Source organism: Bos taurus, chromosome 1, assembly GCF_002263795.3.
Source record: "Bos taurus isolate L1 Dominette 01449 registration number 42190680 breed Hereford chromosome 1, ARS-UCD2.0, whole genome shotgun sequence".
Classification (NCBI taxonomy): domain Eukaryota; kingdom Metazoa; phylum Chordata; class Mammalia; order Artiodactyla; family Bovidae; genus Bos; species Bos taurus.
The window spans coordinates 118,726,636-118,780,337 of NC_037328.1; the positions used below are offsets into that span (position 1 = coordinate 118,726,636).

At 39.0% G+C, this 53,702-nt stretch overlaps 1 long non-coding RNA gene across 1 annotated transcript; it reads left to right on the forward strand.

Moving 5' to 3' along the window:
• Nucleotides 1-15,701: 15,701 nt before the first annotated feature.
• On the forward strand, nucleotides 15,702-28,805 carry LOC132346270 (uncharacterized). The gene is made up of 3 exons (XR_009496060.1): nucleotides 15,702-16,254; nucleotides 21,050-21,205; nucleotides 27,131-28,805. It is a non-coding gene; the product is annotated as an uncharacterized lncRNA (long non-coding RNA).
• Nucleotides 28,806-53,702: the final 24,897 nt, after the last annotated feature.

Sequence of the window (53,702 nt, forward strand, 5' to 3'; positions counted from 1 at the left end):
CCTCCCCATACCCTCCCTCTGGGTCGTCCCAGTGCACTAGCCCCAAGCATCCAGTATCATGCATTGAACCTGGACCGGCAACTCGTTTCATACATGATATTTTACATGTTTCAATGCCATTCTCCCAAATCTTCCGACCCTCTCCCTCTCCCACAGAGTCCATAAGACTGTTCTATACATCAGTGTCTCTTTTGCTGTCTTGTACACCGGGTTATTGTTACCATCTTTCTAAATTCCATATATATGCGTTAGTATACTGTATTGGTGTTTTTCTTTCTGGCTTACTTCACTCTGTATAATAGGCTCCAGTTTCATCCACCTCATTAGAACTGATTCAAATGTATTCTTTTTAATGGCTGAGTACTCCATTGTGTATATGTACCACAGCTTTCTTATCCATTCATCTGCTGATGGACATCTAGGTTGCTTCCATGTCCTGGCTATTATAAAAAGTGCTTCGATGAACATTGGGGTACATGTATCTCTTTCCCTTCTGGTTTCCTCAGTGTGTATGCCCAGCAGTGGGATTGCTGGATCATAAGGCAGTTCTATTTCCAGTTTTTTAAGGAATCTCCACACTGTTCTCCATAGTGGCTGTACTAGTTTGCATTCCCACCAACAGTGTAAGAGGGTTCCCTTGACTCCACACCCTCTCCAGCATTTATTACTTGTAGACTTTTGGATTGCAGCCATTCTGACTGGTGTTAAATGGTACCTCATAGTGGTTTTGATTTGCATTTCTCTGATAATGAGTGATGTTGAGCATCTTTTCATGTGTTCGTTAGCCATCTGTATGTCTTCTTTGGAGAAATGTCTATTTAGTTCTTTGGCCCATTTTTCGATTGGGTCATTTATTTTTCTGGAGTTGAGCTGTAGGAGTTGCTTATATATTTTTGAGATTAGTTGTTTGTCAGTTGCTTCATTTGCTATTATTTTCTTCCATTCTGAAGGCTGTCTTTTCACCTTGCTAATAGTTTCCTTTGATGTGCAGAAGCTTTTAAGGTTAATTAGGTCCCATTTGTTTATTTTTGCTTTTATTTCCAATATTCTGGGGGGTGGGTCATAGAGGATCCTGCTGTGATGTATGTCAGAGAGTGTTTTGCCTATGTTCTCCTCTAGGAGTTTTATAGTTTCTGGTCTTACGTTTAGATCTTTAATCCATTTTGAGTTTATTTTTGTGTATGGTGTTAGAAAGTGTTCTAGTTTCATTCTTTTACAAGTGGTTGACCAGATTTCCCAGCACCACTTGTTAAAGAGATTGTCTTTAATCCATTGTATATTCTTGCCTCCTTTGTCAAAGATAAGGTGTCCATATGTGCGTGGATTTATCTCTGGGCTTTCTATTTTGTTCCATTGATCTATATTTCTGTCTTTGTGCCAGTACCATACTGTCTTGATAACTGTGGCTTTGTAGTAGAGCCTGAAGTCAGGTAGGTTGATTCCTCCAGTTCCATTCTTCTTTCTCAGGATCGCTTTGGCTATTCGAGGTTTTTTGTTTTTCCATACAAATTGTGAAATTATTTGTTCTAGCTCTGTGAAGAATACTGTTGGTAGCTTGATAGGGATTGCATTGAATCTATAGATTGCTTTGGGTAGTATACTCATTTTCACTATATTGATTCTTCCAATCCATGAACATGGTATATTTCTCCATCTATTAGTGTCCTCTTTGATTTCTTTCACCAGTGTTTTATAGTTTTCTATATATAGGTCTTTAGTTTCTTTAGGTAGATATATTCCTAAGTATTTTATTCTTTCCATTGCAATGGTGAATGGAGTTGTTTCCTTAATTTCTCTTTCTGTTTTCTCATTATTAGTGTATAGGAATGCAAGGGATTTCTGTGTGTTGATTTTATATCCTGCAACTTTACTATAGTCATTGATTAATTCTAGTAATTTTCTGGTGGAGTCTTTAGGGTTTCTATGTAGAGGATCATGTCATCTGTAAATAGTGAGAGTTTTACTTCTTCTTTTCCAATTTGGATTCCTTTTATTTCTTTTTCTGCTCTGATTGCTGTGGCCAAAACTTCCAAAACTATGTTGACTAGTAATGGTGAAAGTGGGCACCCTTGTCTTGTTCCTGACTTTAGAGGACATGCTTTCAGTTTTTCACCATTGAGGATAATGTTTGCTGTGGGTTTGTCATATATAGCTTTTATTATGTTGAGGTATGTTCCTTCTATTCCTGCTTTCTGGAGAGTTTTTATCATAAATGGATGTTGAATTTTGTCAAAGGCTTTCTCTGTATAAAATCAAATCAATAAAATTAGAAATGAAAATGGAGAGATCACAACAGACAACACAGAAATACAAAGGATCATAAGAGACTACTATCAACAATTATTTGCCAATAAAATGGACAACATGGAAGAAATGGACAAATTCTTAGAAAAGTACAACTTTCCAAAACTGGACCAGGAAGAAATAGAAAATCTTAACAGATCCATCACAAGCATGGAAATTGAAACTGTAATCAAAAATCTTCCAGCAAACAAGAGCCCAGGTTCAGATGGCTTCACAGCTGAATTCTACCAAAAATTTAGAGAAGAGCTAACACCTATCCTGCTCAAACTCTTCCAGAAAATTGCAGAGGAAGGTAAACTTCCAAACTCATTCTATGAGGCCACCATCACCCTAATACCAAAACCTGACAAAGATCCCACAAAAAAAGAAAACTGCATTGCAGTTTAAAGTGGACATGCGGGACTAGCAAAGACCAAAAGGAAAAATTAAATCAGCAGACAACACCTATACGAGAAGATGAAAGGAGGGGGGATGGTTAGGTTCAGAGCTGAGAATGCTAAATCGGCAGTTCAATTTTATGATGGTTCTGCCATTTTGTTGTTGTCTATACTGGTTCGTGGAGAAGGCAATGGCACCCCACTCCAGTACTCTTGCCTGGAAAATCCCATGGATGGAGGAGCCTGGAAGGCTGCAGTCCATGGGGTCACTGAGGGTCTTCACTTTTACTTTTCACTTTTCACTTTGATGCATTGGAGAAGGAAATGGCAACCCGCTCCAGTGTTCTTGCCTGGAGAATCCCAGGGACAGGGGAGCCTGGTGGGCTGCCGTCTATGGGGTCGCCCAGAGTCGGACACGACTGAAGTGACTTAGCAGCAGTAGCATACTGGTTCGTGGGGTGGGGGTGGGGGGGGTGTAAATCGGCACTTTATCTTTGAAGAGCTGGATGCCTCCTGAAAGCCACAGCCCAGGGAAACGTCTGCCTTGCTCTGTAGCATTACAGAAGCAGACGTGACAGCCCTGCTGTATTGTGACATCAAGTATCAAGAAGGATGGGGCCTTAATGTGCAAGAGTAGATATAAAGCAATCTACTGGGTTGAGTCTGATTTTGTAGTAACTTAATGGATTTCATGTCTAAGTTTGGGCTGTTACATGTTCATTATCATCAGTATTACTGGGTGCCTACTGAGTGCATGGTATCCGTGTAAATGAATGCATTGAAGGAGTATAAAAGGTTCCAATGTCTATTGAACGTTTTTGTTTTGCACTTTATTTATATTAACTTATAACTTTATAAGTTATTTATATTAAATTATTAAATTATATTTATAATACAGATAATTATATTATTTATATTAACTCATTTAATCTGTGTAATTGCCTTGTGAAGTCAGGTACTATTCTTATTCCCATTTTAGAGGTGAGAACTGTAAAGGCTAAATAGCTGAAGTGATAAAATTATTTTAAAAAGCTAAATATTTCCCTATGCTAAGTCACTTCAGTCGTGTCCGACTCTGCAACCCCATAGACGGCAGCCCAACAGGCTCCCCTGTCCCTGGGATTCTCCAGGCAAGAACACTGGAGTGGGTTGCCATTTCCTTCTCCAATGCGTGAAAGTGAAAAGTGAAAGTGAAGTTGCTCAATCGTGTCAGACCCTCAGCGACCCCGTGGACTGCAGCCCTCCAGGCTCCTCCATGCATGGGATTTTCCAGGCAAGAGTACTGGAGTAGGGTGCCATTCTGGAATAATCTGGATTCAAACCCAGGCATTCTGAATCTAACACTTGTGCTTCTTAACTACTCAGTTAATATAAATTTATTGAAATATACTTATATATTTTTATCTATATGGTTTATATACAAGTATATATATATAAATAAATATATAAAACTATATAGTTCAGTTTATATGTATGAACTATATAGTTCAATTAGGTATCAGTTCAGTTCAGTCTCAGTTGTGTCAGACTCTTTGCGACCCCATGGACTGCAGCACACCAGGCCTTCCTGTCCATCACCAACTCCCAGAACTTGCTGTAACCCATGTCCATTGAGTCAGTTAGATATAGTTATATGTATGGCAACCCATTCCAGTACTCTTGCCTGGAAAATCCCATGGACGGAGGAGCCTGGTAGGCTGCAGTCCATGGTTTCGCTAAGAGTCGGACACGACTGAGCGACTTCCCTTTCACTTTTCACTTTCATGCATTGGAGAAGGAAATGGCAACCCACTCCAGTGTTCTTGCCTGGAGAATCCCAGGGACCGGGGAGCCTGGTGGGCTTCCGTCTGTAGGGTCGCACAGAGTCGGACATGACTGAAGCGACTTAGCAGCAGCAGCAGCATATATATATGTGACTATATAGCTATATATATTTATGATAACTGTAGTTTTATATATATATTTTTTAATGAAATAAAAATATATTAATATATTTTAATGAAGAATTTTATATATAATATAAATTAAATTCTTATATATAATATAAACATTTCTTCATTAATATATTTTAATTAAGAAATTTATATATAATATAAATTTAAATTTTTATATTATATATAATATATATTATATAGAGAGAGTAGTTAAACATTTTTTTACAGAATTGGATAAAATGTAGATGAACTGCAGATGACTGTTATGAAAGCCAATATTAATAATTGGTATGAGAATAGAGTCTGTGAATTGCCTCCTTGCCTATGTGCTCAGTAGATTCAGTTGTGTCTGACTCTTTGCGACCCCACAGACTGTAGTCCCCCAGACCCCTCTGTCTATGGGATTCTCCAGGCAAGAACACTGGAGTGGGCTGCCATTTCCTTGTCAAGAATTACCTCCTTAATAGCCAACAATTAGCTGTTTTTTTCCCTAGAACCTTTATGATTCTTGTTTTATTTGTGAGACATCATCTTGGTGTTTTACAACGAAACCCCTCACCCCCTTCTCTAGTTATTTTAAAGAGTTGTAATGACTACCATGGTCAGTGTCATTGAACTTTGAAGGGTCAGTGAGTTGGTGGAGAAAGCTCTGGTTCTAATGCAAAACCACAGAAAGTGCTTGACTTCTGGGCATGATACAATCTAGAGATAAAGCCCCAGAAGAACATCCTTATAAGATAGGAATTCAAAATAGTTTCAATGAACTCTGAGATAAGTCAGTGCCATCTGTTATTAGAGATCCTTTTCACTTTTCTACTATCACAGTCTGTGGACTTTACCCATCCTGTCTTCCTTGGGCTGTTAAAGTAGGACTGAGGGAAAAAAAAATTTAAGTCATATAAAATATAAGCAAATATATAGAAGTTCACTTTGTATGATATATGTCTAAGTTAATTGTTTGTTTTGGAGATGAATGAAATTTTATGAATAAAATTGCGATCTCCTTGTATTTCCCCAGTCCTCATTCCCTCTTCCCTGTAAATGCTATCACAGATCTGGTATGTATTTTTTTAAGTTTATATTTTCATTTATTTTTCTGGTTTTATATATAATGAAACAATATATATAATATTTTTCTTGTGATTTTTAACACTGTTCCATAAATATTATATTATATATATCCTTTTGTTCCTTTCTCATTCAACATTTACTTTTTCAGATCTAATCACGATGATGCAGATACAGTTCATTCATTCTATCTGCTGTATGAGATTATTATTATTCATGCATTTTCCTAACCATGGATCTATAGAATGTTTCCAAGTTCTCTTTTAAAATGTGTTTATGAACATCTTTGCCCTGATTTTTTATCCTTAAGCACATGTAAGAGAATTTTTCTAGATTATATACCTAGAAATGGATACACTAGAGAATGATATGTGCATTTTCAATTTTACTAGAAGTTTGCAAATTGTTTTCCAAAGCAGTTGATCATGTATTTTCACTTTAAGTATTTAAAAAATGTTGCTTCTCTAACAAAATTCAGATTTTAAAGATTTTGTTAATGATGGCATCTCAAAACCCAACTTTATTTTAAAGAGAATATAAAACTGCCCCATAACCAGCTTGATTATAGCTATAAAGTATTATGAGGTAAGAAATTAGAATTTCAGTTCCTTCTTGCTTAGATTTTCCTGTTTTACATTCTGATGACTTTTGGCAAACTATAAGGAAACATATTAATTTTCTGCTAAGAGTATCTATAAATGTTCAGCTAGAAGTAGTGCAAGTAAACAATTTAGTATAAAACAATTTTTTTTGGATGAAATAAAGTAAAACATATTTATTATAAAACATTAGAAAATGCAAAATGCAATAAAAAGGAAAATAGAAATCACTCAAAATTCCTACATCCAAGACTAGCACTGAGAGCTTTGGCAGGTGTCTTTTTCTATGCATATAAATACATGGAGATTTTTTTTCTCTCCTACAAAAATATAGATTTAAAAAGAACATGAGCATGTTCTTGAACAATGTATTGTGAGCATTTCCAAAATCATGCAATACTCTTATAAAACATGATTTTTAATGACTGTATATTTTTCCATCAGATGAAGGTAACATTTTATGTCATGAATCCTCTAGTGATTTTTCTTTCAGGTGTATCTCTAGAATTGGCATTTCTGGGTTAAAAAGCAAGACTGGTTTAAAGGAAGTGTCAGCAAACTTTTTCTGTGAAGGGCCAATAAATATTTTAGGCTTTGGGGGACATACGGTCTCTATCATAGCTACTTTAACATGAAAGCAGATATAGAAAATATGTAAATGAGTGAGCATGGCTTTTTCCAATAAAACTTTATTATGGATGCTGAAATTTGAAATTTGTGTAATTTTCATGTCACAAAAAGTTGTATCCTTTTGATTTTTTTCTCAACCACCAAAATGTAAAAATCATTCTCATGGGCTGTACAGAAACGTGGCCATGGTTTGTCAGAGGTCTTAATCTCAGATTCTGATAGGGTATCAGACTGGTTGAACTCTTACAAATCAGTTAGTACAACTTGTTCTTTTATATTTGGCTTCCCAGGTGGCTCAGTGGTAAAGAATCTGCCTGCCAATGCAGGAAGGAGACATGGATTCAATCCCTGGGTCAGAAAGGTACACTGGAGAAGGAATGGCAACCTGCTCTAGTATTCTTGCCTGGAAAATCCCACGGACAGAGAAGCCTGGTGGGGTCACAAAGAGTTGGATGAGACTGAGCACGTTCTTTTAAATATTAGAAAATGAGGACTAAGTATTAATAATTGACCAACTTGTTTGCACTGTTCATGTACACAAAGAGCATCAATAGCACTGACTCAGAAGTCAGAAGTATTGACTTCTGAAGTCAATTAAAAAGGTATGTTCGGACTGGGTAAAGGGTATGCAGGATTTCTTCTGTTTCTTACAATTGCATATGGATCTATAATTACCTCAAGAAAAATTTCAATTAAAGCAAGATACATTTAAGCTAAAGAAAATCCAATTTTTTAGACACCACATCCTGCTGTAGAAAGAAATCAGGAAACTCTTTTCCTTCTAAATAACATTTGAAAATATTTCATTAGCAATCAATTAATTTCTTAATATAGAAACAAATGCCTGTAAGAATTAACCATATAGATGCCAAAATACCAAAGAACTCCAGACAAATTCACATCCACTTAGAAATGTGCTCCATTGAACATGCAATGACGCAAGTCATCATCCTTTATAAAGTGTGTTACAGGGAAATTTTACAGTTAATCTTGTCATTAAGGATAAACCTGGTTAAGGAGTGCCACTCCCAATGCTCTTGGCCAACAGGGAAGTCTCTGGGCTGTTTCAGTGTTAGCAGTCAGGACAGTACTTTGCACTGCAGTAAAATACTCTGTGACCATCTGTATTTTCTATGGCAAAGGTAAAGATGGAGAAGAAGTAAAGATGGAGAAGGAGTAAAGATGGAGAAGACTCCTTTGTCCCTGTTGAAATGCAGCCATGTCTATAGTGAGACCTACTTAAATTCCAAGCCATCTGTAATAGAAATAAAATACTAGATGCCTGATTATTATTGCTGAATCTCTTGTAGAAGACCTAAGCCTCTATTGGAGCTCCTAATGGCCCTGTATAGTTTGGAGTTTCAAAATAATACACCAAGGTAGCATGTACAAAAGGAGGATTTTATACATTGGTTAGAGAGTCTCACAGTTTGCTAGAATCTAAAAATTGATTTAAGCAATGATTGATTGATTCATCAATTGAATGACTGATTTATTCATCATTCAAGATTCATAGAACTTTATCCATGAACCTTGCCCTCGGTTAAGTACTAGATCAGATTAGAAAACTTTATTTTAAGAAGACATGAAGTAGTAGTTGAAACTCTGGCTCTGAATGTGGCTAAAATGTGTTCAAAAGTGCTAAGATGGTATAAAGCAACCCAAATATCTCTTGAAGTTCTGCTAAGCCTTCTAAAACTGCATGTGTAGTCTTCTTTGTGAGGATTTCCTATATGGACAGAAGGATGGATTGTACAGAGATGTTTTGTCTTGTGCTCAAGCCATTGTGTCTGACTCTTTATGACCCTTTGGACTATAGCCCATCAGGCTCCTCTGTCCATAGAATTGTCCGGACAAGAACACTGAAGTGGATTGCCATTTCCTACTCCAGGGGATCTTCTGACCCAGGGATCAAAACTGCACCTCCTGTGTCTCCTGGATTGCAGGCAGGTTCTTTACCCACTGAGGTGTTGGGGAAGCCCCTGTACAGAGAGACAGACATTTTAATAAACTTTTATAAGTTACCTCATTTAAAACCTTTCAGCTCTCTCTTAGATGATCTTATAGAGTAGATGTTCTTTAATATATTTGACACTGGAGAGAAAATTAGACCTAGAGAGGATTAGAGACTTGCTGATACCAAGTTAGGGAAGCAACCAGTCATTCATGCAGGCAGTATAGTATAGTAGAAGCAAAAGGTGGGCTTTCGGTTCAAACTGTCCTAAGTTTACACTTAAAACAAGGCAACTTGGGCAAATGTCTCAGCCTTCTTGAGACTCAGTTTTCTTATCTTTAAATGAGAGTAATACCCATCACTTTGAGCTGTTATGAGAATTAAATGAGAAAATGTGTGTCAAATGTAGTAGTGAATCATGAAAAAGTGAGCTTATGTGTCCTCACTTTTCCTCTTGCCTCCTAGAAGGAGGACACTGAAGATACACGCTTTTTGGTTTTGAGTCGGAGGTATGAATTTATGCTTTGCATTGTGCCTGGGGGCATGATTTGGTGGGTCGTGTGGAGGAAGAGGGCTGTGGGGTCAGGTGTTTCTTAGTATCCAGTAGCACAGTCTTCAGTCTCTCCCCATCTCTCTAGTATGTGCTTCTATATTCAACTGCAGCTGTCCTGCCCCCAAGTCCAGACACCTGTTTCTCCAGAGCAGTGCTGTCCAGTCGAACTTTCTATTATACAGTAATGGAAATGTGCTATATCTATGCTTTTCAGTACGATAATCACTTACCACACGAGGCTTAGGCACTTGAAACACAGCTAGTGTGACTAAGGAGCTGAATGCTTAATTTTATTTAATTTTAATTAGTTAGCATTTAAATTTAATTAGCCACATTTGGCAAGTGGCTACCCTATTGGACAGCTCAGCTCCAGAGAATTAGCCTCTAGCAAGGGTGGGGTAAATTCAATTTCCTAGCTGCTTACACAGCTTTGATCCCATCCTGCTAATTGCAGGCTGGTTCCTTCACCTCCACTTCCAGAGACAGCCAGTGACACATTTGTGGAACTCTGGGAGATTTTGTGTTGTGAATTGCTTTGGGTCTCAGCTTTCCCATGGTAGGCTCAGTGTTGTGTTGATTTGTGATTCCCCCTCAAGTTTCATACATTGGAGCCCTATCTCCAGTGTCTCAGAGTGTGACCTTATTCGGAAACAAGGTCTTTGTTAAGATGAGGTCATGAGAGTGGGCCCTAATCCAAGATGACTGGTGTCCTTATTAAAAGGAGAAATTTGTATACAGAGCCATGTACACGGGGAGAACATGATGTGAAGATGAAGGCAGAGATTGGGTCATGCTTCCACAAGCCTAGAAACTCCAAAGATTGCCTGAAAACCACCGGAAGCTAGCACAGGAGCAGGGACGAGATTATCTTCCATAGCTCTCAGAAAGAAGCAACCTTGTCCACACCCTGGTCTTGGACTTCTGGCCTCCAGAACTTCATGGAGATAAATTTCTGTTGTTTAAGCCACCCAGTTTATGGTGCTTTGTTACAGCAGTCTTAGGAAACGAACTCATTCAGGATTCAGTTCTTTCCTGCCTGCATCCTTGGTTGCCACTTGTTATAGCATTTTCACACTTTTGTTGTCTCCTATCTTATTGTCCACATCTTTGTGATCAGGTGGCGCTAGTGGTAAAGAACCTGCCTGCCAATTTACGAGACATAAGAGACTTGGGTTTGATCCCTGGGTAGAGAAGATACCCTGGAGGAGGAAATGGTTACTCACTCCAGTATTCTGGCCTGGAGAATTCCATGGACAGAGGAACTTGGTGGGCTATAGTCCATGGGATCACAAAGAGTTGGACATGACTGAAGCGACTGAGCACACGTGCAAACCTTAAAGAATGACAATGAAAAACATTCTTCACTGTCACATAAGTATGGATTAGAAAGAGGCGACACTGGCTGGGTTCCATATGTCATCTTTTCTGGTAGGGGCTTCCCTGGTGGCTCAGACAGTAAAGTGTCTGCCTGCAATGCGGGAGACCGGGTTTGATCCGTGGAGTTGGGAAGATCCCCTGGAGAAGGAAATGGAAACCCACTCCAGGACTCTTGCCTGGGAAACTCCATGGATGGAGGAGCCTGGTAGGCTACAGTCCATGGGGTCACAAAAAGTTGGACACGACTAAGCAACTTCACTTCTTTCTTTTCTCAAGTTTTGGGTTTTAAAAGTTTTATTTGCAAATATGAGGCCTTCCTATGTTCCCTTAGCATTTCAGAGAAATGATGATGCCTTTAGAGAAACAAGATTCCCTTATTGAGAAAATGAATTAAAAAATTTCCCAGGGGGCTACTGCTGCATGGAAGAAGGAAAGAAAATCATTTTTAGGGAAGAGATGTCTCCACGAACATCTCTCTTCTGTTTAAAATAAATGAGGAAAGTTAAAATTCCAGATGTATGGGGGTGGCAGGGAAGTGAAAGAGGGTTGGAACATACACATTTTTGCTTAGAGAAGGTGCTCTATCTAGAAATCTGGTAAGTGATTACTGCAATGTCTACTTAGATAGCAATTACACAAAGTTGCAAGTCAGGAAGAAAAGCAAGAATATGACAAGTCATGTATTTAAAAGCCATTTGATGGAAGCAAGGTTCTAGGTTGAATAAGAAATAAACAATTGAGTGAATCAGATTTCACCTGGGAGATTTCAACCATTCATAGCAGCAATGATTTTCCAGGTTGGAACTGAAGAACTGAAGTTTTTATTTTACCTAATAAAGATAGAAATCTATAAAGAATTAAAGAGAATTTCTTCATCATCCCATCCTTATTCCCATTTTCCATGTAACCAAAAGTTTCCTGCTGACAATTTTGTCTAAATAAATGTCATTATCCTTTATACAAGACTTCTGAATAGTAGTAATAATATACTAAATATTATATTTATGAGCATTAATATGTTTCAACATTTCAATAGTTTACTGCTGAGTAGCAGAACACACCAAAATGTAATTTAAACACAACCTAACTTACTATTTATCATGATAATTAAGGTTGAATGGGCAGTTGGTTCTGCCTGGAATTGCCCATGTGGCTGCATTAAACTGGCAGCCTGCCTGGGGACCAGGCTCAGTTCAGGTGTCTCTTCAGGGCACCTTAGTTCTTTGTGTGGTTGACTTGGGCTGCCTCATAGCATGGTGGTCTCAAGCATTCCAAGAGGGATCATTTTAACAGCAAAGAAGTAAAAAATTGTTAGTCTTCCTAAGACTGGGCTTAGAAGTCCCAGAATATCTATTTCACTGTATTGTGTCCTTCATAAATATTGCACGCTTCAAATTTCCTCATCTAATCTCAATACTTCTTGAAGTACTCTTTATAATTAGATTTCAGTAGATTTACCACATACAAATTTATGTGTCAATATTCCTATTTGTTTAAGATAATTTTTTTTCATGTGAACCATTGTTAAAGTCTTTATTGGATTTGTTACAATATTGCCTCTGTTTTTTGTTTTGGTTTTTTGGCTGAGGCATGTGGTATCTTAGCTCCCCTACCAGGGATTGAACCCTACTCCCTGCCTTAGAAGGGAGAGTCTTAACCACTGAGCACCAGGGAAGTCCCTGTATTTTATTCTTAATAGGGAAAAAGCCTTTTGAATTCAGTGATTATGGAGATTATTTAGAAGTATACCTAAAAAGTGTATCAGTCAAATTAATAATTTCCACAACAATAACCAAATGTGCAGCTGGCATCCCACCAGAGTTTTTTTTAAAAAATGTCTTCATATAAATTTTAGAAATGAGTAAAAGCCCACCCAGCTTCAAGGAGAGTAGAAATGGACTGCATGGCTTGTGTGAGGAGCAGCTCTGTGTACAGGGACGGGAGGAATCATTTGGAGGTCATATTTAGAGATGATCCCAGACAGGTACTGTGCATACTGCTTCATACGTATTATCTCATTTAATCTTCACAACAACCTGCCCAGATAATTACTCATTTTGCCGCCTTGTGGTGGCTGAGTCCTGTGGCTTGTGGGATCTTAGTTCCCTGATTAGGGATAGAATTCATGTCCTGCACGCTGGATCACCAGGGAATTCCCTGCCTCTAATTCTTAATGCTCAGCCAGAGCCAGGGCTTTCTCCAGACCCAATAATATCTTGCCCTTTTTACCAATTCTGAAAGCAGAAAGGATTCCAGATTTAGCTAGAGAGGTGAGGGTCTGAATCTAGCTCTATTACTTTTTGAGGGTATTTCATATCTTTCTGTTTCAAGCACTTCATCTGTGACATGAGAATTGTAGCGTCTTGTCCAAAGGGTTCTGGCAAGGAGTAAATTTAACAAGATAAAATAAAGTATATAGAGTTGGGCAAGAGGGCCAGTGGTTTTAAAAACTGGGATTAAGAATGCTTTTATATGACTTCCACTAGTGTTTCTTTTAGTAAATCATACCTACTGGAAAACAGTATATAAAAAAGACAAATAAAAGCTGTGGATAGATTAGAAAGGCTGCTGCATAATAAACCACTCTAAATTTTCATCTATTAAAACAATAGGTTATTATTCCTCACAGATGTGTGGATTTACTGGATCAAGAAATCCTTCAGGATTTATTGCTGTAGTTATCTTCAGAAAACACAATCTGCCATCTTAGTTGTTTTGGTGTTTAGACTGGTATTTACAGAAATCTAATTGCTGTATCTTTGATTAGGAAAACCTTCTGAGAATCAAAGGGGTCTGGCGTCTTGACATCACAGTGATCGATTTCTTTTAGATGCCTACAAACCTTGATAGAAAATATTGGCTGATTGACCAACTTCCTCAAAAATCTGCCACCAACACCCTCTGTGTCCTTGGGAAAATCTCTTTACCTCCCTGAACTTCAGTTTGTTTCTTTGGAAAACTAGGGAGAGATGGTTGAACTACATGGTCTCTAAACTCCTTTCCATTGCCAACATTCTATCATTAAAAAAAAAAAAAATCATAGGCACTATGTATGTGTGTGTGTTAGTCACTTGTCGTGTCCAGCTCTTTGAGACCCCATGGACTGTAACCTGCCAGGCTCCTCCGTCCTTGAGAATACTGGAGTAGGTTGCCATTCCCTTCTCCAAGGGATCGTCCTGGTCCAGGGATCAAACCTGGGTCTCTCACATTGCAGATTCTTTACCATCTGAGCCACCAAGGAAGCCCATTAGACACTATATGAAGTGAAAATAGTTCGTAATCTAATTTTTGCAGAATCCTCAAAGATCAGGAGAATATACACTGACAATCATGCTCTAACACAAAAGTATGCACATGGTATAAATCAATGTCTTGGGTGTGTAGAGCATCTGAACAACTTTGAAATTTCTGGTCTTTAAATTTGATAAAAAATGTCACAATATTATGTATCAGGAAGTAAGATGATTTATAATGATCTCATTCTAATTTTATTATAGAAGCTTGATTCCATGTTAAAGTTTGGCTTACATCTAGAGACTATTTTAAAGAATTTTTAAAAATGCTAAATTATAATCAATTTAGCAGAGCAGGAGGACAAGAACCATTTTGTAGATGGAGAAATAAAGAGACAGAGAGACATTTTATTAGGAGCATTGAGTTTGGGTATGTCTAGAAGAGAAAGGTCAAAATAACGAGGAGCTTAGAAATGACTGTAAATGAGTGGTTGAAGGAACTGGAATGTTGGCTTGAATGTAGGAAACTACTGTTGTCAAAAATTTAAAGGGATGCCATCTGCTGAGAATGATATTTTGGGTAGCTTCCTCTGAGAGAACTAGGTAGAAGTTACTACTAATAAGTTCAATATAAAGACTTCCATTCAATGTAAGACATTTTCCAATTATTGTAGCCCATATTCAGACCTGATGCCCTTAAAATGGTGAGGTTTCTATTATTAGAAATGTTTAAACAGAAGCCAGATACACCTTGGCAGAGACGTGGCAGGATCGATTCATGCAAAGTACTAAAGTACAGGGTGGACATAGGACTGGGTGGCTTTGGGAGGAGTTTTAATTTCAGGTTTTATTTTTTCTTTCAGTGACAATCACTGACAATGGTAAGAGTCTAAGTAAGCAATCAGTGGTAAAAATAGTAGCTATATATCTAACAAACTTTCACGTAGATCTCATAAAAGAAACACTAAGATTGCAACTGTGAATGTTCAAAGGTCAGGAATAGATGGAGCACTAATAAGGAAATATAAATAATTCATAAGCTTATGAAAAAATATGCAACCCCACTGATAAAAGAAATGCAAATTCAAATATCAATAAGATAGCATGGGTCATTTATTAAATTGGTGAAGGAAAGAAAACTAATACATAATTTTGATGAAAATGCAGTCAACAGTCTCAAACGTGGTTGATGAAAATATAAATTTGTTTAGAGACTTCAAAAAGCAGTGTAACATATTTAAACCACTCTATTATGGACATTTAACCATATTAAAGAATTATTATCATTAGATGAAATTACTTGCATTGAAGTTAAGGTAAGAAACAGAAAGTATTTTTATATTCCAGAAATACAGATTGAAATATTAACAGATGAAATCATGGTGTTTAGAATTTGCTTGAAAATTATCCATTGAAGATTAGAAGTGCCTACATGGGACTATGGATGAAAAGTGATTGATTACACATTGATCTTTGTTGAAGCTGGGAAATGGCTACACAGGGATCCATTTTGCTATTCATTTTTTTATGCATATAAAATTTCCTATAATAAAAAGTAGAAACAGTGATCAAAAAAAACCCCACTTTACATTCTCTGACTTAAATAAATTTCCACCTAGGAATGTCCTGATGAAGTGTGCTGATTGGCATACAAAGCTTCACACACAAAGATAATTTCTCACTGTTTCCTGGCTCACTATTCTGCAGTGTCACTCACCTGTGTAAACCATTCAGCGGCACCCCATTGCTGTCAGTATTAAAATAAAAAACTTGAACCCATCTGCAAGGTCTTAGATCCATCTGACCTCTGCATAGTCAACTTGGCAGGTGTCCAGAGCACACTGTGCCCCACAGCTGTGGCCTTTTCTTAGGGAATACCCTCTTCTGACCTCCTCCTTCAGGTCAACTTCCACTCCTACTCCAAACTCCAGGTCAATACTGTTCTTCAGGGAGGCATTTCTGCATTTCCCCAGATGGCGTTAAGCCTTCATCATATGCTCTCACAGGACTGGGTACTTCACTCTTGCAGCTCTCTTCTCAAATCTAAGGCATGTGTGCTCAGTCGTGTCCAACTCTTTGTGATGCCACAGCTGTAGCCCACCAGGTTCCTCTGTCCGTGGAATTTTCCAGGCAAGAAAACTGGAGTGGGTTGCCATTTCCTTCTTCAGAGGATCTTCCTGACCCAAGGATCAAACCCACATCTCTTGTGTCTCCTGCATTGGCAGGTGAGTTCTTTACTAACTGAGCCACCAGACAAGTAGCTAATTAGGTAATTGTATACTAGTTGCATAATGACTACCCTTGTCAGTGACCTCCGTTCTCTTACTTACACCTGTATCAGCCAGAATTTCCAAATATAGTAGGAATTCAGTAAATGCAGGTTGAACTAATTAACTAGTAAAAATGATCTAAACCCAATTTAGCCTCTTAATTCTCCGATGAACTTACGTGGTTATATTTTAGCACATTAAAATGGAATGGCAGATTTTCAACCTTTCAAAGACAATGGTAGGATGAGGGGCTTAAAAGAGAGGGTGCCTCCTTTGCCTTATGAGAAAACCATATCTCAGAACTTCCCCAAAGGAAAACTGCCTTCACACTGTAGCTAGGACCACTTTGCACAGTAGAGCTCACAAAGAGGAAAGAAATTCCAAAATGTCTAATCTTGTCAGGTAATTAGTGGATGAAGAGATGAGATGATTAGGGGTAAAAAAGAGTGAACTTTAAACTGCACGGTAAAACCCTGGCTTTTAGTTCATTATCTCAGGAATACATGTTCTAGGGACAGCTGCATTCTCTTGGCTTCTGGTCTAAGCTAATGAGGTCAACAAATTTTCATCAAGGAGAGAGATGTTCCTGTTAATTAGGTAATGAATGGGACTTTGCCATTCTCTATATTAAATTACTTTAATTTTCAGAGCAAAAGAGTCCACTTCCTGGCTAGCTCACTTTCATAATCTAGACAGAGAAAATAGGAGGCAATAGGAAAAAAAAGCAGTAAATTCTACTGCATTTCCTGGGGGTTCACATACACATGCTGGTTCATTTTTCAGGAATCTGAGCCAGAATGCCCCTCTGTTGGGATTTGTCTGTTTCTCACAATTAAGGCGTAAGTTTTTTTTGTGTGTGTGTGAAATTTCTACATAGATGATGGTGGGAGACACTTGATATCATTTGTTCTCCACCCTCATTCCCTAGCCCCCACCCCACTACACACACTCACTTTAAAAAGACAACACTCAAGCAAGTTGTAAGGCTAAGCTTTTGAGAATTCAAATGGGCAGCTTTTTATTTCTTTATATCCAGCTACTTAACAGTTTTGTTTCTGAAGAAACAAGAATAAACAAGATTCAGACTTAGCTTTTCAATTAAACCCCATAAACTTCAGCTAAAGACCCTGGACATCACCATAAAGACTCCAAGGCACTTTTTAAAGATTTCCCTGAATGTGGAGGCTATAATTTGTTTAGAAGAAGTGCCCAAGGGTTGCACGTAGGGAAACAGGAAAGAAAGAAACATGAACAAGTAGAAACTCTCAGTTTAGAGTTGCTTTCTTGTTTAACAGAGAGATGTTATTTGCTTTCATTCATTCAAACCGTTAATTATTTAGCTAAGTGCTGTTCTAACTGTGGGATTATAGCCATGAACTAAACCGACAACTGTCCTCCTTCTGCTCAAACAAAAAATTTGCCCCTTCTTTTAAAACTAAATGCTGTGGTAGTCTAAAAGATATTTCCTTTTGAAAATGCATCATTGCTCTTTCTATACTTATAGAGATAAATAAGTACAGAGAAAAAACACAAAAAACTCCTGGAGGGCTGTGCCAGAATGTGGATGCTAATTTTTTTTCCCCAGGGCAAGGCAGCAGTTTCAGTGCTCATACTTGCCTGATTGGCGTTTTTTCTGTGTTTTCCATGAATTACTGTGTTTCTGTATAACCACGAACAAAACTAATGTCTTGTTACCTGAGAAATGAAAATCTGCTCTTGAGAACTTCACTCCAGGTAAGGTCTCCAAAGCCCAGGTGTGCTGGTCTGAGGCTGAGTGGTGTGGAATAAAGGAACCCCTCAACCCCCAGCCCCCATTTATAGGTTGAGGAGAACAAGAGCTGGCTTTGAAGCAAAAACTTTCTCTGGAGTCCTGAAAGAGAGGAGAGATGAGGAAGGGCACAGAGAAATCTCCTCAGGTTCTAATCCAGGTGAAGACCACAAAGGTGCCACTTAAAGTTTTCTTTTAATTTGTCAATGAGCTGTTCCTTTTAGTCTTATCTTTGTTGAACCACCAAAGGCGTGGAGGCACCTTAGTTTATCTCTGCATTGACTCTGAGCAAATACTAGTGTGGAGCAAGGAGCGAGCATGAGACCACATTACTCCATGGGAATCCGTTTATCCTGCTTCTCCCCAGGGAACCCCGTGAGAGAGAGTCATAGACTTTAGGAGGGCTGATAAGAGCCTGAGCTGAGCATATCTGGAGAACTTTCGAATGTGTATTCCCATCAAATAAAAAGGGAGCCATCACGAAAAGAGGAGAGTCAGCACAGAGGTGCAGAGATCGCTGATTTGAACTGTTAGCTCACCTCTGAAGTTGTCTCAGTCAACAGGTGTACCTGGAGGAGATGCATGGAGTTTCTGCCTCATGTGTGGCCCTGAGCTGGATGCTGAGACCTCAGTCTTGTCCTCATGGAAAGTCCATCCCAGGAGATGACAGAGAGTAAGAATAGCCAGCATTTGTAAGAGAACCACCAGGAACTGCGATATAGTTTAGAGATGACTTTTGTTTCTTCACCAAGGTCCAGACTTCCCCTCCTGTTTTTGCTTTCTGGATATGAGCTGGCCAGAAAGTAGTCTCTTTTATTCTAGAAATTTGACATGTTGAGAAAGAGGAGCATAAATACTGCTTTAAAGTCTATCTAGTGCCATTTTAATTCACTGAAAGAATTCAAGTCAAGTCACTAATCAGAATCTGGTTACAAATATCTGTATTTGAAGCACCCACAGTGTGCCATGAGACATGCAATGTTGGGTTTTTACACAGGAACATGTGCTTCTCCACCCAGCAGCAATTGCTACGGGAATCCCAGATTAATTTTTCTTATAATATTTTATCACAGTTCCATAAAAGGATAAAAGTCTGCACAGAACAGAACTTAAGAGGGTTCATGGTTGGAAGGATTTTCTAAAGATGCTTGAAAAACCGAATCACAATGAAGCAGCATATCACAGCCAGAGATCATCTCTGCAATGGTATTGCATCCACTGAACCCAAGAGTGGCACCATTTATGGGGCATGTACCATGTGTGAGGCCTGGAACCAAAACACTTTGCATGCATCTCTCATTTACCCTCACAAAACCTCCCCCAGACTGCTTGCCCATTTAACAGAGGAAGAAACCACAACCCAGAGAGGAAGTGTGGGCCACAGATACATTGCTGGCTAGTAATCAGGGCTTTCTAACTCCAAACCTGCAACCACATTTAATCACTATGAAATGCTCTCATCTTAGTTCATTGAAAAAAAATGGACATTTCGCAGAAAAGCAACGCAGCTCATCTGCCATTCACTCTTTAACCCTTCACATCCTGTGAAGAAATCCACAGGCAATGAAATGCCATCCAGCAATCACAGTTGGAAATCTTTAACTGAAGTGAAAAATAAGAAAAAGAATACCTGGAGTCAATATTGAAGCATGAAGCAATAATGATGGTGATGATGACGATAATGTCTCCTGGCACTTAAAACATACAGTCAGCAAAGAACAAATATAAATATTTGCAAATAGTTATCACTTTTTAATATCTGCAACATGCTGTTTAGAGGTTTGGCTACTCTCCCTCTAAATTTTTAAAAAATTAAAAGCCAAGATGGCAGGTAAATATGAAAACTGTTTCACTAGCCTTGATGTTACATTTTCAAGGCTAGTGAAACAGTTTTCAGTCCTGCTTCACCACACTCTCACAAGCTGTGAGGTTATCATTTTTTTCCATCATTGTCAATTTGATAGGGAAAATAGGGTATAGATTTGTGGACTTTAATTTGCATTTCTTTTATTATCTTCAAGGTTGGTTATTTTGGTGGCATTATAATTCACATATATTTCCACTCTGAAATATTCATGTCCTTAGTTATTTTGTTTAATATGATAATCATGCTTTTATTAATTTGAAATTATTTTTTAAATATCAAATACATTCATATTTACCTGCCATCTTGGCTTTTAATTTTTTAAAAATTTAGAGGGAGAGTAGCCAACAATCAACAGCCACCATTCTTAGACTTTCAAATTACCAAAAGTATATATCAATTTTAGTGTAGAAAAATAAATCAATTTTATAAAATTAACCTTTTGGATTGAAAAGTACCCTCTTTATCTTTTAAGATACCAAATGTACCTTTTTCATTTCCGTAGTTGATCTGCTCCTGCATGAAGGTAAGACCACAGTTTACCTTTTTACTGTGTCCATCCCAGGTTAAGGGAGGCAAACGTGCTCCCCCCAACTTTCTCCTTCTCCAGCACCACCCTCTCAATGCAAACAATGCTTGCTAAAGTGCATTCTTACTAAAGTGCAGTCTGAGAGGAAAAAAGGAATCGGGAAATGAAAGAGACTTGGAATCCAGCTACTCAAGATGAGCATAGTGAACATCTCAGTGGATATTTTTCCTGTTTATTTTGTCAAGGCTGAGCCTGCCAGAAAAGGCGCCTTCACTCACCGCCTCCATTTCCTCCCCTCTTTTCTCCTTTATCTGAGGAAACTGGCTTTCCCCTCCCCCACCCCACCTTCCTGGGCAAGGTAAAAAATTACCTCCTTTGCAAAATTCAATGGGTAATTTATTTTAATGGAGCTCTCTACTGCTCTTAAATTTACTCCTTCTGGTAATTCAACTTGCTTAGTTTATAAAATGTTTGTCTCTCCCGATGCTCCTTGAATCTCTATGGTGTCCAAGGCCTTTTTATCCACTGCCAACATTTCAAAACAGGAACACAGCTCCATCTCTGACCAAATATTCTTCTCTTTCTGCAGGCTTTCTCCTCGGGCAGTCTAAAGCAAATTTTCATTTCAAATCCTTATTTCCAGCCTTGACCTGTTCAGCTCACTTCGGGTGCTACTGCCTGTGGCTACATATCCGCTCAGCAGACAATAGAACATTGTTGGAAGGAACAAGGGCTTTGGGGTAAGGTACGTCTGGGTTTAAACATCCAGATCTGCTCTCTCTTTTAAATCTGTTCATTTATTTAATTGGAGGATAATTGCTTTACAACATTGTGATGGTTTTTGCCATATATCAACACGAATCAGCCATGGGTATACATGTGTTCCCCCCATCCTGAACCCCCCGCCCACCTCCCTCCCTACCTCATCCCTCCCGGTTGTCATAGACACCGGCCCTGGGTGCCCTGCTTCATGAATCGAACTTGCACTGGTAATCTGTTTTACATATGGTAATGTACATATTTCAGTGCTATTCTCTCAAGTCATCCTACTCTCTCCTTCTTCCACTGAGTCCAGAAGTCTGCTCTTTACATCTGTGTCTCCTTTGCTGTCCTGTACATAGAATCATCAGTGGCATCCTTCTAGATTCTATTTATATGCATTAATATACAGTATTTTTCTTTCTCTTTCTGACTTACTTCATTCTGTATAATAGGTTCTAGGTTCATCCATCTCATTAGAACTGACTCAAATACACTCCTTTTTATAGCTGAGTAGTATCTTGCCTGGAAAATCCCATGGACGGAGGAGCCTGGTAAGCTGCAGTCCATGAAATTGCAAAGAGTCGGACATGACTGAACGACTTCACTTTCACTTTTCACTTTCATGCACTGGAGAAGGAAATGGCAACTCACTCCAGTGTTCTTGCCTGGAGAATCCCAGGGACGGGGGAGCCTGGTGGGCTTCCGTCTGTAGGGTCGCACAGAGTCGGACACGACAAGCGACTTAGCAGCAGCAGCAGTATCCCATTATGTATACGTACCATAACTTCCTTATCCATTCATCTCCCTATGGACATCTAGGTTGCTTCCATGTCCTAGCTGTTGTAAATAGTGCTGCAATAAACACTGGAGTACATCTGTCTCTTTCAATCCTCCTTTCCTCGGTGCATATTCTGAGCAGTGGAATTCCTGGCAGTTCTTTTCCCAGTGTTTAAGGAATCTCCACACTGTTCTCCATTTGCTGTATTAGTTTGCACTCCCACCAACAATGTAAGAGGGTTCCCTTTTCTCCACACCCTCTCCAGCATTTACTGTTTGTATACTTTGTTGATGGCTATTCTTACTGGCATGAGATGGTACCTCATTGGGGTTTTGATTTGCATTTTTCTTATAATAAGTGATGTTGAGCATCTTTTCATGTGTTTATTAGCCATCTGTGTGTCTTCTTTGAAGAAATATAGATCTTTTGCCCACTTTTGACTGGGTTGTTCATTTTTCTGGTGTTGAGCTGCATGTGCTGCTTGTATATTTTGGAGATTAATTCTTTGTCAGTTGTTTCATTTGCTATTATTTTCTCCCATTCTAAGGGCTGTCTTTTCACCTTGTTTATAGTTTCCTTTGTTGTGCAAAAGCTTTTAAATTTAATTAGGTCCCATTCGCTTATTTTTGTTTTTATTTCCATTCCTCTGGGAGGTGGGTCATAGAGAATCTTGCTATGATTTATGTCAGAGAGTGTTCTACCTATGTTTTCCTCTAAGAGTTTTATAGTTTCTGGTTTTTTATTTAGGTCTTTAATCCATTTCGAGTTTATTATTGTGTATGGTGTTGGAAATGTTCTAGTTTCATTCTATTTCACATAGATGAGCCGTTTTCCCAGCACCACTTGTTGAAGAGACTGTCTTTTCTCCATTGTATATTTTTGACTCCTTTGTCAAAGATAAGGTGTCCACAGATGCATGGATTAATCTCCGGACTTTCTATTTTGTTCTATTGATCTATCTTTACTAGTTGTGTAGTTAATGGAAAATAATTTACTGTCCTTATCACTCAGTTTACTCATTTTCAAAATGAGTATAGCAGTAGTAATTCCCTTATATGGTTGTCTTATGGATTAAATTAAATAGTGCATGTGAAGCACCAGTATAAAGTAAATGCTCAATAGATTTAGTCACTATTTTAAAAAAAATATTTATTTTAATGTAATTTATTTACTTGGTTATGCTGGGTATTAGTTGTGGTGGGATCTAGTTCCCTGACCAAGGATTGAACCCCGGCCCCCCGTATTGGGAGCTCGGAGTCTTAGCCACTGGATTACCAGGGAAGTCCTATCACCATTGTTGTTATGTTCCAAATTCAACATACCTAAAGCTGAAGTCAGTGAATTCCATCACCCTTATCCAATACCCCAAGCCAGAGACATAAACTGAATCATTTTGCTCTATACCTGAAAATAACACAATATTGTAAATCAACTATACTTAAATAAAAAAATAAAAAATACTAAACATACACACACAAAAAAGAATGACATGTAGATTGTTGGATCTCACCCTAGACTTATTAAGTTGGAATCTTCAGTAAAGAGGCTGGGAAGTCTCTGTTTATTAGAGTTTTCAGGTGATTTTTAGCAGAGCGGATTGGGAAACTTTATGCTCTTCCCTTCCTTCCCCACCAGTCACTGTCTCATGCCAATTATGTAGCCTGCCAGGCTCCTCCATCCATGGGATTCTCCAGGCAGGAATACTGGAGTGGGTTGCCATTTTCTCCTCCAGGGGATCTTTCCAACCCAGGGATCGAACCCAGGTCTCCCGCATTGCAGGTGGATTCTTTACAGTCTGAGCCACCAGGGAAACCATACCAATTATTACTCAAGATTAATTCTTGAATTGACCCCCTCCTCTCCATCACCAATGCTACTAATCTAATTCAGCATCCTCAGCCTAGAGCTAGTCTGGGGTCAACCTTATCCCTGGCAGATGAGCCACTGAGTTGATTAAATGTGGTTATCAAGGGTTCTCTCCCTTTCTCACTCTGAATCTCAGCACAGCCACTCCTTCCAGGAACTAGCACCACTTTGACTCTGAGGCCCAGGTTGGAACTTTTCTCCCCTTCTGAGCCAGGTCCCTGTCCCCATACCATGCACCCCACCAACTGAGGTCCTATAAAACAAGGATGGACTTGTTAGTATCAGGCCAACTGGCCCACTGAGCTTCAGCTAGGTAACTGCTCCCAGAGTCTACACAGTTCGCTCAGGGCTGTCTGCCTGTTTGGACCATCTCAGATCCAACCCTCATCCCAGGCTGCCTTCAAGATCAGTCGTTGCAGTCTTTTTTTTCTGTGCCAGGCATCTTCCCCATCAACTAGTGGACTAGCCAACTGTCTCATCCTCATTGAACTAATCCTTTAGATATACTGTTAGTGAGAATAATGTAGATAAGAATTTAAATATAATAGAATTTCTGTTGAGAAGAGAAACATACTGTATTTATACATATAAAAATAGTAAACAAAATTCCATTGCTCTCAGAGAAACATCAGTATGTAAAGTGGTTACCAATGGGTGATGGGATTTCACACCTTTCATATATTGGGTATTTATTTATTTTGTAGTTAAAACTAATGCATGAATAAGGAAATCAGGTGGTGGATTGAAATCCTGTCTACATGCTTGCCCTCTTGGTTTTTCTTGTCTCCCATTCCCCACCCCCATTTCCAGCTGAGAACTCAGTTCAGTTCAGTTGCTCAGTCATGTCCTACTCTTGGCAACCCCATGAACTGCAGCATGCCAAGCTTCCCTGTCCATCACCAACTCCTGGAGCTTGCTTAAGGTCATGTCCATTGAGTCGGTGATGACATCCAACCATCTCATCCTGTGTCGCCCCCTTCTCTTACAGCCTTTAACCTTTCCTAGCATCAGAGTCTTTTCCAATGAGTCAGTTCTTCACATCAGGTGGTCGAAGTACTAAGTTTCAGCTTCAGCATCAGTCCTTCCACTGAATATTCAGGACTGATTTCCTTTAGGATTGACTGGTTTGATCTCCTTGCAGTCCAAGGGACTCTCAAGAGTCTTCTCCAACATCACAATTCAAAAACATCAATTCTTCAGCATTCAACTTTCTTTATCGCTGGAACAGCCTCACCGGCTCCCGGCACTTTATAGTCCAACTCTCACATCCATACATGACTACTGGAAAAACCATGGCTTTGACTAGACAAGAGTTTTGTCAGCAAAGTAATAGCTCTGCTTTTTAATATGCTGTCTAGGTTTGTCATAGCTTTTCTTCCAAGGAGCAAGTGTCTTTTAATTTCATGGCTGCAGTCACCATCTGCAGTGATTTTGGAGCCCAGGAAAATGAAGTCTGTCACTGTTTCCATTGTTTCCCCATTTATTTGCCATGAAGTGATGGGATTGTATGCCATGGTCTTCATTTTTTGAATGTTGACTTTTAAGCCAGCTTTTTCACTCTCTTTCACTTTCATCAAGAGGCTCTATAATTCCTCTTTGCTTTCTGCCATAAGGGTGGTGTCATCTTCATGTCTGAGGTTATTGATATTTCTCCTGGCAATCTTGATTCCAGCTTGTGCTTCATCCAGCCTGGCATTTCACATGATGTAGTCAAGGCTATGGTTTTTCCAGTGGTCATGTATAGATGTGAGAGTTGGACTATAAAAAAAACTGAGCTCTGAAGAATTGATGCTTTTGAACTGTTGTGTTGGAGAAGACTCTTGAGAATCCCTTGGACTGCAAGGAGATCCAACCAGTCCATCCTAAAGGAGATCAGTCCTGGGTGTTCATTGGTGGGACTGATGTTGAAACTGAAATTCCAATACTTTGACCACCTGATGTGAAGAGCTGACTCATTTGAGAAGACCCTGATGCTGGGAAAGATTGAGGGCAGGAGGAGAAGGGGACAACAGAGGATGAGATGGTTGTCGCCATCGTAGAACAGCCGTTACCAGGTCATGCAGGAGGGGACTGTTTGTGTCTGGTTCACAGGTGTATCTCAAGCCCCCATTTCATGTTTTGGGAATGAGTGAATGAATGAATGAACTCTGAGGCAATAAGGTGAAAACAAACCAACTGTGTGTTCTAGAGTCAAGAAGATCCTTACCTACATTCTCTTCACTGATCTTCACCATAACTCTGTGAGACAGGAATTATTATTCCCATTTTACAAACTCAGGAAGTTAAATGATGTTGGAACCCAATATTGGCAGAACCTTAAAACTCTTTTCTCAATATCAATCTATCCTTCCATAATATCACTCTTTCCTAAGGCTGCTGCTGCTGCTGTTAAATCGCTTCAGTTGTGTCCGACTCTCTACGACCCCATAGATGGCAGCCCACCAGGCTTCCCCATCCCTGGGATTCTCCAGGCAAGAACACTGGAGTGGGTTGCCATTTCCCTCTCCAATGCACAAAAGTGAAAAGCGAAAGTGAAGTCGCTCAGTCGCGTCCGACTCTAGCAACCCCATGGACTGCAGCCCACCAGGCTCCTCCGTCCACGGGACTTTCCAGGCAAAAGTACTGGAGTGGGGTGCCACTGCCTTCTCCGTTTCCTAAGGCAGTGGCAATCATTGACTGATGATTATGTACTGTAACCAGAAACAGCTGTGTATATTACCTTATTCAGTCTCCACAAACCACACTAAGAAGTAGGGGAGGTCACTCATTTGCAGGTAAGGAAATGAGGATGATCAGAGGAGAACTGACTTGTTAAAAAGTGCTGTAGTTTTGTAAAAATGAATAATTACTGTGAGCTGAGTAGATTGAGAAGACTTTATGGTGAAAGAAAGATCAGAGTTGATACTTGAAGGAATGGTGGTTTTTAGATAGAATTAAAGCCATCAGAAATAGGGATTTCCAGTTGGAGAAAAGAGATAGGGCATGAGTGTTTGATGGTGAGGAGACCAGAGGATGAGAATGAAAGTTCATGATTAAGAATTAGAAAAACATAAAGACTGAGATGTTGGTTGAGCCAATATCATGGAGAGACTACAAAAAGAGTGTTTCAGAAGTTGCATCCCAAAGGAAATTGGAATAATTTTGTAGAAGCAACATGACAAAGGGTGTATTTGATTTTTTTCCTTTCCTTTTAAAATAGAATTTATTTTAAAAAATTCTAACTTTCTTGCGTATTCCTTAAACTATTTTTTTTTTCCTTGACAGGAATCATCTAGCCTAGAGTTCCCACTTTCTGAGAGACAGAAACCATGAGAAATGGAAAGCGCTGAGAACTTGAACTCTGCTATTTCAGGGTGGAGCAGGACATACCATTCCACTCTGTGAAGAAGACTTGCAGACTTTTTGTAGTTGAGAAAACAATGGAGTCCTGTGTGATTGGTGGAGTAAATCTTACGGCTTATGAGAGAAATTCTGTTTCCTTTACTTTTCTTAATCGCTTTCAAACTCAGCTCAGAAACTCTCAGCAAGGATCAGCAACGAGATCCCACGGTTGTTTTGTTTTCCCCTTTTATTTGGCCTTTCTTTCAAAACACTTGCTTTTTTTCTTTCAAACTTTAAACTTTTTATTTTGTACTGGGATATCTATCCCCCATGGCTCAGCTGGTAAAGAACCTGACTGCCAATGCAGGAAATGAGGGAGATCTCCTGAGACATGGGTTTGATTCCTGAATTGGGAAGATTCCCTGGAGAAGGAAATAGCAACCCGCTCCAGTATTCTTGCCTGGAAAAATTCCATGGACAGAGGAGCCTGGCAGGTTACAGCCCTTGGGGTCACACATGCACACACACAGTGGATTAACAGTGTTGTGGTGGTTTCAGGTGAACAGCCATACATGTACATGTATCCATTCTCCCCCAAACCCCTCTCCCATCCAGGCTGGCAAGTCACACTGAATAGAGTTCCATGTGCTATACAATAGGTCCTTGTTTGTTATCCATTTTGAATATAGCAGTGTGTATATGACCTTCCCAAACTCCCTGCCAATGTTTTCAAAATAGGGTTTCCGTGGGATTCTTACCTGATTTTTTTTTTCCTTTCTTCATTCCTTCCTTTCTTAATTTTTTTATTTTTATTTTTGCTGTGCCGCAGGGCACACAGTATCTTAGTTCCCCAATGAGAGATCGAACCTGCATCCCTTAAGTAGAAACTCGGAGTCTTAACCACTGGACTGCCAGGGAAGTCCCCTCTTGCCTGTTTTTCATTGGCATGCTTCCTCCCACTCTCCTTACCTTCCACAGGAGACGGGACCCAAGAAAGGCAGACCTGCCCACTATCTGCTCTTTATTAACGAGGGGCTTTGGGGTCATGTGAACTACATCTTCTGTAGACTGAGAGGCCAGCCTTGGAGAGAAACAAAGTTTGGTCAGGATTTCTCAGGCTCCTCTTGTGATAGAGCCACGTACCAGGGGAAGCTTTTGGAGGGGGATGTTTTAAATGCAGAAGGCCTGAGAGCAAGTGGAGCTGAGTATTTGTGCTCCTGAGGCCTGATGTCCCTGGAGGGGCTCCCAGCTGGCTTGGTCATCCAGAATTTTCAGTCCCTGTGCTTAGACTCATTCCTGCAAGGAGACACTATCCTAACTAGGGTACTATACAATTTATCATACAGATTAGGACATTTTTAAGAATAAAAGAGATTATCAGAATAATTAAAATAATATAGTTTTAAAAGTATTTTTGAATGACAAATTATTGAATTTATAATGGGTCAGCTGGTAAAGAATCTGCCTGCAATGTGGGAGACCTAGATTCAATCCCTGGTTTGGGAAGATCCCCTGGAGAAGGGATAGGCTACCCATTCCAGTATTCTGGTCTGGAGAATTCCATGGACTATATAGTCCATGGGGTCGCAAATGGTCAGACATTACTGAGAGACTGTCACTTCACACACTCAAAAACTATTTTCAAAAGTAAAAATATGTGTTCATATGTATTAAAGATTTAAACATTTATGCTATTTGAGCATTAAAAAAAATAATAGTTTTTTTGGTACATAGTAACATACTTTAAAGTTCTCTTAGATGTAATCTGTCTCTAATAATACATCATAGGTGTTTTTTTCCTAAAGGCTATATTCTTTTTCAGTAAGGTCCCTTTATTTTTAATTTTTCATAAGATTTCCTAAAACACTCAAATTTGCATTTTATAGTTAATTTGAATTGTTAGCAGCTTTTTTTCTTCGTAGTTATAATCTAAATTGAAAAGTTAAAAATTTTAAAGTCTGCATAATACCTGATAAGCTCAGAACAAAGTGAAAGAGTTTCAATTCTAATTTTATTTTATTTTTTGCATTAAAATATATAAATACTTAAATCCAAATATTTTCATAGGTACTTTCTTTGTTTCTTCTTTAACTGTCAATTTTGCACCTTTGTATGACAAATATTTTTTAAAGGAAAAAATCATCAAAAATTCTCTGTCGTGATTCTTTTGAGTATTTAAACAAATATACATATTACAGAAATATAGGCCTTTCAATTTCATTTTATTGTGGTATAGAATGCAAATTTATGCAATTAAAAATAAAACATTTCTCTAACAGTTCTTTGGTAAGTCAAAATCATGGAAGCACAATTATGAAATTTTAAAATTAAATCTTTAAACATTTGAACTCTCATTGTTTATTTTGTTCAATTCCTCCTTTGCTTTTATGTGGCTTAGTTTCAGTATCTTGTTTGCTTTAGTTTTAATAATTGCAATTTGCTAAAATGTAGAGGCTGAACTTTTGGGGAGCTCCTCTTATTGAATACTTTGAATAAGCACTTCCAACTGTTTTTAAACAAAATGTTTCAAAATTTAAATAATATATTTACAAAATTGTTCAATGTCATTATAGGACACATATATTGAGTTAGAAATTTGTTCTTGAAAGACTCAAACGTTTCTAAAATCTAACTAATTTAAATGGACAAAAAAAAGTGAATTTATATGCCACCTTACCTAAGTATTTTCTTGCTTCAACATCAGTGTTGCCATGAAAATTATGTAGCTCAGTTATTTTATCTTTATATTTATAAAAATATTCATAAATTTTGATAACACAGTTTCTATTACAATTGGTAGAGTATCACAGCTTGTTTGAACACAATTATGAATCATCTGTATAGAAATCAATTCCAGTACATTTTTGTTCCATAGCACTATTTTTTCCCCCCATAGTTCTGAACACTACCAAAATTTGTAAACATATAATGACTGCAAAAACAAGTAATTTAATCCTTAGTGTTGCACTTTGTAACTGAATTTACAGTAATAGCATTCAAAATAATTTCAGGCATTTTGCTTTAAACAAAATAAAATCCTGAAAGTTTTACTTTGATTCCATGAAAAAACTTTTGGAAATTTTTAACTATTGCTAGAAGTAATGGGATTTTTTGGTGACACCAGATGACACAGATTTAAATTGGCATCATTTAATAGTTTGGCTGGATCATGGAAAAAGCAAGAGAATTCCAGAAAAACATCTATTTCTGCTTTACTGACTATGCCAAAGCCTTTAACTGTGTGGGTCACAATAAACTGTGGAAAATTCTGAAAGAGATGGGCATACCAGACCACCTGACCTGCCTTTTGAGAAACCTGTATGCAGGTCAAGAAGCAACAGAACTAGACATGGAACAACAGACTGGTTCCAAATAGGAAAAGGAGTGCGTCAAGGCTGTATATTGTCACCCTGCTTATTTAACTTATATGCAGAGTACATCATGAGAAACGCTGGCCTGGGTGAAGCATAAGCTGGAATCAAGATTGCCAGGAGAAATATCAATAACCTCAGATGTGCAGATGACACCACCCTTATGGCAGAAATAAAGAGGAGAGTAAAAAAGTTGGCTTAAAGCTCAACATTTAGAAAACTAAGATCATGGCATCCAGTCCCATCACTTCATGGCAAATAGATGGGGAAACAGTGGAAACAGTGGCTGACTTTATTTTGGGGGGCTCCCAAATCACTGCAGATGGTGATTGCAGCCATGAAATTAAAAGACATTTACTCTTTGGAAGGAAAGTTATGACCAACCTGCAGCTGCTGCTGCTGAGTCGCTTCAGTCGTGTCCGACTCTGTGTGACCCCACAGATGGCAGCCCACCAGGCTCCCCCGTCCTTGGGATTCTCCAGGCAAGGACACTGGAGTGGGTTGCCATTTCCTTCTCCAGTGCATGAAAGTGAAAAGTGAAAGTGAAGTTGCTCAGTCGTGTCCAACTCAGCAACCCCATGGACTGCAGCCTACCAGGCTCCTCCATCCATGGGATTTTCCAGGCAAGAGTACTGGAGTGGGTCGCCATTGCCTTCTCCAATGACCAACCTAGACAGCATATTAAAAAGGAGAGACATTACTTTGTCAACAAAGGTCCGTCTAGTCAAGGCTATGGTTTTTCCAGTAGTCATGTATGGATGTGAGAGTTGGACTATAAAGAAAGCTGAGTGCAGAAGAATTGATGCTTTTGAACTGTGGTGTGGGAGAAGACTCTTGAGAGTCCCTTGGACTGGAAGGAGATCCAACCAGTCCATCCTAAAGGAGATCAGTCCTGACTGTTCATTGAAAGGACTGATGTTGAAGCTGAAACTCCAATACTTTGGCCACCTGATGTGAAGAACTGACTCACTGGAAAAGACCCTGGTGCTGGGACAGAATGAAGGCAGGAGGAGAAGGTGATGACAGAGGATGAGATGATTGGATGGCATCACCAACTTGATGGACGTGAGTTTGAGTAAACTCTGGGAGATGGTGATGGACAGGGAGGCCTGGTGTGCTGCGGTTCATCAGGTGGCAAAGAGTCGGACATGACTGAACAACTGAACTGAAATGAATAGTTTGGCAAGTTCTGCTTATGTTAATGTAGTCAAAATATTATCAGCTATCTCTTTACACAGGTATGTATATAAAGAAGCTTGGAATTTAAAAAGGACAAAATTAAAATAGAAAAAGATCATTGCTGCTGCTGCTAAGTTGCTTCAGTCGTGTCTGACTCTGTGCGACCCCATAAATGGCAGCCCACCAGGCTCCTCTGTCCATGGGATCTTCCAGGCAAGAATACTGGAGTGGGTCGCCATTGTCTTCTCCAGAAGGTCATTGGAGCTACATCAAAAGACATGCTTCAAAAAGGGTTGTACAAATATACCTTCTGAAGCTGCACCTGCTTAACTTTTGTATTCAGCCCCAGTCTTCTTAAATGAACTATTAACTTTTGAAGCAGCCTCTGGTGCTTTATTAGATTTGTAGCTTCTCATTTTCAAGTGGTCAATGATTTCACTGTGGGTCCCATTGTGGGTCATAAATGTGTACATTTTGTGCAAGTTTTGTTCTCATAATTAACTTCCTTGGAAAATGGAAGTTCTGTGCTTCAGTTTTCATTAAACTCATACTTTTACATCCTTTAGGTCATTTCTCTTGAATGGGTTCTTGAAAAATAAACATTGTCAAACAATAAACAGTTGTGCATTTACATTATGGAGGCAAAGCCTCCATAGGTTCCGACTACACAGCTCTACAGCAGGACTGCTCGTGGTCTATTTCCTGGGCATAATTATCTAACCCATAACTCTACATGTTTTCCATTGACATGATGCTTGGTGACTGTGCATTACAGAGAATGTCACAAGATGACACACTAAGTGGCTGGCAAGGTCAACACCACGGAGTATTTGACTCACCATGGCCTGAGACCTTTTGTCCCTAGCAACTTGTGACTGCATATACCTCATTTTATCAGTGAGGGCCCTCCATGGTGGCAAGGAAGCATGACCTATCTTGCTTCTGGAAAGAATTGGGAAAAGAAAAATGAGATATTGCTGGTTTCTTTCAGATTTTCCACATGTTAAAGTGAAAACAACATTGCACAGCCATTCCATATACTATTCAAATGTCCACCCAATCCATTCTGGCTTGTTTTGACATAGCTACTAATAAAAACACGATTAAAAACTGAAGTGTCTAAGACAAATGCTTACATCAAAAGGATGCTGAGAATAAAATTGTAAACTGGGGCTCTTCTGAACAAACTGGGATATATAATCACCCTTGGTAAGTATTAGTTGCTCAGTCATTTCTGACTTTCTGCGACCCCATGGACTGTAGCCCACCAGGCTCCTCTGTTAATGGAATTCTCCAGGCAAACATACTGGAGTGGGTAACCATTCCCTTCTTCAGGGGGGATCCTCCCAACCCAAGGATCAAACCTATGTCTCCTGCATTGTAGACAGATTCTTTACCATCTGAGCCACCCATGAAGCTTCTTAAACCATTAAGTTATTTATAGTGTTGATCACTCAGTCATGTTCGATTCTTTGCAACCCCGTGGACTGTAGCCTGCCAAGCTCCTCTGTCCATGGGATTTCCCAGGCAAGAATACTGGAGTGGGTTGCCATTCCCTTCTCCAGGGCATCTTCCCAATCCAGAGACCGAAACTGTGTGTCCTATATTGCAGGCAGGTTCTTTACTGTCTGAGCCACGAGGGAAGCCCAATAATCACCCGTAACCTCAATCATTTCTTTCTTTTTTTTTTGCCGGGGTGAATTTGGCTACGTGACACAGTCTGCTTGTCTTTCGAGTTGTCATTAGATAAACCTTATCATGTATTTATTCTTAAAGTAAAGCAAGTCACTGACTTTTGAGTTTATTTAACTTCTGAAACAGGACCTTTAATAAAGCATATTACAAACATTGTGCTTGGCCTCATGCTATGAAAAAAGTCCCAGTACCCATCTGGCCCACAAGGCCTTGTGGAAGAGGGCCCCCTGCTCCCTTCTCTTCAGCTCCATCTTGTTCCATTTCTTCTACATCCTGACCTTCTGCCAAGCTTGTCTCGGTTCAGTTCTTCAGATAAACCAAGTCTTATCTGTACTCATAGCCCTTAAAGGCTGCTCCCTCTGCTAGGCTTGCCCTTCCTCCCATGCTTCCAAGCTTGGCTTCATGTCTTCTTGGGGATGACCTCAGCTCAAGCTTCACCTCTTTAGAGAGTTCCCCACTGGCTGCTTACCTAGGAGAGGTCTCCTTTGGCTTTTCTCAATCTCAGCTCATATTTGTTTCCTTCATAGCATTTACTGCTTTTTGTTGCAGTTAGTTTATTTGTTGGCTTCTTTATTTTATACAATAACAGTCCCTACCATGAGAATGTAAGACCCAGGCCCTTTTCATCTTCATATCCCCAGGGGTGAAAAGGGTGGCTGGCACTAAGCACAAATAAATATTTGTTGGATGAATGAATAACATACATTAATATTGTGATTAAGATGCCAAATACATGTCAAAAGATTTATAAACAGCTGGGTCATATACACTGTATATGAAAATGTTGATTATAATACCAAGTTTCTAAAAAAAGTCTTATTTTAATAATGGTTTCTATTTTATATTTAGTAAGTTATTCTCAAGGATACCACTTCTGTTCATTACAGAAACACTTCCCAGACTCTCCAAGTCCGAAAAAAAAAAAACAGGCAGCTGTTCAGGTCTACTTGCTGAGATGGTCCTGTGGCCATTAACATCCATCCAAGCACATAGGGTTTAAACATTGGGGAACTGAGAATTTAAGCCAAGAACTTCCTTTCAGCTTTTTACCTTTATAAACCTGCCCTTGTATGGAATTGTGGTTTTTGAACAGATGGTTGAAATGGCTTCGGTAATGGAAGAGTTTGTTATGCTGTTTTCATAAGCTACAAACCACTGATAACTTTATTTGCATTATTTGATAAACATGCTCCATCCTTCTCTGCATTTCTGCTCTGCAAATGTTCTGATTTCTGGAAAAAATTTACTCTAACTCTATTAAACCTTTTGTAAAACAATATGAACATCTCCTCATACTTTATCATTTAAAAAGATAATTCCTTGAGTTTGGTTTTAAACTATGCTCATTCTTTTAGTTCCAATGAATGTCATAATCACAAACAAATAATTTGTGAAATATTTTTAATGCACTGCATTTTTTCAATTATTCATTGGAAATAAAAGAATTCTTTATAATTAAATATTCCAGGTATGGTTTGGGCTAAGGGAGGTAACAGGTTATTAGAGAAATTAGAAACTTAGGAAATTAGAGAGAACTGTGTTAATTCTCCATGAATAAGGGACAGAAACTAGTACCTCAAATCACATACGAAAACCAGTCTCATTTCTATAGTCTTTGTGTTTTTCAACTCTCAACAATAATGGTATGGCTAAGTATCTAATAGGAGAAGGCAATGGCACCCCACTCCAGTACTCTTGCCTGGAAAAATCCCATGGATGAAGGAGCCTGGTAGGCTGCAGTCCATGGGGTCACTAAGAGTCAGACATAACTGAGCAACTTCACTTTCACTTTTCACTTTCATGCATCAGAGAAGGAAATGGCAACCCACTCCAGTGTTCTTGCCTGAGAATCCCAGGGACGGAGGAGCCTAGTGGGCTGCCTTCTATGGGGTCGCACAGAGTCGGACACGACTGAAGCGACTTAGCAGCAGCAGCAGCAGCAGCAAATATCTAATAGTGAAGGATTAATTGGATAAATTACAGTACATCCATGCTTTGGAATATAATAAGGCATTAAACATGTTGTAAAAGTATGTGCTGTGTGCTGTGCTTAATCGCTCAGTTGTGTCTGAAACTTTGTGACCCCATGGACAGCAGCGCACCAGTCTCCTCTGTCCTTGAGGATTCTTCAGGCAAGAATATTGGAGTGGGTTTCCATGCCCTCCTGCAGGGGATCTTCCCAACCCAGGGATCAAACCCAGGTCTCACACATTGCAGGCATTCTTTACTGCCTTAGCCACCAGGGAAGCCCAAGAATACTAGAGTGGGTAGCCTATCCCTTCTCCAAGGGATCTTTCTGGACCAGGAATCAAACCAGGGTCTCCTGCATTGCAGGCAGATTCTTTACCAACTGAGCTACCAGGGAAGCCCTATAGAAGAATAATTAATGACAAAAAACTATAAGTGAAAAAGGCAGGAAATACAAGCATATGTGCAATATGATATCATTGTTTAAATATAGGAAGGCAGAGAAATGTTTATGCGGAGGGAAAAAGGACTGGCTGGTAATGTCAATATGTCAAAATACTAATGATGGTTTTCCCTGAGTGGTGGGATTCTTCGTCCCTTCCCCTCTTTCCTTCCTTTCTCTCGTCACTCCTTCTTTCCTTATCAAGATTAATGAAGAAAAGAAAGAAGGATAGGGAACAATTAGAGTTAGCAACAGTTAATTTTCTCATTATAAATACATATTAATATCATTTAAAAATTAGAAAAGTACCAGAGGAGCTATGAGAGGGAGAGTATGAACTACTCACTATACTCCTACCTCCCTGCCCTCCAGTTTTCTTCCCTAGAAACCACCTCTGTTAATACCTTTTTGTATTCAAATATATAATTAGAAGTTTGACCACCTTTTTTTTTTTTCTTTTCTCACAGAATTGTTAAGCCCTAATAATGCACAAAAGCAGCTGGCTTGCTACATACCTCTCACTGGCAGTTTTCTTTCCTGGCTTTGTTCCCTTGCCTTTGAGTATTGCCTTCAGAGTTCCAAATAAACTACTTGCATTCAAATCAGTATTTCAGTCCTCTTCTGGGAACCCAAATTAAAACACGAAAGATGTTATTTAATTTTCATGAAGCTCTGTGAGGTTGATCACACCATAATGGTGTGATCACTCACCTAGAGTCAGACATCTTGGAGTGAGAAGTCAAGCAGACCTTAGGAAGCATCACTATGAAGAAAGCTAGTTGGGGTAATAGAATGCCAGCTGAGCTATTTCAAATTCTAGAAGATGATGCTGTGAAAGTGCTGCACTCAATATGCCAGCAAATTTGGAAAATTCAGCAGTGGCCCCAGGACTGGAAAAGGTCAGTTTTCATTCTAATCTCAAAGAAAGGCAGTGCCAGAGAATGCTCAAACTACTACACATTTGCACTCATTTCACATGCTAGCAAGTTAATGCTCAAAATTTTCATAGCTAGGCTTCAACAATTCATGAACCAAGAACTTCCAGATGTTCAAGCTTGATTTTAAAAAGGCAAAGGAACCATAAATCAAATTGCCAACATCCATTGGAATATAGAAAAAGCAATAGAATTCCAGAAAACCATTTATTTCTGCTTCATTGACTATGCTAAAGCCTGTGACTGTGTGGATCACAACAAACTGTGGAAAATTCTAAAAGAGATGGGAATACCAGACCACCTTATCTGCCTCCTGAAAAACCTGTATGGAGGTCAAGAAACAACAATTAGAACTGGACATGAACAACAGACTGGTGCCAAATTGGGAAAGGAGTACATCAAGGCCTGATGTTGAGGCTGAAACTCCAATACTTTGGCCACCTGATGCGAAGAACTGACTCATTGGAAAAGACCCTGGTGCTGGGACAGATTGAAGGCAGGAGGAGAAGGGGATGACAGAGGATGAGATGATTGGATGGCATCACCAACTCAATGGACATGAGTTTGGGTAAACTCCAGGAGTTGATGATGGACAGGGAGGCCTGGTGTGCTGCAGTCCATGGGGTGGCAAAGAGTCGGACATGACTGAGAAACTGAAGTGAACTGAACTGAAATTTGGAGATACTAAGACTCACTTGAGGCCCTTACCCCACAGTTAAAGTGCATTGAATGGAATGCTCACTTTAAAAAAATGCCTGAAAAAAAATAAAAATAAATAAAAATAAAAAAATGCCTGAGAGAGACCCTGGGAAATTGAACAATTTTCTGTAATTTCTTAAGTGTTATGTGATTCTCCTAAAACTAACACACACTGTTAATCAACTATACTTCAATATAAAATAAAAAGTTTTAAAAAACTAATTCAAATATTTTGGAATGATAGACTGATTTGAGGATAATCCTACCATCATAATTAAATGAATTTAAATAATCTGAACTTACATTCAGTTTCCATTCATTTAGGCCTTTGTTATCTAAGATTATTCTACATCTCAAAAATACTATAAATATACAAAGACACACATATATTAAAACACATATATATGTCTACATATTAATATATAAATGTACATATATACATATATAAGTTTACATATATAAATACATATATATATACATACACACATATAATCTTAGAGGAAATATTTCTGAGATCAAAGAATTACAGACATGACAATATAAAATGATTTGGAGGTTGTCATTATTGTAAATAGTCCAACAAAATAATATTAGCTTTTAGGTAATACTCAAGTGTAGGAAATGGTGTTGTGTACTAAAGACTAAAGATAAATCTTCAATAAGTTCTTAAATTTTAACTTTTATGAAAAAGTCAAAGGAAAAGGACAAATAAAATCATTAGTACACTGAGACAATGTCAAGGGAGGAAAATCAGTTGATTAAACATTCAGAGTCTTCCAGAGCATGCATATTCATCTGTGGGACCCCAGGATGAGCCCATTGATGAACATACGTATTTCTTGATGGTGTGTTAGAATTTTCAAAAACTTAGTTATTTTCATGTTAGGGGAAGTCAGAGTCTGATGGAACTGGCTTGTACTAACCAAATTTGTAAGAGCCTGATTAATGACCAGGTTGCTGATTAAGTAATTTGAAGTGAAAAAAAAATAGACCTAGTTAGGGGTCTAGAATATTTATGTTCTCAGGTCAATGTTTTCTCTCACTTGTGCAAAAGTGCCGGGAATTTGAGTTACTATTTTAAGATGCTTGGTGAAAACAAATTCAGAATAAAAGAGGCTAGATCATCTTAATGAAAAGTATCATTAATTATAAGGAATCAACTGAAGTGGAAATGATTTGGATAAAGTGTATTTTTTTTTCCAGAGGCTCAGACTGTATATTCTCAATGGAATTTTAAAAATTCTCTTTTTAATACATTCTGGTGATATTGCTCAAGTCCCCACAGAAAAATTCACCTCTAAATTATGAGTTAAAGACCATTTGTCACTGATTCATTTGCTAGTGGTGGTTTATTCGCTAAGTCGTGTCTGACTTATTCCTTAAGTCGACTTACTCACTAAGTCGACTTATTCACTAAGTCGACTTATTTGCTAAGACGTGTCTGACTCTTGCAACCTTTTGGACTGTAGCACGCCGGGCTCCTCTGTCCATGGGATTTTCCAGTATTTTTCGAGAATACTGAAGTTATGTTGCCATTTCCTCTGGACCCAGGAATTGAATCCCAGTCTCCTGCATTGCAGGTGGACTCCTGCACTGGAGGCGGATTCTTTACCAACTGAGCGACGAGGGAAGCCCTGATAGGACTTTGCTATAAAAGAAATTAGATTCCGCCCACGCCAAAATTCAAGCCAAAATAGTTGGGGCTAGCAAATGAGTCAGGGCTTCTCTCCTAGCTCAGTCGGTAAAGAATCCACCTGCAATGCAGGAGACCTGGTTTCGGTCTCTGGATCAGGAAGGTCCCCTGGATAAGGAAATGGCAACCCACTCCAGTATTCTTGCCTGGAAAATCCCATGGACAGAGGAGCTCAGCGGGCAACAGTCTATGGGGTCTCAAGAGTCGGACACGACTCAGCAACTAAACCACCACCTATCAGTACAATTGAGAGAGGTTTCCCTCATAATATTTTTCTTCTTTATCATTTACTTCACAATATTTTTCTATCAATTTCCACTTCTTTCTTTAAACATTGTTATCTACTTCCCCTGCCAATGACCTTTACCTTTATGTCATTTGGATCACCATGCTACAGACTGAATGCTTTGGAAATACTGAAAGACTGCACTTTTATGCAATTGCAATGTGTTGGTTCCATTTTACTGGCACTTACCACTAAAACACTTGACTAACAAACGAGTTGAGAAACAAGGGATGGAATTTCTGCCTTATGGATCCCCCCAATGTTCTTCATTGTAAGAATCAAGTTGGGGGAGATACCAAATAAACTGTACTCCCCACATTTTCTGTGGACAGAATTTAAGAGTTCAGTGTCATGCACTATTAGATATATTAGGAGCAAGATAGCATGTTCTTCCTTTCAATCTTCATTTTGTTAGCATTTATCTAGTGTCTGTGTAGAGAAGTGTCAGGAGGTAATGGTCCTTAGATTTCTCACATTTCTAAACATCTTCCATGTAGAGACATTGACTGCCTTTGTTCTGGAGTATTTTTTCAGGGATGTTTATAAAGCAAACTACCTTAGAGGGAGGAAGTATCTCTTTCAACCACAAAAAGCCACCATGCTTGCTGTTCAGTATAAAAGACCCGGTTCCTGAAGCTCAGAGTTCTCTCAAATGCTGACGCTAGCTACTGCTACAGCTCTAAGTAATAAAGTCTTTTGTCTCTGACCCAGGAATATCACCACCTGTGCCAGCATCTATGAAACTGTCAAGCTAATTCGTTAACTCGAAAGTAGGACAAAATCTCCTGCCCTTCACAGTTCCTGAGAGCAAGTGCTCAAAAAAAAAAACAAAACAAAACAAAAACCTGTTGAATGAATGAATTCAAAAGAATGTTTAGGGGGTCTTATCATTCTTCTGAATAATGAACAGTTACCCAGAGAAAGAGCCTAAGAACTTCTCTTTGCAAGGAGCTATTTCACAATATATTTTCATCAAAGTACCAGTGTGTGTTAGTCAGCCTGTGTTTATTTTAGATATCAGTGTTGACTTTAAAATGTTGGCAGCAGTGTGTTTGGACTTGGCTAAACACTGAGTTGTACGATGGGAACCGTATGTTTATTTTAGCATTACCTAGTCATATAGGAACTCCAGACCTTCGATAGTTTTGCTTCTGCATCAGTGACCCTAATGGACAAGGCCTCAGTTTTGGTTCACAGAACTGAAATTCTATTCTCTTTCGAGAAGTAATTATTTATCTTAAAAACAATGCTTTCACTTGGAGCACAGAATGCTAACTTAGATGTTTATTTTTCCATCTGCTCCATTTTAGAACACCTGACAAATCTGAGCCTAGAAGCTCTTTACCAAAGGGAAGTGACCGAGTCTCCCTGTGTGGCAGATGGCCAAGCTGCTACCTCTTCCCCCTCCCCTCCGCCACCCAACCCAGTGAATCATGACTCCAAGAGTCTGAGGAGAGTGCTGGTGCCAGGCAGCTGGGGATCCAGGAAAAAAAAAAATGCTTCCCAAAGATAGACAAGTAATTTAAGGTTAATCGTCATGCATAACTATCTTAGAAACTGTCCGGCATGTCAGGAGGGAGAAAGTACTGGGATGCAGGAGACACAGATTTTCTTCTAGATTTGTCACATTTTCTGTGATCCTGGGCAAGTCATTTGAGCCCTTTGAGTTTTAGTTTTTCCAGTTGTCAAATGGTAAGAATACCTGCTCTGCCTATATGTAATACTGTTTCATGTATCAAATGAAATAGCTCAGGCTTAACTGGTGGTTCAGTGGTGAAGAATCCGCTTGTCAGTGGAGGAGACATGGGTTCCAGCCCTAGTCCAGGGAAGATTCCACATGCTGTGGAGCAACTAAGCTGGTGTGTCACAACTAACAAGCCTGTGCCCTAGAGCCCAGAAGCCACGACAAGAGAAGGCACTGCAATGAAAACCCTGTGCACTGCAGCTAGAGAGTAGCCCCTGATTGCTGCAACAAAAGAAAGGTCACACAGCAACGAAGAGCCAGCATGACCAAAAATAAATAAAATTATTTAAAAAATAAAGTAGCTCAGTTCACTTCAGTCGCTCAGCTGTGTCTGACTCTTTGCAATCCCATGGACTGCAGCACATCAGGCCTCCCTGTCTATCACCAACTCCCGGAGTTTACTCAAACTCATGTCCATTGAGTTGGTGATGCCATCCAACTATCTCATCCTCTGTTGTCCCCTCCTCCTCCTGCCTTCAATCTTTCCCAGCATCAAGTTCTTTTCCAATGAGTCAGTTCTTCGCATCAGGTGGCCAAAGGATTGGAGTTTCAGCTTCAACATCAGTCCTTCCAATGAATATTCAGGACTGATTTCCTTTAGGATGGACTGGTTGGATCTCCTTCCAGTCCAAGGGACTCTCAAGAGTCTTCTCCAATACCACAGTTCAAAAGCATCAGTTCTTCGGTGCTCAGCTTTCTCTACAGTTCAACTTTCACATCCATCCATGACTACTGGAAAAACTTTGACTAGATGGACCTTTGTTGGCAAAGTAATGTCTCTCCTTTTTAATATGCTGTCTAGGTTGGTTATAACTTTTCTTCCAAGGAGTATCTTTTAATTTCATGCCAAGTCTAGTAAATAAATGTAGCAATCATATCACCCTTTTCTCAACATTTCAGTTATAAAGTTAGAAAGGCTTTGAAGACTCTGGTGGCTCAGTCAGTAAAGAATCTGCCTGCAATGTGGGAGACCTGGGTTTGATCCCTGGGTTGGAAGATCCCATGGAGAAGGAAATGGCAACCCACTCCAGTCTTCTTGCCTGGACATTTCCATAGACAGAGGAGCCCGGTGGGCTATAGTCCATGGGTAACAAAGAGTTGGACACAGCTGAGGACTAAGCACAGAAGACCTTTAGACAAGTTTACACAAATGGAAGTATTATTAGTATGGAGTACATCCACCATATTCCTTCTGAGTTTTTGCTTCACTTTTTTTGCACTGAACAAAAAAAATATTACTCTAAGGAAACAAATACAGTTGGGAATACCACATACACATAATTGAAATATTTAGATCCTGGCAAAACCAACTTGCTTTTTGGGGCACTTTGTATGTGATAAGCTGGATCAAAGCAATCAAAACTAAAACAGAATCAAATAGTCAAATCAGCATTTAATAAAGATACAGAAGTTATGATTTCTTTCTGACTCATTAGATGTTCTTAAAGGAGTTAATCAATTAACTTTGACACAATTTGCCCCAATAAGACCCTGAACAGGATAAAGAATGCTAACAGCTTGTTGATTTCTGTCATGAATCACCTTCCTGGGTGGTGTAGAAAGACTTTTCCTGATTCTTAGAGAAGAGGAACTGATTACACAGGGTCTTTGTGGAACCAAATCACTATCGCTATAATAAAAAATTGTATGTTTTGACATGGAATGGGAGAAAAGAATTAATATTCATATTTTAGTTTTCACTGTATGGTGTAACAATGTAATACTAAGACTAGTTTTCAGGGAAATATGGAATAAAATTCATAAATATGTGCTGATAGAGATGTTCATAAAATTGACAGATGGGATAAATATTCCTTTTTTATAACTTAAATAAATGCAGAAACTAATATGCTCCATTTGGATTTTAACAAACACTCCTAAATGTGGTATATTTGTCCTAATATAAAAATGCAATGTTACTGAGCAAAACAGATGAAACAACCTCCAGAAAAGCATTTTTGAAACTTCAAATTTCATCTTTAGGCTCATCTGTAAATGGGTTATTGTCATTTTACAGTGCTTCCTTAATAAACTGTAATCACCAGTTTCATGTTCTTATGAGATAATCCTTTTAATAATGGATCTATGACTTGGCTATAAGATAAAGTGGTGAATTATTTACGTATAGATATATTATCTCTAATTGTGATTCATTTGTAACTTTCTGTTCAAGGATATCTTTATAGTACTGAGTCTACCATATGTGTTTCAAGATATGATGATTTCCTAAAACACTCAGTAAATAACAGCGTCTCCATCGTGAATTTTAATTCTACTTTGGACACAAGACTCTTGAAGCAATCACCTTGTTAATCACTCATGTGTTTTCAGAAAAGACAGATATTCTAGTTTTTGCTATAAAAAAAAAACCAGCAAATGTTTTTGAGCAGATACAACTGGAGAATATTCTCATTGGCAGTCAGATCAAGCTAGCTGAAAAGGTGCAGGAAGAACAACAACAATAAATAACCATATGTTTTCCTGCCTAATTTAATGTTTATTACTTTATCTATAACATAATACCAATATTAGTAAAATAAATTTTAGGACAAACTAGAGTACATAGCAACCATCTCTCCAGATGAATCTGAGTATAAATTTTCACTAATTCACTTTCATTTATTTCCATAAATTTAACATGAATGTGGAATACCTTTGTTTTTTCCTGTTGACCAGGTGAAGCTTCTAAATATCTTCCTAATGAAAAAACTCAAACATACACAATGGTAGAAAAAAACAGTATAATAAAACCCCATGTACCAATCAAGCAACTTGAACAAATATAAACACATGGTCAATCTCATTTTATCTATACTTCATTTCATTTTATTCAAAAATACTTCAGTGTGTTTCTCTAAAAAATATGTAAATATTAAGAGAAAAACCACTCACATAAATGGAATATGGTTTCTGTGTTGGTGGAGTTTGGCAGAGTACAGCCTGAAGGGTAAGCATGGAGACTTAATGAAATGCCCGCAAATATTTGCAGGTTTAAATATTTATTTCGAAACAGAAGAGCCATTGTATTTCCTGGTGGCTCTATAATTCCAGTTAGTTCGCACCTGCAAAGCCATTTCTAATACCTTTTATAACTAGTTGTGAGTGGATGGAGGAATACTTTGGTGGTTCAAGAAAACCTGGGAAACTTCATGTGTTCTTGTGGGGGATTGGTGGAGTAGGATGGTTTTACCCAGTCACAAAGCAGCAGGGAAAGAAGTCCTGAGACACTCCATGTGCAGAGGAAACTTTCTGCTTTTCTCACACTCAGTACCAGTCTCTAGTCTGGAGTACTTCTTCCTTAATGTGCTGTCATTGACTTTATCTTTCTCTGGTCTGGCCCCATGGTTTGTACACACAGTAAGAAAAAGACATTATAAAAGAGACCCAGCCCTACGTAAATATATAGTGGATTTCTGCAGTGTTTGCTCAGCTCTTCAGAACTTACAAATTTCATAGATATTGCCACCTTTAAACTTCACCATAACCCTGCTGGTGGCTATTATTTTGCCTGATTTATGGTGACTGAGCCAAAGATCAAAGTCAAGGGACTTACCAAGGTCATGGAGGAGATGAAGCTGGGGCACAAGAGTTCTCTGGCAGGCTCATGTTTGTTCAAGTTTTCTGTGCTGTCTCTGGGTTAAAGCTTGTTTGTTTTTAATAAATTTTTAAAGTTGTAAAGGATTAGGAACGGAGTATGGAATGAGTTTACAGTGTTTAATTGCTTAAATACATTATCCTCAATGGTGAAAAATTGAAAGCATTTCCTCTAAAGTCAGGAACAAGACAAGGGTGCCCACTTTCACCATTACTATTCAACATAGTTTTGGAAGTTTTGGCCACAGCAATCAGAGCAGAAAAAGAAATAAAAGGAATCCAAATTGGAAAAGAAGAAGTAAAACTCTCACTATTTGCAGATGACATGATCCTCTACATAGAAAACCCTAAAGATTCCACCAGAAAATTACTAGAACTAATCAATGACTATAGTAAAGTTGCAGGATATAAAATCAACACACAGAAATCCCTTGCATTCCTATACACTAATAATGAGAAAACAGAAAGAGAAATTAAGGAAACAATTCCATTCACCATTGCAACGGAAAGAATAAAATACTTGGGAATATATCTACCTAAGGAAACTAAAGACCTATATATAGAAAACTATAAAACACTGGTGAAAGAAATCAAAGAGGACACTAATAGATGGAGAAATATACCATGTTCATGGATTGGAAGAATCAATATAGTGAAAATGAGTATACTACCCAAAGCAATCTATAGATTCAATGCAATCCCTATCAAGCTACCAACAATATTCTTCACAGAGCTAGAACAAATAATTTCACAATTTGTATGGAAAAACAAAAAACCTCGAATAGCCAAAGCTATCTTGAGAAAGAAGAATGGAACTGGAGGAATCAACCTACCTGACTTCAGGCTCTACTACAAAGCCACAGTTATCAAGACAGTATGGTACTGGCACAAAGACAGAAATATAGATCAATGGAACAAAATAGAAAGCCCAGAGATAAATCCACGGACCTAGGGACACATTATCTTTGACAAAGGAGGCAAGAATATACAATGGATTAAAGACAATCTCTTTAACAAGTGGTGCTGGGAAATCTGGTCAACCACTTGTAAAAGAATGAAACTAGATCACTTTCTCACACCATACACAAAAAGAAACTCAAAATGGATTAAAGATCTCAACGTAAGACCAGAAACTATAAAACTCCTAGTGGAGAACATAGGCAAAACACTCTCTGACATACATCACAGCAGGATCCTCTATGACCCACCTCCCAGAATATCAGAAATAAAAGCAAAAATAAACAAATGGGACCTAATTAACCTTAAAAGCTTCTGCACATCAAAGGAAACTATTAGCAAGGTGAAAAGACAGCCTTCAGAATGGGAGAAAATAATAGCAAATGAAGCAACTGACAAACAACTATTCTCAAAAATATACAAGCAACTCCTACAGCTCAACTCCAGAAAAATAAATGACCCAATCAAAAAATGGGCCAAAGAACTAAATAGACATTTCTCCAAAGAAGACATACAGATGGCTAACAAACACATGAAAAGATGCTCAACATCACTCATTATCAGAGAAATGCAAATCAAAACCACTATAAGGTACCAGTTCACACCAGTCAGAATGGCTGCGATCCAAAAGTCTACAAACAATAAATGCTGGAGAGGGTGTGGAGAAAAGGGAACCCTCTTACACTGTTGGTGGGAATGCAAACTAGTACAGCCACTATGGAGAACAGTGTGGAGATTCCTTAAAAAACTGGAAATAGAACTGCCTTATGATCCAACAATCCCACTGCTGGACATACACACTGAGGAAACCAGAAGGGAAAGAGATACGTGTACCCCAATGTTCATTGCAGCACTGTTTATAATAGCCAGGACATGGAAGCAACCTAGATGTCCATCAGCAGATGAATGGATAAGAAAGCAGTGGTACATATACACAATGGAGTATTACTCAGCCATTAAAAAGAATACATTTGAATCAGTTCTAATGAGGTAGATGAAACTGGAGCCTATTATACAGAGTGAAGTAAGCCAGAAGGAAAAACACCAATACAGTATACTAACGCATATATATGGAATTTAGAAAGATGGTAACAATAACCCTGTGTACGAGACAGCAAAAGAGACACTGATGTATAGAACAGTCTCATGGACTATGGGAGAGGGAGAGGGTGGGAAGATTTGGGAGAATGGCATTGAAACATGTAAAATATCATGTATGAAACAAGATGCCAGTCCAGGTTCAATGCACGATACTGGATGCTTGGGGCAAGTGCACTGGGATGACCCAGAGGGATGGTATGGGGAGGGAGGAGGGAGGATGGTTCAGGATGGGGAACACATGTATACCTGTGGTGGATTCATTTTGATATTTGGCAAAACTAATACAATTATGTAAAGTTTAAAAAAAAAAAAAAAAGAGTTTAGGTACACAGGCTTTAAAGGAGCAAAACAGTAGTAGACCTTCCTCTTCCTTCTCCCACCTCCTGACTGGGAACAAAGATGCCTCTTGGCTTTTCATGGAGGGATGGGTCTCATTAAGGTGATCTCCACATTAATAGGAGAAGTGGAGTCAATGTATTGATCCCAGGTCCCTGTAAAAACAAAGGTCTTTTGTCTGGGTGCAGGGACAGAATTCAGTAGTCCGTGGGTTTGGATGAAGAAAAAATTTTTCCTGAACCTTTGGCACTTCCTTCAAATATGAATATGGATTCCAAACCACAGCAATTATTGTTTCTGTGAGTCTGTCACCAAAGTAAATGATTCCTCTCACATTACAATTGTTGTAAATATCTTGAAGATATCTTTTATGCTCATCACTATCTCAAAATATTGTTACTAGATTTGGAACTGGATTTTATTATTACCATGCTAATAAAGACACATGTATTATGTTATTATGAAGTTTAAAGGCCATTTTGATCATTGTATTTATTTAATTATCTATTTAACTGTAATAATATGTATTTTATTTTATACACTTAAAAACATTACTCCTAGAAGAAGCATAAGTATTAGTATGCTGTCATGGGGTCTGTAGTACTAATAAAAGTTTTAGAAACTTGCTTTAAAGGAACATTCACTGAAAATCTTAAATTATTCTTAAGGGATAAAATTTTCAAAGCTTTTTTTTTGGTTTAACGAAGAAACTAGGTTGAGGCAATAATTCCCTGATTTTATCGTCTCTTCCGTCTCTCTTCTTGGTCCATTGAACTGATAAAGAGCACAGTTGCAGTAAACTTTCATTGAGAATTATGCTCCTTTTTCTCCTTGGGAAAATGACCAACCTGCTAAAAACAGACCAAGCTTGGTTCATGGGACACTTCCCAAAAGGAGAGATGGCTTAAGCTGGAGAAAGTGAAAAGGAAAGGAATATCTGGGTGGAGGAATTAGCCAAGGACAAGACGTGACCTTTAAAAGGACATTCTGAGTTAAATCTGAAAACAGCATTTGTCTTTATGTGGAAAACCATGCCCTTTACTAACCCTTCTGTGTCCTCTCGACCACAGGTAATCAAATTATGCAGGAAATAATTTAATAATTTTATTTTCGGTTGACAAGCACTAAATTATATGTTAAATTTGTTTGCCTAAGGGAAGATATTTGTTGCACAATAACATCTGCTAATACATGTTCTTCTCAGAAAACCATTATATTGCAAATTTTAAATTTATGTACAGAAATGAAAGGGCCTAAGCATTTGGCTAATGTATACCTTCTTTAATATTTATTTATTTCTTTAGTTAGTTATTTCTGGCTGCATCGGGTCTTAATTGTGGCATGTGGAATCTTTTATTGTGGCACACAGGCTTAGTTGCCAAGGCATGTGGGAACTTCGTTCCCTGTCCAGGGATTGAACCCAAGTCCCAGCTTTGGAAACTGGATTCTCAACTACTGGACCACGAGGGAAGTTTCTTGACTAATATATTTTAATTATCCATATATATCAAGAGGAATTCAGAACTTCCATATGATTGTCTGAAAAAAAACCCTAATAATAGTTCAGCCTTCTACTTTGCTGCTAGAAATCCTTTTGCTTCATTTGCTATTTCTTCTTACATGTATTCACACTGGGCAGAATCTCTGAGAAATTAGTTAGGTGACCGTCAAGGGAAATATATAGAGCATAATGTTTAGAAACAGCAATAGCCAGAAAGAATGCATGGCTGTTCCTCTCAGAACTTGTATCTTTACAGTGTCAAATTCTGTGTTTTATTGAGCCGATGATACTCTTCATGTCACCGTGTGTGTGCCCCAGCTGATCCATCTTCTGTAATATTCTTTCTGTTCCTGTTTACTCTCTACAACCTCAAGATCTGCTAGGGCTTCATTTTCTTGCAAAACTTAGCCTGATCCTTCCTCTTATTCCAGATGGTATTAATTGCTCCTCTGAAAGTTATGACCAACCTAGATAGCATATTAAAAAGCAGAGACATCACTTTGGCAACAAAGGTCTATCTAGTCAAGGCTATGGTTTTTCCAGTGGTCATGTATGGATGTGAGAGTTGGACTGTGAAGAAGGCTGAGCGCCGAAGAATTGATGCTTTTGAAATGTGGTGTGGGAGAAGACCCCTGAGAGTCCCTTGGACTGCAAGGAGATCCAACCAGTCCATCCTAAAGGAGATCAGTCCTGGGTGTTCATTGGTGGGACTGATGTTGAAGCTGAAACTCCAATCCTTTGACCACCTGATGCGAAGAGCTGACTCATTTGAAAAAACCCTGATGCTGGGAAAGACTGAGGGCAGGAGGAGAAGGGGACAACAGAAGATGAGATGGTTAGATGGCATCACCGACTCGATGGACATGAGTTTGGGTAAACTCCAGGAGTTGGTGATGGACAGGGAGGCCTGGTGTGCTCCGATTCATGGGGTCACAAAGAGTCGGACATGACTGAGTGACTGAACTGAACTGAACTGCTGATGTCCTCCTTCCCTCCTTCTAGGGTTGTGAACTGCTCTGGATGTCTACCATCTCCCCCGCCTCCCCCGCCAATCCTCCTACTCTCTACTTAGTATTATGCTCTAGGCTGTGACCATCTCAAGACTAGAACTATGCCTTTGAGTTACAGGTGAACATCAGGCCCTCAAGATTTTCTGTAGAATTAAATAAGTGAATGAAGCCAACAAATAAAAGGACTAATGTGACAGGCAATGTGAAGACTGAAGGATGTGTATGGAGGACAGTGGGGGCAAGTTGATCCCAAGCAGTCTCAGTCCCAAGATGTTGATAGAAATGTGTGTGTGTGTTTGCAAGGAAGGAGGAGTAGAACAGGGAAGGTGAGCTTTATATCTGACTGTATATCAATGCGTTGTTGTTAAGTTGCTAAGTCTTGTTTGACTCTTTGTGACCCAATGGACTGCAGCACGTCAGGCTCCTCTTTCGCTCAAACTCATGTCCCTTGAGTTGGTGATGTCATTCAATCATCTCATCCTCTGCTGTCCCCTTCTCCTTCTGCCCTTAGTCTTTCCCAGCATCAGGATCTTTTCCAATGAGTTAGCTCTTCACATCAGGTGGCCAAAGTATTGGAGATTCAGCTTCAACATCAGTCCTTCCAATGAATATTCAGGACTGGTTTCCTTTAGGATGGCCTGGTTTGATCTCCTTGCTGTACACAGGACTCTCAAGAGTGTTTTCTAGCACCACAATTCAAAAGAATCAGTTCTTTGGCTCTCAGCCTTCTTTATGGTCCAACTCTCATTTCTGCATATTACTACTGAAAAAACCATGGCTTTGACTACATGGACCTTTGTTGGCAAAGTGATGTCTTGGCTTCTTAATACACAGTCTGGGTTATTCATAGCTTTCCTTCCAATGAGCAAGCATCTTTTAATTCATGGCTGCAATCACCATCCACAGTGATTTTGGAGCCCAATAAAATAAAATCTACCACTTCTCCCACTTTTTCCCCTTCTATTTGCCATGAAGTGATGGGACCAGATGCCATGATCTTCATTTTTTGAATGTTGAGTTTAAGCCAACTTTTTAAGTCTCCTCTTTCACCTTCATCAAGAGGCTCTAGTTCCTTTACACTTTCTGCCATTAGAGTGGTAACATCTGCATATCTGAGGTTGTTGATATTTCTCCCAGCAGTATTGATTCCAGCTTGTGATTCCTCCAGTGGCATTTCACATGATGTACTCTAGTTAAATAAGCAGGGTGACAATATACAGCCTTGACATACTCCTTTCCCAATTTTGAACCAGTCAATTCCATGTCTGGTTCTAACTGTTTTTTCTTGAGTTGCATACAGATTTCTCAGGAGACAGGTAAGGTGATCTGGTATTCTTATTTCTTTAAGAATTTTCCACAGTTTGTTGTGATCCACACAAAGGCTTTTGTGTAGTCAATGAAGCAGATCAGATCATATCAGTTGCTCAGTCATGTCTGACTCTTTGCCATCCCATGAATCGCAGCACACCAGGCCTCCCTGTCCATCACCAACTCCCAGAGTTCACTCAGACTCACGTCCATCGAGTCAGTGATGCCATCCAGCCATCTCATCCTCTGTTGTCCCCTTCTCCTCCTGCCCCCAATCCCTCCCAGCATCAGAGTCTTTTCCAATGAGTCAACTCTGCGCATGAGGTGGCCAAAGTACTGGAGTTTCAGCTTTAGCATCATTCCTTCCAAAGAAATCCCAGGGCTGATCTCCTTCAGAATGGACTGAAGGATCTTCGTTTTCTGAATGTTGAGCTTTAAGTCAACTTTTTCACTCTCCACTTTCACCTTCATCAAGAGGCTTTTTAGTTCCTCTTCACTTTCTGCTATAAGGGTGGTGTCATCTGCATATCTGAGGCTATTGATATTTCTCCCAGCAATCTTGATTCCAGCTTGTGTTTCTTCCAGTCCAGCATTTCTCATGATGTACTCTGCATAGAAGTTAAATAAGCAGGGTGTCAATATACAGCCTTGACGTACTCCTTTTCCTATTTGGAACCAGTCTGTTGTTCCATGTCCAGTTCTAACTGTTGCTTCCTGACCTGCATACAAATTTCTCAAGAGGCAGGTCAGGTGGTGTGGTATTCCCATCTCTTTCAGAATTTTCCATAGTTGATTGTGATCCACACAGTCAAAGGCTTTGGCATAGTCAATAAAGCAGAAATAGATGTTTTTCTGGAACTCTCTTGCTTTTTCCATGATCCAGCGGATGTTGGCAATTTGATCTCTGGTTCCTCTGCCTTTTCTAAACCCAGCTTGTACATCTGGAAATTCTCAGTTCACATACTACTGAAGCCTAATGTGAAGGATTTTGAGCATAACCTTGCTAGCATGTGAAATGAGTACAATCGTACACTAGTTTGAACAACGCCCTTTGGCATTTTCCTTCTTTTGTAGCAAGTATGAAAGTGACTCTGCCACTTTCTAGTGTGTAAGTGCTGCATTTCTTAAAATCAGAAAAATTGTTTCTACACTTTCACCTACATGACTGGCAGAAAATTCAGTCTCAGTCATTCTTGGGGGATTCTCTTTTATCCTCTGGGGGTTCATTCAAGAATTTCCTGGTATCTAGGATGCCATAGCCTGTAGAGTCCTTATCAGCTGTGGCTCACCACTTTTCCAAAGCACTGGTCAGGCAGTATGTCCCAGGCATACCAGAGATGCCTCTCAGGTGGTCTACTCCTGTACCACACATGGGCCCACAGGGTCTCCTATGAGCTTGGAGATAAGTGTTGAGCCTTCGGTGGACATCCTGAAATGATTCATGTTAGGCACTTACATGCAAGGGACCCCAAGTCCTAGGTCCTTCCAAAAACCTGCTTATTTCCTATGCACATGCCCCCTCCCAGCCTGAGGAAGCCTAACATTCCACCTTGATTAGGCAGTTTCTGTGGCTTTGACTGCAAAGCCCCAACGTCCATGTGCTCCTCTGGGGAATACATCCAGGGGAATTGCTGTATGGTGTGTCATGGGAAGGAAAAGAAACTGAAAATACTGGTTACTTCTTTCTTAACTCACCTTGCTACACTGGTCTTCAGAAGTAACAGAAGCTTTACCTCCCTGCTCCCAAAGCCTGTCCCCACCCCAGCTTACACTGGCAGCGCTGAATGTCCCCACAGTTGCAACCACTGTTTCACTTTGCAGCATGGAAGAGCTCAAAACACAGGGTCTTGGCAGTTTTCCCAGTTTTCTTCATCCTGTTCATGACTCCAAAGAAAACACAATTTCGGACTCAAAAACAAGCTGGAGGTTTCTGTTGAGACCTCAAATATTTTCCCAGAGTCCACCATAAAAACAATAATGTTATGTTTTAATTGAAAATGATTTGTTCAAGTTTTTGTGGCAAAACCCTGCTATAGTTTTGTTTATCATACAAAGAACCTCAGATTCACTTCTAAACAAAATGTTTTCTAAAAAATAAAACAGACTTCCCTCTGCTGACCTAAATCTCAGGAAGAATAAATGTTTGTTATAAAGTGCCAAACAAATATTTATAAACAATATTCTTTTGCCATTTGCGTAATCTTGGCAATTATTACTCATGTTAGCATTGCTACTCAAAACCCAGCATTAATGTTTTCTTCAAAATATTTAACTTGGTAGTATAAAGATACCCTATATAGCCAAAGACCTATTGCACAAGTGTGGTCTTTGGTAGATTATGCTTACACTTGCCTTCTTTTTTTGGAAACAGTAGGAAATTTATGAGAGGGGTTTTGGAAAGAAGAAATATTTTAGTGCTCTAACCCCATAATATTTATGTTCTCTTACAAACACTAGCAACTAGACCCCATTTGTAAGTAACATAGCTAAAAATCTGCCCCATTCAAGACTTGACTTTAAAATAAACCCATTATCAAAAGATGAACAAATAATATGAAGCAAAAATGATTAACTTGTGAATGTTCATATACTTGCTTTCGCTGTCCATTAAGAATAATTCCACCAGTGCCGACGAGGTTCATGAGCATTTGTGATACAGCACAGAATGAGAGGCAAGATGGGAATGTGTGTGCTTT